Source organism: Nycticebus coucang, chromosome 21 (assembly GCF_027406575.1).
Source record: "Nycticebus coucang isolate mNycCou1 chromosome 21, mNycCou1.pri, whole genome shotgun sequence".
Classification (NCBI taxonomy): domain Eukaryota; kingdom Metazoa; phylum Chordata; class Mammalia; order Primates; family Lorisidae; genus Nycticebus; species Nycticebus coucang.
The window spans coordinates 7,943,072-8,015,160 of record NC_069800.1 but is presented as its reverse complement, the minus strand read 5'-3'; the positions used below and the strand labels follow the sequence as shown (position 1 = coordinate 8,015,160).

General features: G+C 43.7%; 2 non-coding genes and 1 pseudogene across 2 annotated transcripts; 1 reads left to right on the top strand and 2 right to left on the bottom strand.

Annotated features, from left to right (window-relative positions):
- Nucleotides 1-16,038: 16,038 nt before the first annotated feature.
- Nucleotides 16,039-17,225, bottom strand: LOC128573434 (plakophilin-4-like; annotated as a pseudogene).
- A 22,646-nt stretch (nt 17,226-39,871) lies between these two features.
- LOC128574384 (small nucleolar RNA SNORA51) lies at nt 39,872-40,003 on the bottom strand. Its single transcript, XR_008376752.1, has one exon. It is a non-coding gene; the product is annotated as a small nucleolar RNA SNORA51 (small nucleolar RNA).
- A 12,681-nt stretch (nt 40,004-52,684) lies between these two features.
- On the top strand, nt 52,685-52,823 carry LOC128574363 (small nucleolar RNA SNORA8). Its single transcript, XR_008376735.1, has one exon. It is a non-coding gene; the product is annotated as a small nucleolar RNA SNORA8 (small nucleolar RNA).
- Nucleotides 52,824-72,089: the final 19,266 nt, after the last annotated feature.

The window sequence follows — 72,089 nt, the reverse complement described above, 5'->3', positions numbered from 1 at the left end:
AAACTGCTGATGCTGGTGCTGGCGCAGATGTGGAGAGAGGGGAAAACTTTTACATTGCTGGTGGGACTGCAAACTAGTACAACCTTTCTGGAAGGAAGTATGGAGAACCCTGAAAGAACTCAAGCTAGACCTCCCATTTGATTCTGCAATCACATTACTGGGCATCTACACAGAAGGAAAAAAAATCCTTTTATCATAAAGACACTTGCACTAGACTGTTCATTGCAGCTCAATTTACAATCACCAAAATATGGAAACAGCCTAAATGCCCACCACCCCAGGAATGGATTAACAAGCTGTGGTGTATGTACACCAAAGAATACTATTCAACTGTTAAAAAAAAAAAAAAAAAAAAAGACTTTACATCCTTTGTACTAACCTGGATGGAAGTGGAACACATTATTCTTAGTAAAGCATCACAAGAATGGAGAAGCATGAATCCTACATACTCAATTTTGATATGAGGACAATTAAGGACATGGTGGTGGTGGGGAAGGGGAGAGAAGAGAGAGAAAGGAGGAGGGTTGGGTGGGGAAAGGAAGAGCATAGAGAGGAAAGGAGGGAGGGGTGGGGAAAGGAAGAGCAGAGAGAGGGAAGGAGGCAGGGGGGTGGGGTCCAGATGTGTGCCACTCCTTTTGGGGGCAAGACATGATTGTAAAAGGGACTTTACCTATCAAATGCAATCAGTGTAACCTAGTTTCTTGTATCCTCAATGAATCCTCAACAATAAAAATATATATATATGTGTGTGTGTGTGTGTATGTACCCAAAACTGATAGAATTATATGGATGAGAAAATCACATTAAAAATGGGAAGTCATTAATTGAGAGAGGGTTTCATCTGTCACGCAGGCTGGAGTGCTGGGGCCCCATCATAGCTCACTGTAAGCTTGCATTCCTGGATTCACATTGTCATCCTGCCTGGGCCTCCCTCTTGCCAAACGCCATCAGAGGTGCCTGTTGGTAAATGGAATGGGCTTACTTGGGCTACGACAGTCTGAGGCGGCAGTGGGCTGTTGTCTCAACAACCTGCCGCCTCCTCTGCATACTGAGCACCTGACAAAGGCAAGCAGCAGAGGTGCTGGTGGCAGAGAGCGGGCTTTATGTCCATTATTGTGACTTGCTCCACGCTTTCGACTGGGGGAATCTCGCTATGAGAGTCCATGCTGGACTCTTGATCTGTTTTTCCTTAAGGTTATTTTCTAGCTTTATGCCTGGCAGCTGGGTAAGAAAGTAGTAGGTTAAGTTGCCCAGAGGAAGGAAAATAAAAGAAAGAAATAAATTATTCAAGCCAGTAATCTCAGCACTTGGGAGGCCGAGGCAGGTGGATTGCCTGAACTCCCAGGTTCAAGACCAGCCTGAGCCAGAGGGAGGTCCTCTCCCTAAAAATAACCAGGTGCTGTAGCAGGCGCCTATAGTCCCAGCTACTTGGGAGGCTGAGGCAAGAGATTCACTTGAGCTCAGGAGTTTGAGGTTGCTGTGAGCTGTGATGCCACAGCACTCTACCATGGGTGACATAGTAAGCCTATCTAAAGAAAAAGAAGTTAATTCTAAACTTTTGAGACAGAACAAACTGAAAGTACACTGGAAGCAAATGGCTTCTCCGTGATGAGGCTAATGTCATAGCCTGGATGGTCCCCAGGGTGCGTTTACAGCCTAAGTAGCAGGGACTGCAGGTGCCCACCACCATACCTGACCGATTTTTTACATAGTGGGGTCTCACTATGTTGTCCAGGCTGTTCTTGAATTCCTGGGTTCATTCAAGTAGTCCTCCTGCCTTGGCCTCCCCAAAGTTCTGAGATTATCATTCTGGCCGTGGTGGAAAGTTTTTAAATCACTTCAAAACACAAGTCAAATACAAAAAAAAATTAACAAGAATAATCTAATATAAGGTAATAATTCAATCAGTTTCAAAGAACTGACCTCACACTAGGATGACCCACCATCCTGGGGCATTTTGCGTAGGACACTTTCTGCACTAAACCTGGCACCCCCCGGCGAATGAGGATGGGAGCCTACGTTAACTCTCTGGCTAGAAAGCAACTGTTAATAAAACATAAACCCATAAATATTTCAGTATTTGAAGATAAGAGCTCTTGTTTTCACAGGAAGTCACACATCGTGCGTAAAAGTCTCACTGTTCTTATTGGAATCATGTTGTGTGCTAGGTTAACCACTGGGCGCTAAACAACGGAAATTTCTTTTCTCACAGTTATGGAGATGAGAAGTCCAAGGTCAAGGTGTCGTCAGGGTTTCTCCACAGGCCCTTCTCTCCGGCTTGCAGCAGCCGCTATCTCTGTGAGTGGCTGCGTCTCTGCGCGTGCGTGCATGTGCCTGCGTATGCGTGCTTGCGTGGCTGCGTCTCTGCTAGCGGGTGTGCGTGTGCGTGTGCGTGCGCGTGCACACGCGTGCCTGCATATGCGTGCGTGCATCTGCATATGCGTGCGTGCATGGCTGTGTCTCTGCTTGCATTGTGCGTGGCTGCGTCTTTGCTCATGCGTGCATGCACCTGCGTATGTGTGTGTGCATGGTTGCGTCTCTGCTTGCCTGTGTGTCCCAGTCCTACTAAATAAGGATCCCACTTTAAGGCCTCTTCTAATCTGAATTAACCTCTCCATAAGGCTTTTCTCCAGATAACATCACGTGGTGGTTTAGGGCTTCTTTGTGAATTTTGGGAGCTGGTAATCAATGCTAATCTCCCTCCTTGGCCTCTCTGAAACTCATGTCTTTCCTACATGCATGATGCCTTCTCATCATCCCATAGCCTCCAAGTCTTTTTTTTTTTTTTTTTTTTTTTGAGACAGAGTCTCACTATGTTGCCCTCTGTAGCGTGCTGTGAGCTCAAACTCCTGGGACCAAGCCATCCTCCTGCCTCAACCTCCCGAGTAGCTGGGACTGCAGGCGACCACCACAATGCCCGGCCAGTTTTTGGTCACAGTTGTCATTGGTGTTTGGCTGCCCGGGCTGGGTTTGAACCCATCAGCTCCAGTGTTGTGGCTGGTGCCCTAACCGCTGAGCTACAGGCGCAGAGCCAGTCCCGAAGTCTTAACCCATTTCAGTAACAATTCCAAGTTTAAATCAGGTATCTGTGAGTCACCTGGAGGCAAAATCCCTCCCCAGGTGTGAACCTATAAAGCCAAAGACAGGTGCTTCCAAAACACAACTGTGGGACAGGCATAGGACGGACATTCACACCCTAAGAGGAGAGACTGGAAAGAGGAAAGGGGCCATGGACACAGGCCAAGTCTAAATCCTAACAAGGTGAATTTAGATCCTCATGGTCAAGCATCAGCCTGGCTCCCCTGTGAGCATTGCCTGGGCCCTAGGTTGTGGCCCTTCCCCCGTGATGGAGCCACCTCCATACAGTTTTTCACTGTGATCCTGCCCCCAGAGGCCCTGGGTGGGGACTGCCTGGCCTCCCAGGCCCTGGTGGTCTCTGAATAGCCTTCAAGGTTGTTCTTCCCTTTCCTGAAGCATAAAGAGATTTCACAGTCAAATATCTTCATTGTCTTGTTCTGTAGAATCCCAGAATTCCAAAAGTTTTCCTTTATTTCATCCAGTCTGTTCTCCTTCATGCAAACTCACAGTGTCTCTGCTGGTATAACCCCCTCTCTATTTCTGGCTGCTGCCAAGATGGCTGATTAACTTCACGGTAATCTCCTTAGGGAGAGACTGTCCAGAGACACTCTTGGTGCTCTCTCCAGAACATGCTTAGCATTTTTTTTTTTTTTAATTTTGAAATAGGAATAGGCTGAGAATTTTTCAGATCTTCAATATTCACATTCTGGTTTCTTTTTGCTTAGCAGTACATTCAATTCCTGTCTCTCCTTTTGCATTTTATTGCAAGCAGTAGTGAGAAGCCAGGTTGCAACTATACCATCTTGCTTGAAAGCCTTCTCAGCTAGTTTCCCCATTTTATCACTCCTAAGTTTTACCTTCCACAAAACAGTAGAACCAAATCTAATCTAGTTGTCTGCCTCCTTCCAACCAAGATGGCCTCTCCTCCAGCATCCAGCACACTAACCATTTCCTTTTAAATTTTTGGATTTTTTTCAGTGCCAACATAATTGTTGTTGCCTTTTTAGCTTCAAATTCCAATTGCTGAGTCAGGGGACATGCACCTGTCATCCCAGCAACTCTGAAATCTGAGGCAGGAGCTCAAGTCCACTCTGAGCAACATAGTGAGACTGTCTTATAAAAATTTCATTTGCTTATTGCTGGCATGATAGGAAAATAACTGACCTTTGTACACTGACTTTGTGTTCTGCCACCTTATTGTCGTTGCTTGTTAGTTCCAGGGAAGTTTTTTTGTTGATTCTTTGGTATTTTCCACACAGGCTTTCATGTCATCTGTAAACAAAAACTGTTGTATTTCTTCCTTCCGATCGACATGTAGGACAGAGCATTGGGTTAAAAGTTCTAGGCACTAGGAACAGAGTAATCTGGACAGAACCCCAGCATCACTGCTGGCCCCGAGGATGGAAAACAACACTTGCTAGACACTGCTCACTGTCCAGGCCTAAGTCACACTTACCAGTGATAAGGCTGAGGTTAAGAAGTGCAGTAGGGCAGTGCCTGTGGCTCAGTGAGTAGGACACTGGCCCCATATACCGAGAACGGCGGGTTCAAACCGAGCCCCAGACAAAGTGCAACAAAAAATAACCGGACATTGTGGCAGGCGCCTGTAGTCCCAGCTACTCAGGAGGCTGAGGCAAGAGAATTGCCTAAGCCCAGGAGTTGGAGGTTACTGTGAGCTGTGACACCACAGTACTCTACTGAGGGTGATAAAGTGAGACTCTGTCTCTCTAAAAAAAAAAGAAGTGCTTTAAACAGAATGTGTTAGGAGTCAATTATACAGTTCAAGAAAAACTCCTTGTTTCTTAACCTCGACTCTCTCTATGAAACTTGCCCCTGTGCTGTATTTTCTCATGCCTGAGACTTTGATAAAAGCCTGTGTGGATCGTGGGGAAGGGCCACCCCCTCGTCTCCTCGCGTAGGGAGCTGGCTGGTGTTGGCCTCTCCAGGGCCCCTCAGTCCTGGCAAAGGGACTGAGTAGGTGTCATTATTTTGTGTAAAGTTGCACCAACATTTACATACCTTTTCTGTCCTTGTGCTGTCTTACCGTAAGTCCTATAACTAGGAATTCCTAAATGAAGTTGAATAGGAAAGAGGGATGAGAGTGGAAATCCTTGTTCTGTTCCTAATTTTAGGAGGAAAGAGTCCAGTTTCTCACTATTTAGTATGATTTTTTTTTTTTTGAGACAGAGACTCACTTTATCGCCCTCAGTAGAGTGCTGTGATGTCACAGCTCACAGCAACCTCAAACTCTTGGGCTTAAGCAATTCTCTTGCTTCAGCCTCCCAATTAGCTGGGGCTATAGGCACCCACCAAAATGCTGGGCTATTTTTGATTGTAGTTGTCATTGTTTTTGGCAGGCCCGGGCTGGGTTCAAACCGGCCATCTCCGGAGTATGTGGCTGGTGCCCTAGCCACTGAGCTACAGGCACTGAGCCTAATATGATTTTTTAAAACATTTTTATTTTTTAGGGACAAGGTCTCACTCTTCTGCCCAGTCTGGAGTGCAGTAGTGTGGTCACAACTCATTATGAGGCAGGGGATAGAAGCAGACCCAGACTCTGCCCTGGGAACTCTGTACAGGCATTAGCCAGGCCATCTGCAAAAAGTATGAAACTCCTAATTACAACCCCCACTGTAGCAGATGTTCCTGTTATTGACATGCCCTTCAGAGGATGCATGTTGAGCCGAGGTAGTAACCTTATAACTTCCTTGACAGTCTGTTGTCTTTGAGAATGGGTGGCCTTGCACCAAGGGCATGAGCCGGCCTGACCTTCCCTGAACCACAAGATTTTCACATCCACCCAAGCCCTAAAAATGTACAAAAAGGCAGCCAGAATTTGAGTTGGTGGGCTTGGTTCTGGGGGCACTAGTACGCCAAAAGTCCTGACCAGTGAATAAAGCCACTTCCTCTTTAAACTGGTGCCTTAGAGTCTTTTTGTCTGCGTGAGCTCCTGCTACAATGACAGCCTCAAACTCCTGGGCTGAAGGGACGTCCCCACCACCTCCTCCTGAGTAGCTGGAAGGACAGCATGTGATGCTGTGCCTGCTACTGGGTTTCTGCAGATGCTCTTTATCAAGGTGAGGAAGCTCCTCTCTACTTCCAGTTTCCTGAGAGTCTTATTAGGAAGGTGGACGGGATTTTGTAAAGGTGCTTTCTGCATCTAGGGCCATGATCCTATGATGCTCTTTCTTTAGCTTGTTCATGGGAAGGAGGACTTTGATTTCTGAACACTGAGCCGGCCTTGTACACACAGAGTTAGTCCATGGGGCTGTGGGAAAGGAAACTCATGTCATCAATTTACTCTGACAAGTGTTTTCAAAACAGCATGAATAAAAGGATGGACGTTTGGAGATTTTGTAGTTAAAATCTTGGGAAAAAATTACAAATCTATGTAAGGACTGTAGAACTCAGGCAGATATAAAAATGAAAGTGACTTGATTTGTAGTGATTTTGTTACTGTGGGTAATGTTTTCTGTCTTTAACTTAGAGCAGTCAGTATTGCAAAAAGCTTTTTAAAAACATCAGTGGTGAATCCCTGCAGAGTTTTAAAAAGCTCCTTATAGTTCCCTAAAAATATGTTTCTGTTTCAAAACTCATTTTCTGGTTTCTAGCTTAAAAGTTAAAATTCCATCAAATAATACTGTTTTTCACTAACATCAGAAATACTTTCTCTAAACTCTATTGCTTTTTCTTTTTTCATTATTGATTAAAAAAACCCCTAAAGATACAATTCAATTTTCCCCCTAACATTCTAGTATTTTGTGGGTACAGCAGATATTATAAGGAGGGTTGAGGCATTGAACTTGTAGGCAAGTTAAAAAAAAAATATCTGTTGCCCCTCTGCCCGTGTCTGTCCATCACCACTTGGATCTGGCTAATAATTCCTCTGAACTTGCTGTTCTACAGACAAAACTACTGGTCTCTGTTTTGGGTCTCTCTTTTATTGCAACTCTAATTTCTTTTTTGTTTCTTTTTGAGATAGAGTCTCACTTTGTCACACTCAGTAGAGTGCTGTAGAATCATAACTCAAAGCAACCTAAAACTCCTGGGCTCAAGCAATTCTCTTGCCTCAGCCTCCCCAGTAGCTGGGACTACAGGTACCTGCACAACGCCCGGCTATTTTTAGAGACGGGGTCTCCCTCTTGCTTAGGCTGGTCTCTAGGAACTTATGAGCTCAGGCAATCCACCCGCCTCGGCCTCCCGGAGTCCTGGAGTTATAGGCGTGAGCCACCACACCCAGCTGCAACTCTTGATTATTGCAACTCCAGAAAACACTTTGAAAAGAAAACAGGACTAAATTTCCCAGAACAATTGTTTTTAATAAACAAATTTCAAAACCAAAAATCTATGTTCAGAAATATCACAAGGAAATGCTCATTACTGTATTTTTTTCAGTTTCAATTATTTTCAACATCATTTAGAGTTTGACATTTTGTATCAATAAACTTAATTGCCCACTATGTCCAAGTTATCTTTGTAGACACTTTGGGAAATATGAAAATGAAACAGATTAGGTCTTGGTCCTCGCAGCGCGGAATTCCTGACAGTTTAAACACCACCTCTGATGGCTGTGAGAGCAATACCAGCAGAGGAAGGAAGGAGGGCAGTAGAGCTTGTGGAGAAGAGGGCATTTGAACCTAGATGCAAAGTAGCTGCAGGGGAAAGGATTTTTTAGGAAGAGCTCTGGAGAGAAAATGAACCAATAGCATATATATTCAGGATAGAGAAATTTATCTTAAGGAATTTATTCATGCAATTATGGAGGTTGACAAATGAAAAATCTGCAGGGTAGGCCAGCAGGCTAGAGACTCAGGGAAGAGCAGTGGCTGATGTGCAAGGCAGAACCCCTCCCCCACTGAGGGGTCAGTCTTTTTTCACTAGGTCCTCCAACCAATTGGACTAGGGCCACTCACATTGTGGAGTGCAGTCTCAAAGTATACTGGTTCAAATGTTCATCTCATCTAAAAAATACCTTCACAGAAAAACCTAGAACAATGTTTGACCAACTATCTGGGTACTGTGCCTAGCCAAGTTGACATATGAAAGTGCCCATTATGGCAGCGTAAGTGTGTTTTCAGGCTCAGGGAAGAACTAAAGACTCATGTAGGGATAATGTGTAGCAGAGATAATTCAGGAGCAAGGTCAGAGAGAAGGAGAAGGGCATGGTCTAGGACCTTAGAAAGAAGGATGGGGAAGGACAGAAAAGGATGGGTTAGGTGCTAAAGAATTTTGAGATGAAAATAGAAAAGCTGATGTCTGGCTTGGTGCCTGTAGCTCAGTGGCTAGGATGCCAGCCACACACACAGGAGCTGGCGGGTTTGAATCCAGCCTAGGCCTGCAAAACAACAATAAGAACTACAACCAAAAAGTAGCTGGGCATTGTGGCGGGTGCCAGTAGTCCCAGCTACTCGGGAGGCTGAGGCAAGAGAATCACTTAAGCTCAAGAGTTTGAGATTGCTGTGAGCTGTGATGTCATAGAACTCTAACAAGGGTGACAAAGAGAGACTCTGTCTCAAAAAAAAAAGAAGAAGAAAAGAAAAGCTGATGTCAGATAGCTTTGGTCTCTTGGGGAACAGTGAGATATATGTTGGAGGCCAAGTTTGGGAGCTGGTGATAACAGCAAGTATGTCCTGGAGACAAGGGTGGGGGTTGAGGGTTTGGAAAAATATTTGGAAGGAACAGCACTCAGCATTAACTTTGTTTGAAGAAATCTTAAACTTAAGTTGGCTTTCTGCTCTCTTCCTTTTGTTTTTTCCAGCCTACTCTCTAAAAGAGGTGAGCTGTGGAATTACACCAGCTGGAATTTCAGTCCAGGAACCCACTCACTAACACACTGGATGACCTTGGGAAAATTACCTCTGAATTCTTATAGTCTTGGTTATGAAGATTAAATAAAATAAATTACTTGTGTAAAAAATGTCCAGGATAGTGAGTTGCAGTAAATGAGGAACAAATGTGCCTCTCAAGGGACATTTGGTGACATCCGGAGACATTTTGGGTCATCATACTGAGGGTGGGGCAGAAGGTACCACTGCCTCCATCCAGTGGGCAGAGGCTGGACGCTGGTGACTGTCTTAACCACTCAGATGGCAAAGAATCACCCAGGCCAACATGTCACTGTCTGAGGCGGTATAAATAAAGGCTGGTTTCTGTTTATATATGAATCATAGAAGCCAAATTGAGTAGCATTTTTCCCATAAGTGGCCACATCTGAAGGTTTATTTTCAAAAATGTTGAAAATGCTGCTTTTAAAGAAGTTTAAAGTGTAATTCAGAGACACAAAAAAAGTAAACTCTATTCAGAAATTCTTACACAGATAAAATATGAAAAAAGAATTAACAAATTCAAGAAATACCAAAGCCCAGCTCCCTGCTGCCCCTTTTGACAATCTCCGGGCAAGGACAGACTCCGGTGCAGTGTCCTCTGATCTGAGGGAAAGATTCCAGGGAAACAAGATTTGGATTTGCATTTGCAAATGTATTTACACTTCTTTCTTTCTTTTTTTTTTTTAAAGAAGATGTTAATTTTATTATATAACATATTAACAAGTTTTGCAAATAAAACCTAAAACAAAGTAAAAAGACAAATGATAAAATGGAAAAAAAAATACTGGAGAAGTATATTATCAATGGCTAATTTATCTCAAGTACAAAGAGCTTTTACAAATTACAAAATAGACAAATGACCTGAACCAGAGCTTAATAAGAAAATGCCTAATATACATCTACATGAAATCTTCAATCTCAATTGTAATTCAATAATGGCCATTTAAAACACTAAGGTAAAGCTTTTATCTACCAGACTGGCAAAGATGAAAAACTTGCAATACACAGCACTGGTGAAAAGTATAGGGAAACAGGCACACCCTTAAATTACTGGCAGAAATCTATGTAACCTTCTTGGGAGGTTACAATTCAGGAATATCTCACAAAGCAAAAATAAGCGTTTTGATGCAGCAATTTTACTTTAAAAAATAGATCCCATAATTAGTACCTAAGTGAAATACACAAAAAGAATGTGTAGTGCCTCATATCTAATAGCTAAAAATGTCCAATAACCCAAATGTTCATTAACAGGAAAGTGATTAACCATACCTATAAAAATGGGAGTCCTATGCATTTATTAAGAAAAAATGAGGCAGAGGTCTTAGACATATATATATCTTAGACATATATATAAGACATATATATCTTAGACATATTAGACATATATTAGACATATTATATCTAATTCTATTTATATATAATACAATTATATATATAAATAATTATATATAAATAATATAATAAAATAAATAAAATAATTATATATAAATATATCTAATTATATCATATCTAATATTAGACATATATATCTTAGACATATTAGACATATATATATCTTAATATATATGTATATATATATGTACACTACCAAAATACATATATATATTAGAGACAGAGTCTCCCTTTGTTGCCCTCGGTAGAGTGCTGTGGCATCATAACTCACAGTAACCTTTTGGGCTTAGGAGATTCTCTTGCCTTAGCTTCCTGAGTAGCTGGGACTATAGGCACCCGCCACAATGGCTAATTTTTGTTGTTGTTGTTGCAGTTTGGCCGGGGCTGAGTTCAAACCTGCCAACCTTCGGTATGGGGCTGGTGCCCTGCTTACTGAGCCACAGGCTCCGCCCAGGTCTTAGACATATTAAGTGAAAAGAACAAGGTAAAGGAAGATACATATGACGAAATCTCATCAGTACAAAAGAAAGCACAGTGTATGCACGTTTGTATGTAATGAATCTACTCATATATGCAAACGAATGTTCCTGAAAATACTATATAAACAGATGGTGGGTGTGGCTGAGGATAGAAGACAACCTCGGGACTTGCACTTCTGATTTCATATTTTCTGTATAATCTTAACTTTTACTACTCTGTATGTTACTTTTAAAATAAAAACACCAAAAATAAATGTCATTTTACTTTAAAGTACAAAGTCTTTACCTTATAGGGGAAACTCTTTGTGCAAAACCCCGACGGGAACAGCTATGACATCAGGGATCTGGTGTGTTTCTGGTTTAATCAGAGTGGCACTTACGGATAACTCATAAAAGCTTTGTGCAATTCCTATTGGGATGCCCAAATCAAGGCAGTAGGGCACGAAATTCATATTCTGGTGTACACTACCAAAATATTTCTAAAGAAAAAAATTCAAATATTTAAACAGATATTCTGATACCACCTTTTTTTTTTTAATTTTTTTATTAAATCATAAGTGTATACAACGATATGATCATGGGGCATCATACACTCACTTCATAAACCATTTGACACATTTTTATCCCAGTGGTTAACATAGCCTTTCCGGCGTTATCTCAGTTACTGTGCCAAAACATTTACATTCTACATTTACCAAGTTTCGCAAATACCCCTGTAATATGCACCACAGGTGTGATCCCACCGATTCCCCTCCCTCTACCCACCCCCCCCTTTCCCACTTCCCCCCATTGTTAAGTTGCAGCTGGGTTATAGCTTTCATGTGAGAGCCCCAAATTAGTTTCATAGTAGGGCTGTGTACATTGGATATTTTTTCTTCCATTCTTGGGATACTTTACTAAGAAGAATATGTTCCAGCTCCATCCATGTAAACATGAAAGAGGTAAAGTCTCCATCTTTCTTTAAGGCTGCATAGTATTCCATGGTATACATATACCACAATTTATTAATCCATTCGTGGATCGATGGGCACTTCGGCTTTTTCCATGACTTAGCAATTATGAATTGGGCTGCAATAAACATTCTGGTACAAATATCTTTGTTATGTTGTGATTTTTGGTCTTCTGGGTATACGCCCAGCAGAGGAATTACAGGATTGAATGGCAGATCTATTTTTAGATCTCTGAGTGTTCTCCATATATCCCTCCAAAAGGAATGTATTAATTTGCATTCCCACCAGCAGTGCAGAAGTGTTCCCTTTTCTCCGCATCCACGCCAACATCTCTGGTCTTGAGATTTTGTGATATAGGCTAGTCTCATTGGAGTTAGATGATATCTCAAAGTAGTTTTGATTTGCATTTCTCTGATGATTAAAGATGATGAGCATTTTTTGATATGTCTGAAGGCCGTGCGCCTGTCTTCTTCAGAGAAGTTTCTCTTCAAATCCCTTGCCCAGCCTGCGATGGGATCCCTTGTTTTTTTCTTGCTGATGCGTTTGAGTTCTCTGTGGATTCTGGTTATTAAACCTTTGTCAGAGATATACCCTGCAAATATCTTCTCCCATTCTGAGGGCTGTCTGCTTGCTCTGCTTACTGTGTTCTTAGCTGTGCAGAAGCTTTTTAGTTTGATCAAGTCCCAGTAGTGTATTTTTGTAGCTGCTTCAATTGCCCCGGGGGTTCTCCTCATGAAATACTCACCCAGACCAATTTCTTCAAGGGTTTTCCCTGCATTCTCCTCTAATATTTTTATAGTTTCATGTCTTAAGTTTAAATCTTTAATCCAATGAGAGTCAATCTTAGTTAATGGTGAAAGGTGTGGGTCTAATTTCAGTCTTCTGCAGGTTGCCAGCCAGTTCACCCAGCACCATTTGTTAAATAGGGAATCTTTTCCCCACTGAATGTTTTTAATTGGCTTGTCAAAAATCAAATAGCGGTAAGTAGCTGGATTCATCTCTTGGTTCTCTATTCTATTCCAGATATCTACTTCTCTGTTTTTGTGCCAATACCATGCTGTTTTGATCACTATCGATTTGTAGTAAAGTCTGAGGTCTGGTAGTGTGATTCCTCCTGTTTTGTTTTTATTTCTGAGTAATGTCTTGGCTATTCGAGGTTTTTTCTGATTCCATATAAAACGAAGTAATGTTTTTTCAAGATCTTTAAAATATGACAGTGGAGCTTTAATAGGGAGTGCGTTGAAAGTATATATTGCTTTGGGTAGTATGGACATTTTGATAATGTTGATTCTTCCTAGCCATGAGCATGGTATGTTTTTCCATTTGTTAACATTTTCAGCTATTTCTTTTCTTAGAGTTTCATAGTTCTCTTTATAGAGATCTTTCACGTCTTTTGTTAGGTAAATTCCCAAATATTTCATCTTCTTTGGCACTACTGTGAATGGGATAGAGTCCTTAACTGCTTTTTCAATTTGACTGTTGTTGGTGTATATAAAGGCTACCGATTTATGAATGTTGATTTTGTAACCTGAGACGCTGCTGTATTCCTTGATCACTTCTAGGAGTTTTGTAGTAGAGTCCCTAGTGTTTTCCAGATACACAATCATATCATCTGCGAAGAGCGAGAGTTTGATCTCTTCTGACCCTATATGGATACCCTTGATCGCCTTTTCTTCCCTAATTGCGGTGGCTAAAACTTCCATTACAATGTTGAAAAGCAATGGAGACAATGGGCAGCCTTGTCTGGTTCCTGATCTGAGTGGAAATGATTCCAATTTAACTCCATTCAATATGATATTGGCTGTGGGTTTGCTGTAGATAGCCTCTATCAGTTTAAGAAAAGTCCCTTCTAGACCAATTTTCTTGAGTGTTCTGATCATGAAGGATGCTGGATATTATCAAAAGCTTTTTCTGCATCAATTGAGAGAATCATATGGTCTTTGTTTTTTAATTTGTTTATGTGCTGAATTACATTTATAGATTTACGTATATTGAACCAGCCTTGAGACCCTGGGATAAAACCAACTTGGTCATGATGTATAATTTGTTTGATGTGTTGCTGGATTCTGTTTGTTAGGATCTTGTTGAATATTTTTGCATCTATATTCATTAGTGATATTGGTCTATAATTTTCTTTTTTTTTTTTTTTTTTTATTTTTTTTTTTTATTGTTGGGGATTCATTGAGGGTACAATAAGCCAGTTACACTGATTGCAATTGTTAGGTAAAGTCCCTCTTTTCTTGTTGGGTCTTTTCCTGGTTTGGGGATCAGGGTGATATTTGCTTCATAGAACGTGTTGGGTAGTCTTCCTTCTTTTTCTACATTTTGGAACAGGTTGAGTAATATAGGTACTAATTCCTCTTTAAAGGTTTGGTAGAATTCTGACATGAAACCATCTGGTCCCGGGCTTTTCTTTTTAGGGAGGTTTTGTATAGTTGATGCTATTTCTGAACTTGATATGGGTCTGTTCAACATTTCCACTTGATTCTGGTTAAGTCTTGGAAGGTGGCGTGCTTCCAAGTATCGGTCTATTTCCTTCAGATTTTCATATTTCTGAGAATAAAGTTTCTTGTAATATTCATTAAGGATTTTTTGGATTTCTGATGAGTCTGTGGTTATTTTGTCTTTGTTGTTTCTGATTGATGATATTAGAGATTTTACTCTTTTTTTCCTGATTAGGTTGGCCAGAGGTTTATCTATTTTATTGACCTTTTCAAAAAACCAGCTTTTTGATTTATTGATCTGTTGTATTATTCTTTTGTTTTCAATTTCATTTAATTCTGCTCTAATTTTGGTTATTTCTTTTCTTCTACTGGGTTTGGGGTTGGAATGTTCTTCCTTTTCCAGTTGCGTGAGATGTCCCATTAAGTTGTTAACTTCCTCTCTTTCTGTTCTCTTGAGGAAGGCTTGCAGTGCTATAAATTTCCCTCTTAGAACTGCCTTTGCAGTGTCCCAGAGGTTCTGATAGCTTGTGTCTTCATTGTCATTTTGTTCCAAAAAATTGGTGATTTCTTTCTTAATCTCATCTCTGACCCAGCTATCATTCAGCATAAGGTTATTTAACTTCCATGTTTTTGTATGGGTATGCAGATTCCTGTTGTTACTCAATTCAAGTTTTATTCCATGATGGTCCGAGAAGATGCATGGAATAATTTCTATTCCTTTAAATTGACTGAGGTTAGACTTGTGACCTAAAATGTGATCAATTTTGGAGTAAGTTCCGTGGGCTGATGAGAAGTATGTGTATTCAGTTTTGTTGGGATGAAATGTTCTGTAGATGTCTGCTAAATCTAAATACTGGATGGTTAGGTTTAAATCTAAGATTTCTTTGCTCAGCTTCTTTCTGGAGGATCAATCCAACACTGCCAAGGGAGTGTTGAAATCTCCAACGATTATGGAGCTGGAGGAAATCAAGTTACTCATGTCTGTTAGAGTTTCTCTTATAAATTGAGGTGCATTCTGGTTGGGTGCATAGATATTAATAATTGAGATCTCGTCATATTGAGTATTACCCTTAACAAATATGAAGTGACCATTCTTGTCCTTCCTTACTTTTGATGGTTTAAAGCCTACTGTATCTGCAAATAAAATTGCAACACCTGCTTTTTTCTGATTACCATTTGCCTGAAATATGGATGACCATCCTTTCACCCTGAGTCTGTATTTGTCTTTTAAGTTGAGATGTGACTCTTGTATGCAACAAAGAGTCTGGCTTAAGTTTTGTATCCAGTCAGCTAACCTATGCCTCTTTAGAGGACAGTTTAAGCCATTCACATTGATGGAGAGTAAGGATAAGTCTGGTGGAATTTTGGGTATCGAGTTTTTCAAAGGTCCAGTGGACATTTTTAATCCTTTCGCCAGTGTGGAAGTTGGAGTTTGATCCGAAGTTTCTGAGTGAGTTTACTTTTGTGGTATAGGATTGGGTTGGTCAATGTGGAGGATAGGTCTGAGAACATCCTGAAGAGCTGGTTTACTTGATACCACCTTTTAATATAACTTACATATATGTATAGGGGTAGACCTGGAAAATCTTTCATTAAAAAAAAAAAAATCAGTGAACAGTTTAGAATGCCAACCAATTCATCTAAAATGCAAAGTATATATATTTTAAACCCTAATATTTTGAAGGGGAAAAACGTATCCATCACAAAAAGAGTTCTGCTGGTATGAGTTTATACAATTTTATGGAGTTAAGAATTACAGAACCTGAAAGACCCATTAACCTGAAGTTGATGATGTGAATTTTGAGATTAAAAACATGAGCTTTTTACACATTAGCATTCTGTTTCAGCTACAGTTGCAGGAGAGATTTCCTCACTGGGCTGTATGTAGTGCGGTCACCTTGCACTCACCTGTCACGCTGTCTGGCCCAGGTGGAACCATCCTCTCATAAATGTCATACTGCTGCTGTTCAAATTGCTCCATGTCATGAACAGTCCTTTGCAGTGAGGGTCCCAGATGCTATGGTAGGGCAGTCATCCCTGAGTGTTTGGGGGATGACGGCCCCACCTGGCCTTGGGATGGGGAAGCTACCAGAGTCTGTGCATCCATAAGGGTCAGCGGGGACCCTACTCTGGCGGTGGTTGGGTACTGAGGGGTTGGTCCGTTGGGGTTGGAGGTCTGCCGGGAGGTGACTGACCCAATTCACCGAATCGCTGTTGGGGAGGCAGGTCTCTGTGAGTACGGAGAGGCTGCCCGCTGAGCAGGTAATGTGGTGGAGGAGTATGCAGTGGGGTTCAGAGGTCGGGGGTCAGTCACTGATGGAGAGCCAAATCCACTACCCAGAGAAGTTCTCGGTGACCCCAGTGAAGGAGACACGCCTGTGCTGATAACACAGGAAGGAGACTGTGCTCTCGATGGAACTGAACTAACTCTCCTCATGGCCCGACTGGCTACTGATGGCTGAACCAATGTTTGTCCTTCAGCTCTTGAATTCCTCACCAAATGGTTATTAGTTGATCCTATGAATGAATGCTGCTGTCTATTATCTGTCTTGCTCACATTCTGGCTATTGTGAAAACTCCCTGCTTCCTGGTATCCACTGTCGGAATAAGAATTCATTTGTGTTGAACTTCTTGAGTTACCCAAGGATCCCTCACTTTCATGGAGAGATGTCTGTTCTGGTGAATAGAGGGTCCCTTGTTCCGGCTCTGTCCTGATGAGATAGTTGTTAGGATGGGCAGCACCAGAAACTCTAGGTTTGCTTACACCAGTATTTGGCACATCTGTTGATCTCCAAGGAAATGACTTCTCTGTTGAGCTGGTGCTGACGATGCTTGGTGATTCTGCTCCAAGCCTACATCTTTCTAGCTGACTGGCAACAATCTGCCTTTCCACTTCCAGTTCTCTGGTGAGTCGTTGAAACTGAAGCTCCTGCTCCTTCACGGAAGCTAGAATAGTGGTGGCTATGGTCTCGGGTTCCATGCCGGGCCAGTGGAGGCAGCGTCCTGGCGGGTCTGGGGTTGCCTCTCCACCAGTGAGGCCTGCTCAGGAGCTGGCATTCCTCTTTTAATGTTCCATACATGCGTGCTGTACATATTCATTAGTAAGCTTTCCAGCTTAGGCAGCGGCTGTCTTCGCTCCAGGGATCAGGGACATCAGCGCTGAGGGGTCGCTGCTGCGGCACCTGAAAATATTAAAAAAGTGTGGCGGCCAGGCGGCAGCCCGCCCCCCCTCCCCCACCCGCCCCCTCCCCCGGACTGCTCTCCCACCACCCCCGGCAGCGGCGGTGGCCAAATTGCCCCTCCACCCCTTGCCCACGGTGCAGCCTCCGCGGCAGGCCTCGACGCCGACTCAGCCCGGGAGCCCCCTCTACTGCCCAGAGGCCGCCGCCGCCGCCCGCCCAGCCGCCAGCCCGCCTGCCCGGCCAGCCCCTACACTTCTTTCTAATATTACTGATCTATTCAGAAAAGAAAGAACTCAGAAAATCAAATGATTAAATTTTATCCTGTCTTATGTGGAATTTCTTAGCTATAACTGTAACACCTTCAGGCATTTCAGTGTCAACAGAGCACAGCCTTAAACAGAACAACCCGTACCTTTGGTTCTCCAGGAGCGCAGACGCTGAACAAATAGTGATCTTAGTTTTTCAAAAACAGTTTGATCATATTTGTATCAGAAGTTCACATTGTTTCCACTAAATTTGGGGAGAAGGAAGCAGCAACTCTGTCCTTACCTGGCCTCTGCTAATGCTGTCACTCCCAAATCTCACACTCATTTAATCTTTCTCTTTACCTTGCAGGTAAAACTTGGCAGAACAAACAAAACTTGCAGAAAGTTAATGAAAAAAGAGCTTTTATTTGGTAAATTCAGCGTGGCCAAGGGGTTTGAAACTATGTTTTAAACTAAGAAGTCCAGTCAGCTAATCAGAGGAAGAGGAAGGGGAGTGGGTGGGGAGGCAGAGTGGGGAGACGGGAGAGGGGGCTGTTTGGACATTGGGGAGAACCCGAGGCTGTGGCTGAAATCATCAACAGTGCGATTTTGAAGACCAGCTGCTGTCTGCAGGGAGCCAGCCGTGAGCCAGCAGCGTCAGGGGTCGCTTTTTCCTCGACACCCAGAATGACCTTTCAGGATTGAGATTATCATCCCATTTTTCAAATAAGAAAACTTAGACTGGGTGGCTCGTGTGGCTCAGTGGGCAGGGTGCCAGCCCCATATACCGAGGGTGGGGGGGGTTCAAACCCAGCCCCGGCCAAACTGCTACAAAAAGAAATACCTGGGCATTGTGGCAGGTCTCCATAGTCCCAGCTACTTGAGAGCCTGAGGCAAGAGAATTGCCTAAGCCCAGGAGTTGGAGGTTGCTGTGCGCTGTGATGTCATAGCACTCTACTGAGGGTGACAAAGTGAGACTCTGATTCTACAAAAAGAAAAGAAAAAAAGAAAACTCAGACTGAGAGAGAGAGAGAGACATTATGTGCCTGAGTCCACCCAGCTGGTAAAGTAGGATTTAAACCTAATATGAGAAGATGTTGACTGAAAAATAGACTTTTTCTTTGCAGTTTTTGTTTTTGGCTGGGGCTGGGTTTGAACCCACCACCTCCGGTATGTGGGGCCAGTGCCCTAATCACTGAGCCACAGGCACTGCCCTGAAAAACAGACTTTATGTTTGTTTACAGTGAAAACAGAATTACTGTGGGTTTTTTAAAAAATTGATAAACTTCATTTTTAAAAGCAGTTTTAGATTCACATATTGTGAGGTTATTCTAGTTCTATAAATAAGCAATATAGTTTTTATATTAAAAAAGTAAAATTAGTTGGAATCCTTCAAACTCCCTGTAACAATCTCATGAAATTTTTGTTTTTTTGAGGCAGGGTTTGGCTCTGTCATCCCAGCATCACAGCAGCTTATGGCAGCCTCCTGAGTAGCTGGGACTATAGAGGCATGTTACTGCACCGGGCTAATTTTTATAGAAGCAGGGTCTCGCTCTTGCTCAGGCTGATCTGGAACTCCAGGCCTCAGGTGATCCTCCTGCCTTGGCCTCCAAATGTACTAAGATTATAGATGTGAGCCACCGTGACTAAACTTCAGCCTTCATGCATGTTCTGTTTCGTTATAAACATATATGCAATTTGAGAAAAAGCAGAGTCATATACATTTTTAAACATTCAAAAACAATTTTTAATGCAAATTTTTTGCTTTCTCCTGACAGCCTTCCTTTTATTACTCCCACATTTGAAAATACCATATAATATTGTCTATACCTACTCCTTTATCACAGCATACACACATGTATGTATGTATGTGTACGCAATCTATCCAAGGGATTGATTACCTTACCCAGGTTCCTCCCTGCACTTTTTTTTTTTAATTTTTTATTTTTTTGAGACACGGTCTCATTTTGTTGCCCTCACTAGAGTACCATGGCATCATAGCTCAAAGCAACCTCAAACTCTTGGGCTCAAGCAATCCTCTTGCCTCAACCTCCCAGTACAGGCACCTGCCACAATGCCCGGCTATTTTTAGAGATGGGGTCTCGCTCTGGCTCCAGCTGGTCTTTAACCTGTGGGCTTCGGCAATCCACCCACCTCAGTCTCCCAGAGTGCTGGGATTACAGGGTGAGCCACTGTGCCTGGCCCCACCCTGCATTTCATGTAACCACCTTCTGAGCAGCTCCCTCTAATGCAGCTGGGTGGATGGCGTTTATTCCTGGTACAGCAGGCCCCAAAGTGTAGGTACACCCTCCTGATGGGCATTTACTTTAGTTCCACTTTTCTGCTGCTGAGAGAGGATACCCGGGAAAAGGGAGGTCTGAGAGAACAAAGGTCTCCCCAAGGAGGCTGCAAGGATACTCCTGCAAGGTCTGCTCCATGGTGACTCAGCTCTTAGGAATTTGTAGAAACTTAGCTTGTTGGGGTCTGGAAACTAACTGCTTGCTTCTACTTCTATAAAACTTCAAGCCCCACTTCTCCAGCTTGATTTAAACTGACCAATGAGAAAGGAACCTGCTGGCTGAAACTTTTGACTAGACATAAAAGGAAAAGACTGAGCCAGTGGGGGAGCACAGACATTCAGACTAGTCTGCCATCACTCCACCAGCTGGAATAAGGCCCTTCCTCTATTAAACATGGTGTTTGGGTGTTCTTCCTCTCCATCAGGCCTCATCTTCCTGCAACACTGCTATGCAAAAATGGTTGCAATAAATATCGTTGCACATGGTCTTATTTTGAGCTCTTAAATTTTCCCTTTCCTTCTTTTATTCTCTACATTCAGTCATCAGCTCACTCAGTTTTGTCCCCTTCCCAACTCCAGGGCTATTGCCTAGTTCAAACTTTCATAAGATCAGCCTGAACTACTGTACAATCCTCTGAGCTGTGCTTTCTGCTACAAGTTTAATTCTTCTCTTTTACATCTCTTTATCTTTCAACAATTCCTTCAGGTTCCAGGACTGTCTTTCTAATACATATGCAAATGTTGCTGAACTTTTCTGGCAGCTTCCTACCATGGAAATAGCATCCTGGGCTAAACAGTAAGATAAAGAATCCTGTCCTGGAGAGGACAGATGGAAGCCCAGGCGCAGTCTGGATATGGAGCCGGCAGTAAGGATTGGCCACACCACCTGTCTCTCTAGACTGCCGGCCCCTGCTCAGCTCTGACTGACGATTGCCACCAGGGAATGTGGACCACACTTGCCTATTATTATTTTTTTTACAATAAACCTAGAACTCAGGATTTTAATGGAAACCTTCCAATTAAACACCTGCGATCTGAAACTTTTGTCCTGCAGGATGGAATGTGGCCCAGGAAGCTGGCCACTCCCATCTCTCTCTGCTCCTGTCCACATCTGTCCTCTCCTCACTGATAACCACCTGCTGTTTGTTCATCCACCTGATGTCACTCAGATGTTATGAGGGTTGATTTAACTGATGCTCTGTCTCTGGAGCTGGTCAGAGTCTCAGGACATAATGAGAAAGGAAAAGCAGAGGATGACATGGAAGTGACATTAGAGGCACCCAGGTCCACTGCCTCTCCTGGTGTTGCAGGAAGACCAGGCCTGATGGAGAGAAAGAGCACCCAAACACCACGTTTATAAGAGGAAGGACTTTATTCACCAGCTGGGAGCTCACAGCATAGAAGAATTCCAAATGGCCACGCTCCCCGACTGGCTTGGTCTTTCCCTTTCTATCGACAGTCAAAAAGTTCCACCCCACAGGCACCCTTCTCATTGGCCAGTTTGAATCAAGTGGGAGATGCTATTCCAGCCCCTACAGAACTACAGGATTTCACAGAACTTGGAAATTTTCAAGTTCCAGGAAGTTAAGTTTACAAATTCCTAAGAGCTGAGTCACCATGGAGAGGACCCTGCAGGTGTATCCTTGAGAAGGAGGTCACCTTGAGAAGCCCTGTTCTCCTGGACCTCACCCTTCTTGGGTATCCTCTCTCACTGGGAGTTGCAGTGGTGACCTCCGTCACAAGCCACTGTGCTCTGCTCCACTGGCCGCTTCTCCAAGGCCCTGGACTCGGAATTCTAGCTCTACTTCTGAGCACCTGCCCTGTGCCAGGCTACAGGTGGGGCTGCTCTCCTACCTCTTACGTCTCCCTCTTAAACTGCTCTTCCAGATAAGTTTTATGACACATTTTCACATGAGGGAACTGAGAGGTTAAGTTGCCCCAATCACATGGCAGTAAGTGGTAGGATTCAGGTTCAAATCTAGGTCTTTAACCCCAAACACATTTGCACTGACTGTCCTGTTGTCAGATAGCTCAGTGCCTTATCCAGGGGCCTCATAGGAGGAGAAGCCTTTGCTCTGTCACTGGATACGTGATTGAAGCTGTGGTTTGAGCCTGACGAAGGTTTTCACTGAAGCTTTGCTCATGTCCTCTGCTTATTTATCACCATTTCCAGAACCAAATCCCATGTAATTATATATATATAAGTCAGAGTCTTACTTAATCACCCTCAGTAGAGTGCTGTAGCATCACAGCTCACATCAACCTCCAACATCAGTGCTTAGGCAATTCTCTTCCCTCAGCCTCCTGAGTAGCTGGGACTACAGGCACCCGCCACAACACCCAGCTATTATTTTATTGCTGTTGCAGTTTGGCTGGGGTCAGGTTCAAACCTGCCACCCTCAGTATATGGGGCTGGCACCCTATCCACTGAGCCACAGATGCCACCCAATAAATTTTAAAAAATTTATTATACACTATCTCAAAAAAATAAAAAACAAATATCTATCATGAAATTTTAAGCTCAGATTATCAATAATTTTGCCTGTTAGTCCCACCTCACACCTCTAGGAATCCCACTTTTCCAGAGTGGTCTTTCACCCCATGGAGTCCCGTCTGCGAGAACTCGTGGTGGGGTGCAGAGTTTCAGCCTTGCCTGCATGCCCTGGAGCTCTCGCCTTCCTCAGGCTTCCCGTTTATGCTTCTCTAGGGAGGTGTAGGTTAAGTAAGTTTCAGTGATTTCTGGGTAAACCCAGTTTCTTCTGGTTGTCATCTGTGCTGTGTGTGAACGACAGGTGCAAGGGGTGGCCACTCCGGATTCTGGACACTCTGGATTCTGGACAGTCCAGATTCTGGCCACTCCGGATTCTGGACAGTCCGGATTCTGGACACTCCCGGTGCCCTTCACTTTTCTCAGGTAACAGGAGGGAAGCACCCTCAGCTGTGCTCGGTGTTGGACACACAGGAGTTGTGTGGTCCTCTGTGGGAGGTGGACACAGACAAGCATTTCCCAAACAGTGAGACCAGTTCCCAGACCAGGGCTGGTACAAATGAGAGACCGACACTGCCCTCTGGGGAGGACAGGCCCAAACGCCAGAGCTGGGGGGCAGGGTGCTACACCAGGGCTGCTGTGGGGACAATTTTCAGGTCTCTGTCAGGAATACATCGCAACTCACCCCTGGGCCACACAAGAGGACAAAGTCAATGGTTATGCAGGTTTCTGGAGAGGCAGCACCTGTTCCTCTAATTAGCTGACCATTGGTGGCTTCTATGAGGATAGAAGCCATTTAGGGTAACGTCATCTTACCTTATTACATCTGCCTTTTTCCCCAGTCGACCTTAACCTAGGGGTTAAGATTAAGATGGTTCTAAACATGCGGAACCATCCTATCTAAGGAATAAAGGGGTTAGATAAAAGTTTGGGATTAAAAATTAATAGGGGAGATTCCGGCCCCAGCAAGTCATGCCCCTTTGACAAAGTTGAGTCATCACCAGGCCATCTGACCACAGACTGTGCAACAGCTCTTCCTGTCTTTCCATAGCTAAAACTTTCCAAGGACATTTCCGTGACAAATACAATTTAGCACCAGAGAGAGGGCTCTGCTATTTTGGTCTGAATCTCTTGGAAAATCCAGTCTAGGACAAAGGCTCAGTGGCCTTAATCATAGCTGGGCCTGACAGTGGTCACCATTGTCTTCTGCAGAGGACACAGTATCACTAATGACCCAAAATGTAACAAGAGATGTGTTCAGGGTCTCTTGGCCCCATTTCTGGGGAAACATACAAATGTCCCCATTAAGCAGGATTTTCACAAAGGACGGGCAGTTATGAATTCTTCTGGTCAATGAGCAGAGGACTTGGGCTATGTTGGTAAAACCTTTGTTCACAATAGCCACATATTAGAAGATGAAGGTAAGGTGCGCTGGGGAAAGATTCTGGAAGCTTTGTTACAAGTTTTTAAAAATTGATAACACTCCCTGCATTGCATTTTCTCCTAATATGGTAGGAGTTATATTGTACAAAGTGATTGCCCCATATGGAGACTTGGTCGGGGAACACTGGAAAACTGTAGGACCATCATAACAGGAGTGGGTTGGGATACGCTTCAGAATGGGTCTGAATCTCTCACATGGAGCTAAGAAAATATGGTGGGGCGGGGACTGGACAAGGCCTGAAGAAGGAATCAGGATTAAGAGAAGCCAGAATCCTGGAACCTGATAAGCAGCAAGCTTCAGGCATTGGGACCAGATAAAGAAACACAGTGGATGCTACGGTGACCCTGAATGGGTCCAGAAATGAAGAGTGGGAGGGCAGAGGGTGAAAGGTCAGGGAGGGGTGGAGCGCCCTGGAGGTCAGCTCTATGTGGGGCTGGCAGGAAGCCAAGTGGCTTAAGGAAACCAGACCTGGGTCTAGTCCTTCTCACATAGATGTAAGGGTCTCAGTCTGACAGTGCAGCCCCCACACTCTTGCAGCTTAGCCTGCTGATGGCAGATGGGGCAAGCTGAGGCCGGGGGTCGGGGGCTCTCACCACCAGTCTGTGGCAGACAGGGCTCCCACCCTGTGTTCTGGGTTTTCTCACCAACTTCCCCACACTCTGGCTGACTAGGAAACTTTAAAAGTTCAACACTTGCGTAGCACCTACTGTATGCCAGGCCCTGTGGTAGCTGGTGGTGTTCAAAGCAGCCCATGAATGTTACAATCTAATTGGTGAGACAGAGAGGGCAGAATTGTTACATCAGCTAAAAATTGCCAATAGATTTTAATGACACAGATAAACGCATATGTGACAATGTTACGTGTGAAGATAGCTAATAAGCAAAACCTTATACACAGTTGATCCTGAACTGCTTGGGTCCACTTAGAAGAGGATGTTTCCCAACAAAACATGATTGGAAAATATGGAAATCTTGGGCAAAACCCAGGTAGACAGAGGGCTGACTTTTCCCACAGGTTGGTGGATAGAAGGACTTGGGTGCAGCCAGGGTCCTGGAGCCAGTTCCCCTGGTATATGGAGACATGATGGTATGTGTGTCACAATTTCATTCTGTTAGAAAATTCACAGAAGCCTGAGAAATGCAGTAACTCACCACTGAACCAAGTGGCCAGGTCCTGCCTGGACCTGGCTGCGGGTCTGTGAGCGCAGGTCTGAGGGCCAGGACCGAGTTTCTGACCTATCAGCACGTCTTGCTCCGGGCCCCCTAACCCCCCTCAGCTCAGTGGATGCTGAGGAAATGACACCCCCTTCTTCTCCCAGCCCAGCCCAGCCGATCTGCTAGGGGCAGGGATGAAGCAGGTGGGAGGGAAGGATGGGAGGGGGGCCTGCAGGAGGCGGTGAGGCGGAGACTTATGACTCTCCTAAGTAGGACAAGTGGCCTTTTCTGGACAGATGGACACTGACACACCCTCATGCTCTGAGATTGCCCCGTGTCCCCTCCTGGCCTGAAGGTGGCCCTTGAGCTTGAGGCCAGCACAGGACGGGTGGCCCTGGAGGCTGTGGGTCCTGGGATGGTCCGAGACCTGCTTTGGCTGGGCCGGGCAGCGGCGTCCCCCCTTCCGCCCCTTGGGCCGATGTCGGGGTCTCACAGCAGACTGGGGGCACCCTACCTCCTCTAGAGCATCTTATGACACTGTTTGAGGGGTGTCCCTAGCACAGGGACAGGCGCTTCTGGCGAGCCCCTTCTGGGACGGTCTCGGCTCTATCCTTTCCCCTGGGTCCCCACTTCCCGCCACTCTCCGGGCAGCACCGCCTCCTCTGCGCTCTGCGCTGGCAGCTCCGGCCTCGGACCAAGGGCTCCCGCGGGCTTCGGGCAGCCGCGCCCCACCCGCGGTCCCCCCCAACCCTGAGCGTGCAGCAGGTGGGGCGCACAGGTGAGCAGAGCTCCGGGACCCCCGGGAGCGCGCTCAGCAGGTGGAGTGCACAGGTGAGCAGAGTCTGGGACCCCCGGGACGCCCAGGATCGCGGGCAGCAGGTGGGGCACACAGGTCGGGCGCACAGGTGAGCAGAGCCCTGGGACCCGGGAGCGTCTTTGAAGGGCTTTAACCACTGAGACTCAGCACCTTCCGTCCTCGGGGAACTCCCTTCCCACAGAGGCTGGGTGAGCTGAGACTCCTGCCAGGTTTAATCCGAACAGCAACAGGGTTCATGTTGTGAGAGAAATGGAATTCTTTCTTCTTAAGCAGTACCGGGCGGGGCGCCTTTCCTTGTCTGATTATTAGCAGATGCCATTGACAAAGGTGTAACCCCATTCTTGGAAGGTCTTCTGGGCAGGTCGCTGTGACAGTTGCCTCAGAGCCCCTTCCCCTGTCACCTGGCCTCAGGGGTCAGGAGAGGAGCAGTGGGGCCGCTGAGAAAATGAGCAGGTGACACCAGGAGCCCGTGGCGGCACCTTAAACCCCAGTGAAACTGGAGTGGGGCGGGGGCCATGAAGAGGAGCCGGTGGCCGGTGCTTCCTCCTCAGCTTTTCATGCCTTTGCCTCTACTTTTGATAGTCTTGAATTTTTTTTTTTTCTACCTGGGCCGGGTTTGAACCCGCCACCCTCCGTATATGGGGCCGGCGCCTTACCGACTGAGCCACAGGCGCCGCCCTAGTCTTGAATTTTTTGATCAGAAGACATTTTAAAGATGTGAAAATATTCCCACCTGATTGCTCTCCACACCGTCATTGATTTGAAAAGAAGCTGCTGGTTACATCTAAGTCACCCCAGTACACTTATCTCTACAGAGGATTATAAAAGTCATAATTTGCTGCCTGGACAATTATAATTAGAATCTGCTTTATAATTAAGGCAAAAAGTGAAATCCCAGCCACATAAGGGATTAGGCTTGAAAGTAGTGGCCTCTCGTCCTATGGAATTTTATTCTTATTAGGAAATATCAGAGGATATAGAGATATCCTGTGAGAACGAGTGGATGTGATTGCCTCCCCACTTTTCTTCCAGGCAGCTGGGAAACCTATACGCTTTTAAGAATCTTTTTTGTTGGGTGGTGCCTGTGGCTCAGTGAGTAGGAAGCCAGCCCTATATACCGAGGGTGGCAGGTTCAAACCCAGCCCCAGACAAACTGCAAGAAAAAAATATCCAGGTTTTGTGGCGGGCACCTGTAGTCCCCGTACCTTGGGAGGCTGAGGCAAGAGAATTGCCTAAGCCCAAGAGCTGGAGGTTGCTGTGAGCTGTGATGCCATAGCACTCCACTGAGGGTGGTAAAGTGAGACTGTCTCTACAAAAAAAAAAAAGGATCTTTTATGTTTTTAAATATGAAATTGTTAAGCACACGCTTGACACAGTACGTGTTATATGTTAAAATAAACAATTGCTAGTGTAAGTTTCCCTACTGAATAAATTAGTTTTCTCTGCCTAATGTGCAAATATCCAACAAGAATTCTGCATATTATTTTATTTTATTTTTTACAAGACAAGAGTCTCACTTTGTCACCCTCAGTAGAGTGCTGTGGTGTCACAGGTCACAGCAACCTCCAACTCCAGGGCTTAGGGCGATTCTCTTGCCTCAACCTCCCAAGTAGCTGGGACTACAGGAGCCTGCCACAATGCCTGGCTATTTTTTGTTGCAGTTTGGCCGGGGCTGGGTTTGAACTTGCCACTCTCGATATATGGGGCCCGCACCCTACCCACTGAGCCACAGGCGCCACCCAAGAATATTGCATTTTAATAGTAGGACCAGGCTAAGAATTTTGGAGGATGAAACTACCTCATCTTAGCACAGAGTTAACTTTGCAGATTAAAAATATGAGATGGAGAGGTTAGGAAACAGGTCAAATTAGTGGTATACAAGACAATTTTAAAGCTGCATATGGGTAAAATTGATGTATGACTAGTGAAAAACATTATGACCATGGATGATTTAAACCCTGAAAAGTAGCAAGCCTTTATAAATATTCTTTACTTTCAAAAGCCAATTTGAAAAACATGTCTCCAGCCATACGCTGAGCACTGCATGAGGTTGGACAGGAAAGTGTTCCCTCGGAGGCTCCCATAATACTGCCATTTGCCCCACATTGTATTTACACACAGGACATCCATCGGAGAATTGGGATGTGTATGTCCTGGAAAAATAGCTAAAAAAATCAAAGGGGTTTTACTTTTTATTGTGATGAGAAACAGAAGTTGTGTGTTACTATAAAATAATCAACTGTGTAAGTCTACCATCTTCGACTCCCTCAAGTACTGCCAAACTTTTAAAGCAGACATGAGTTTACATTCATTCTTGAAACTGAACTTGAAAATTGTGCTGAAGTATGCTATTTTGAATTTGGCTGTCAGTGAACTGTCTTGCCATTTATTTTCAGCATAGAATCAGAGTAGAGCTTATCCTTTAGTAATGGATTATAAAGTATTTGATAAACATATGTAAACTATTTGGCAAGTTCAAGATTTTCCTAGTGTTGAATCGCGTTGCAGCACGTTTGGGGGACTATTTAGCAGGGCTGTGGGCCACGGTGCAAGTGTGCTGGCGCTTCGACCGTTTTTGGAAAACCACCCGCCAAAACATTGTTTGGCTGGAGACAGTATTATCAGCTCTCCGTTCATCAGGATGGGCTCAGTGGTCTGTAAGTGGGTTTTCTAAACGTAATAAATTCCATATGTGACAACTATTTTGTATATTATTATTAGCCAGTTAGACATTCCCCCCTCTATGGAATCCCACAAGTTTTAAAAAAATAACATCTATTCCACAGCTGGGTGAATGTAAACGATGTAAACACCTGCTTAGATTTGCGTTATTGGGCTAGCTTTGCCATCTGATGGTAGTAACGTGGATAGCAGGCGCATTCCTACCCCCAGAAAGACTAGGAATGATCCTTGATGGGTAAATTTCTGGTACTTGTGTTTTCTGGTTTGTGGTTTACTGCAGGACTTTACAGCTGAAAGAGATCTTAGACATTTTCTAGTCCAACTCAATAGTTAAGAAGGACCATCAAAGATTGTTTTTTAAATAAAGGCTTTGAAAGCCGGGCATGATGGCACACACCTGTAGTCTTAGCTGCTTGCGAGCCAGAGGTGGAAAGATCCCTTGAATCCAGGAGTTCAAGGTTGCAGTGAAGAATGGTCACCCCACTGTTCTCCGGATGGGGTGACAGATTAGAGGCCCTGCCTCTAAAAAGATTAAAAAAAAAAAAAAAAGCTTTGAGGTGATGCATAGCAGGGTAAGCCCCAGGTGTGTGTTTGCTGATAACCAAATTTATCAAATTTATCAACCCTAGTTCCATTTCCTGTGTTTCTCTAGAATTACTACTACTTTACCACTATGAAGTGGTATCACCATCTTCTGATTTTAGTTTTAAAACTGCATGTCAAATTTTCCTTAAAAAGAACTTCATTGATGACTTTACATCCTTCGTATTAACCTGGATGGACGTGGAAGACATTATTCTTAGTAAAGCATCACAAGAATGGAGAAGCATGAATCCTATGTACTCAATCCTATGTACTCATTTTGATATGAGGACAATTAATGACAATTATGGTTAGGGGGAAACAGAAAGAGGGAAGGAGGGAGGGTGGTGAGGCCTTGGTGTGTGTCACACTTTATGGGGGCAAGACATGATTGCAAGAGGGACTTTACCTAACAATTGCAATCAGTGTAACCTGGCTTATTGTACCCTCAATGAATCCCCAACAATAAAAAAAAAAAAAGAACTTCATTGATGGGCAGCGCCTGTGGCTCAAAGGGGTAGGACGCTGGTCCCATATGCCAGAGATGGCGGGTTCAAACCCAGCCCTGGCCAAAAAAAAACAGGAAAGAAAAAAAAAAAAAAAAGAACTTCATTGATGTTTTGAGTCACATGAAGCTCTCTTTTCCACTTTATATCACTCTTACAATTTCTTTCTTTCTAAACACTGAGCACGTACAATTTTATTCTATTTCATTGTTTGAGTCACTATTTCTCTCTGTTTCCTGGGGCTAGAGTGCAGTGGTGTCACAGTGCAGACAATTTCAGAAACTAGATTCTCACCTTTACAAATAATCACCCATTTCTACCGTAATAAATCATTAAAAACATAGTGTCTAACAACAACACAAATTTATTATCCACTTGGAGTTCAGAAGTCTGAAGTGGGTCAGTAGGACTATTCCTGTGGAAGTTCCAGGAGAGAACTGTTCCTTACCTTTGGTGGCAGTAGAGGCCGTCCACCCTTAGACTGGTGGCTCTGTGTCACTCCGACCTCCATTCCGGTTCACAGTTCTCTCACTCTTAACCCACCGGCCCCTTCCTTAAGGAGGCCTGCGATTCCATTGGACCCACCTGGATAACCCAAGCTTCCCTCCTCATCTCAAAATCCCTAAGCTAATCACATTAGCACAGTCTCTTTCACTGTGTAAGAAACATACTCACAGGTTCTGGGGATGAGCATGTGGATAATTTTGGGAGGCGTGGGCTGCTATGGGCCTGTCACGTGGTGAGGCTCAGGTGGGAAGGGAAGCCTGGGAGGGTGCCACATGGTGAGGGATAGGCGGGAGGGAGGTCTGGGCTGATGCCACGTGGTGAGGGACAGGCGGGGAGGGAGGCCTGAGCTGGTGCCATGTGGTGAGGGAAAGGCGGGGAGGGAGGCCTGGGCTGGTGCCACGTGGTGAGGGATGGGCTGGAAGGGAGGCCTGAGCTGGTGTGGGCCTCCTGTGTGGTGAGGGACAGGTGAGGAGGGAGGCCTGGGCTGGTGCTTGTTGCCTGGTGAGGAAAGCTGCTGGGTCCAGATCCTTGCTAGGGAGTCAGCATCTCCATTTTCATCCATGTACAGAAGAAATATTTAATTTGAAATATTTTTAATATATTGGCCAACCATCTGATCTGCCCTGCCTAATCTAGACTATAAACTTCTCAAGTTAAAAATAAAAAACAGAAAACAAAAGAGGGGCTGAACCTCAAGAACATAACTCTGTCATGTCATAGTAAACTTCTGTTTGCTCCAGATGTGTGCTCCCCAGCCCTGGGCTGCAGACAGCTGCTGGTCTGTGGCCTGTTAGGAACTGGGGCACACAGCAGGGGTGAGCAGCTCGGCTTCAGTGAGCCAAGTTTCATCTGTATTTACAGCTGCTCTGGTCACTCTCACCACTGCCTGAGTTCCAGCTCCTGCCACATCAGATTCTCACAGGAGCATGAGCCCGACTGCACACCGCTGTGCACTCCTTATGAGAATCTAACGCCCTTCCTTACCAGTCCATGGAAGAATTGTCTTCCAATTGAAACCAGTTCCTGGTGCAAAGGTGGGGGATTGCTGCTCTAGAGAGACTCATTCAAAAGTCAGGTTTTTCTTTCACTGTAATTCACTCTCTTAGAGTAACTATTTTGACATCAACTTTTGTCTTTTTAGGCTGTGGGTCTGATACAGTTCCAGAATTCCTAATGTAGATCCAGGCTATAAATAAGATGTGGAAATACAACTTAAGTCTTTTGTGGCTGGGTGATGTTTAATCGTACTCAAGTTTAACAGCAAAGAAAAAGATACACAACAGAGCCGCTGATATTCATAGACGTGAGTAATTAGGAAAGCATTCATTTGGGAAGTTTCTAAAATGAAGCTGTCCTTGAACAAAGAAAAGCAGAATTTTATAGTGATTTGGAAACTATCTTGAAATAAAAATATTTGACTTTAAAACTGACTTTTTAGAAAACTACAGGTTCTCTCATTTTGGCTTATACGACAGCCTATTTTAAAGTGTTACTAGTTCACCCATTAAGGTAGAACATTAATTGTAAAATCTATACGTGTACTATGTCCTGAGCTCGGTAGTAATTCTTTGCAGGTATCACCTCATTTAATCTCCCGGTGAACATTAGGAGTGGGAGATTAGCCTTGTCCCCACTTTGCAGATGAGGAAGGAACAGGCCACGTGCTGCAGGTGGCCATGCGAAGAGAGCCTGGAAGTGGAGCCTGAGTCTTCTCCCTCCCTGGTCTGTACCTAAGGCCCCAGCGCTAGTCCATATGCACATATTCTGGAAGCTGTCAGCAGTACAGTTCTAAGAAATCATAAATAAACAACAAGAGGATGGAAACAGTGAGCTGTCTCCTGTGGGGGTGTGTGGCCACTTCTGTTAGCAGACATGTTAATGCACACACTGGGATGACGTCTGTAGGTCCATCACAGAGCATACATTTTCGCTGTGGATGAATCTCATCTCTCTTCATGAGCACCTGGGACCAGCTGTCTGTGTGCTGACCCCTCCCCGCCGTCTTGTCTTCATGACCTTCCCTGCCCCGGACTAGCTGCGCATGTCCTGACCCCCGCTGGAGACTGAGGGCTGCCACTGCACTTCTGCTAACCAGAACTGGAATTCAAAGCCCCAAATCAAAGGTATTTGGACCTTGACAGTGAAGGTCACAATTATAATGGAAGACAAGAAAAAACAGGGTCTGGGGGTTGAAAAGGACTTCAGAGCTTTCAAAATGTCAATGCTGGTGCCCCACCAGCTGGGCCTCTGCCCCCTTAGGTGGGCGAGTGAGAGCTTTGGAATGAAGGGCGTGTGTGATGGACGGTCCTTTATTGTTGCATTGACGTTTTACCACAAGACAAACTTAGATTATCCAAAAGAAAGTGCCCTTAAGCGTTTGTCCAATTTTAAATTACAGGGCAAATTAGACAGGCTGAATTTAGAATTAGAATTATCACATGGGGCACATGTGTCCTCTTATTACTGGGATTCTGAGGCTGCATTATCCAGCTCTGCCCTGCCCAGGGCCAAGGAAAGATGTGGGCAAGGCTGGTCTTGCAGTGGTGCCCGAGACAGAGCTCCCTCAAAGGACAGGGCTTCAGAGACAAGCAGCTGTCACTAGAAAGCCAGGTCAGCCACTGTCCCCAGGAAGGCTGCCTTCCTGCCTTTGGGGTGAGGCTCAAGCTGCTGCACCAGGGCCTCAGGCACCACCGAGGATCAGGGGCATCACAGTGGGGAGACCCCCCACCTCCCTCAGGAGAGTTTCTATCAGTAGGCTCAGGCTGGACAATGAGCATTTTCGACGAGCTCCAAGGGGACGTCAGTGCTCCTCCTGGTCAGGGATCTGAGACCCAGAGGTCCAGTCTTCCTTTGGTGAGCAACCAGGGTTTGGGCTCTGAGCCACCGTTCTCACCTGCTGTGAGAATGTTCACCTAAGTACACACTTGGTGGGAAATGAGGCCTATGTCACTGGTATTATCATTTGGTTTAAAAGGGACTGATGGTATTGACAATTTCCAAAGTATTGGCTGAGGTCTCTGACGAGAATAACAGATTTAAAAATCAGTGGGAGGGGGTGGCGCCTGTGGCTCAGTCGGTAAGGCGCCGGCCCCATATACCGAGGGTGGCGGGTTCAAACCCGGCCTCGGCTGAACTGCAACCAAAAAATAGCCGGGCGTTGTGGCGGGCGCCTGTAGTCCCAGCTACTCGGGAGGCTGAGGCAGGAGAATCGCTTAAACCCAGGAGTTGGAGGTTGCTGTGAGCTGTGTGAGGCCACGGCACTCTACCAAGGGCCATAAAGTGAGTCTGTCTCTACAAAAAAAAAAAAAAAAAAAAAATCAGTGGGAGGCTCAGCACCTGTAGCTCAATGGTTAGGGCACCAGCCACATGGCCCGGAGTTGGGGGTAAGGACCCGGCCAGGGCCTGCTGGACAACAATAACAACAACAACAACAACAACAACAATTAGCCAAGCATTGTGGCAGGCGCCTGTAGTCCCAGCTACTTGGGAGGCTGAGCAAGAGAATCACTTAAGCCCAAGAGTTTGAGGTTGCTGTGAGCTGTGACGCCACGGCACTCTACCTAGGGTGACATCGTGAGATTCTGTCTCAAAAAATAAATAAATAAAAATTAGTGTGAGAGATAAGCATCCAAAAATGAAATTATACTTGAATACAATTCAATTCTAATGGGGCTTTTCCTCCCCTCCCCTCTCGTTTCCTTTTTTTTTTTTTTTTAGAGATGGGGTCTCACTCTTTCACCCAGGCTGGAGTGTAGTGGGAGGATCATAGCTCACTACAGCCTTGAATCCTGGGCTCAGGTGATCCTCTCGCCTCAGGCTTGTGAGTCACTGGGACTAACAGGCGTGCACCACACCTGATTTGATTGGCTTTCTTAAAATTCTGGCTACAGAATTATCACATGGGGCACATGTGTTATCGAGTATGGAAATTCTGTTTGACATCTGTATCCTAGTTCGATGATATGTATAGCAAAATATTGTCATGTTATTTATCACTTAATATTTACATTCTGTCTTTCTGATCCCTAAGTAGCTAAAAAGTTGCAAGACTAAATTAAATAATACAGGAAAAAAAAAAAAACAGGGGAAATAATACCACTATTTAGACATCCACAATTTTACCTGGGGAAGCCTTTGACCTGGTGATCACCCTCAGGTCGTTAAAGTCAGGTGTCACACAGAGTGAGCGTCTACACAGGTGGCTATAAAATCTGTGTGGGATTTAAAGTAGTGTGCAATTTAAAACTGCACGTGAACTTTATGGTCACCTGTCTCCTGATGTGGGTCTTCAATAAGATCATATATTATTACTATTTTTTTAAGAACTCTTTTTTTTTTTTTTTGAGACAGAGCCTCAAGCTGTCACCCTGCGTAGAGTGCTGTGGCATCACAGCTCACAGCAACCTCCAAATCCTGGGCTTAAGTGATTCTCTTGCCTCAGCCTCCCAAATAGCTGGGACTACAGGTGCCCACCACAACACCCGGCTATTTTTTGGTTGTAGTTGTCATTGTTGTTTGTCAGGTCCGGGCTGGATTCAAACCCTTCAGCTTAAAATGATGCCTTAGCCACTACAGGTATAGGTGCCGAGCCTACTATATATATATATTTATATATATATATTTGTATATATATATATATATTTGTATATATATTTATATATATTTTTTTTTTTTTGAGACAGCTGTTGTCCTGGGTAGAGTGCTGTGGCATTATAGCTCACAGCAACCTCCAAGTCTTGGGCTCGAGTGATTCTCTTGACTCAGTTTTTCTATTTTTAGTAGAGACAGGGGGTGGGGGGTCCTCAATTTTGCTCAGGCTGGTCTCCAACTCCTGAGCTCAAGCAATCCACCCATCTTGGCCTCACAGAGTGCTAGGATTACAGGTGTGAGCCACTGCACCCAGCCAATTAAATCATATGTTAAGTACATAAAGGACAGCTGTTGTCTAAGGGGCTAAATGAAGAACCAATTAAAAAAATGTTTTCCACCCACAAAACACTCCCTTGATTAAAATTTTTCTAAGAACCACACCCTTGTACTTTTGGCACTATGGAATGCTGAGGCAGGTGGATCGCTTGAGCTCAGGAGTTCAAGGCCAGCCTGAGCAAGAGCAAGACCCTGTCTCTACTAAAAATAGAAAAACTAGTTGGGTGTTGTGGTGGGCTCCTATAGTCACAGTTATTTGGGAGTCTGAGGCAAGAGGTTTGCTTGAGCCCAAGAGTATGAGGTTGCTTTGAGCTATGATGCATGACACTCCATCAAGGGCAACAGAATAAGACTCTGTCTCAAAAGAAAACAAAAATATATATAGTCAAGAACATATATTATATATATAGTCAAGAACATAATTTTTCATCTTGGGAACTACAATATTAAGGGCTCAGTATTGTTACCACATTATGAGACTTTTTCATTCCAATTAAATCAAAATGATGAAATATTCTTTGTGAAAATTGCATAGAAGATGAAAGAAACCATTAATTAATATAATTACTGCTTTGTATAAATTCAAATTTGCAGTGGTGATGTTTAGAAGATATTGGGACATGAGTACAGGCTTTCCCCTAAAGTATGTACTTGTATTGATTTTTAAAAACAATATCAACACTATCTACAGAAGAATACTTTCCTTAAAATAAAAGGAATTACTAGCTTTTTAGCAAGTACTACAGTCTAATTTTAATCAGAATCAACATTACCCAGCATACAAGTATGAGAAGATAAAAAAATGAAAACTGCAATACTTGTATACAATTTTGTTGATGCCAAGTCACGATAAAGATTATTCTAAACTTGCTTAATATTCTCAAATGTATAATGGCTCAAATTAATTATGTCATGTTACAGTGGATACATCATGCTTAAACAATACATAGGTTAATGTAGTATACATTTTTGTTTTAATAAAAGAATGTTACTCTTTTGTTAATAAAATCGTGCACTTGGATATGTTGAAATAAACTCCCACATCCAGGAATGCTGTTTTCAACTCTGCGTCCCAGCCGACCGTGGCCTGTGTGCACCCAGGCTGCAGCTGCTGCTAATATCCTGCATTCACTTTATCCCTGCAAAGAATTCCTGTTGGAAAGCATCAAGAGTGAAGATATCATAGGAATAATCTAACCTTGAATTGCTTCTGCTTTATACAAAGTACAAATCATTTACTAAGCCTTCATATTTTAACTACTAGTAAAAAATATTTTAACTATCAGAGCAGAGCTGACCAATAATGCTGACACGTGTGAAACTGCTGCTCCAAAGAGGGCCACCACTACCTGCACCTCAGGCCATGCCTGATGAACACCACTCTTCCTAAATAGATCCCCCCACATGCCAAAGAGCCCCCAGAAGAGAAGAGGGCTAGAAGATGTGAGGTATGAGGTACTGTGTAACTTACCAAGTACTGGCCTCTCTAACAGTATCTAAACAACACAGAAGCACCACTTGCGGGGCCTGAGACCTGTGATGAGAAGGGACTACACTCCAATCACTATCACATTCTCCCAGGGACCAACCTGGAACCACAGCCTGTGCTCCATAGATTCCTACAACTACCTTTAATGTACAGTGAAAGCCCACCCCAAAATTATTTTGTATGTTGCTTTGCTTAGACGGTGGTTGTGAATGTAGTTTTTTTTTTTTCTTTTGAGACAGTCTCACTCTGTGCCCTGGATAGAGTGCTGTGGCATTGTAGCTCACAGCAACCTCAACATCTTGGGCTCAGGAGATCCTCTTGTCTCAGCCTCCCAAGTAGCTGGGACTACAGGTGCCTGCCACAACTCCCGCCTAGTTTTTCTGTTTTTAGTAGAAAAACTTGTGTGCTCAGGCTGGTCTCAAACTCCTGAGCTCAGGTGATCCACCCACCTCAGCCTCCCAGAGTGCTGGGACTACCCGTGTGAGCTACTGCGCTGGGCTCCCCAGCTCACAAATTTTGTTTGTTAAATGCATCTTTCTCACTTTGGCATAGAATGGCCTGGGCTGGACTTTATTTTTATGACCAGAGGTCCCATAAAAAACTAAAGCAGATCAATAGCAGACTGACCCGTTTATTTATTTCTAAGACTTCTGGTTTTAGACCATTATCCAGTGATTTGCAGGGACCATCACATCAGCTTGGGCTGTAAACCCTGGATAACACACAATTTCCACAAAGGAACATGTCCTGAGCTCTGTGCTAGACATTTGCACTGTAGAGGCGAGGAATTTACGTGATCCTTGCTTTTAAGGAGTCAAGTGTGAGGACAGTCAGCTGGACATCTGCTGTCTTTATTTCAAAATTATTTGGAAATAAGGTTGTAGGAGATCCAGGGAGGAGGGGATGTGGCTTAGGCCACAGAGTGACCCAGTTTTCTGCAGCCCTTGGCACTAGGCTGTTAGGGGAGGGAGGTGGAGGAGGCCAGTGGGGGTGGGACAAGGGAGGCTAGGGAAAAACAATCTTCTGAACTTGGAGTCTGAAGAAGCCAGCTTAGCTGTGTTTACCTAACATCAGTCAACTGGAAGCCAGGTGAAAATGAGAGCTCTCGCTTGGTGATGGTGCTCTGAGGACTCAAGGCCTCCAGGAATGGTAAGTAACACTTAAAAAAGCCACCATTGTAACTTCTATTTCTTTATTTTTAAGGACAAAATAGAAGATCAAAATGGGAAATCTGCTGTTTTGGCTGGCTTTTTTTCACCCCTGGGTGGGCACTCCCTGATGGGTCTGACACAGAAGAGGATCTCAAGTGGCATTTGAGTAAAGTGCCCCGGATCGTCAGTGACCAGACCGTCCAGCTGCCCAGCCCCACCTTCCAGGCGTACGCGTGGGCAGCGGTGTCCAGAGCGTGTGGCCTCACAAGCCAGCAGGAGCTCGGGGCTCACAGCCTCTCGGAGCTGGAGGATCACCTGTCCTACGAGACAGTCTTCAAGAACGGCACCCGGACCTTGACCAGGGTGAAGGTCGAGGGCCTGGCCCGGGAAGGGGCTCGGAATGCCAGCAGGGGGCGCGCGCCGGCCCGGAGGCGGTGCAGGTGTTCGGGAATGACAGCAGGTTCAGCATCGTGGACTGAAGGTTCTCGACCAGCTTCCCGTTCGGCAGCGCCATGAAGCTGTCAACGGGCTGCAGCGACATCCTGGTGTCCCCACAGCACGTGCTGACCGCGGCCCACTGCATGCACGACGGGCAGGAAGGACTACGTCCGCGGGTGCCCGAGGCTCAGGATCGGGGTGCTCAGGGCGAGGGCCCGGGGCGCCGGTAGGAGGCGGCGGGGTCCCCGGAGGAGCGGGAGCGAGGCCGGGGACGACCGCCCGGGGGCGCCGCGGGCCGCGGGCCGGGGAGGGCGCAGGCGCGGGGCGCAGGCCCCGGGCGACGCCTTCCAGCGGACGCGGGTGGCGAGCACGCAGGTGCTGCGAGGCTGGGCGCAGGCGGGCGGCGCGGCCCCGGGACTGGACTTCGACTACGCGCTGCTGGGGCTGCGGCCGGCGGCACATGTTGCTGGGCGTGAGCCTGGTCGCGCCCGGCTGTCCAGCGGCATGATCCACTTCTCGGGCTTCGACAGCGACAGGGACGGCCAGCTCGTCTACCGCTTCTGCAGCGTGTCCGACGCGGCTGGCGACTTCCTCTACCAGCACTGCGACACCGAGGCGGGCTCAGCGGGCACCGGAGTCTTCCTGCGCCTGCGGGACCCGGACGGCAAGACCTGGCGGTGCGAAGTCATCGCGGTGTACTCGGGGGAGCCCCCAGCAGGTGCGCGTGCACGGCGTCGCCCGGGACTACAACGTGGAGGTGCGCGTCACGCCGCTCAAGTTCGCGCAGATCTGCCGCTGGGTGGGTGTCGACGCCGCGCGCTGTGCCTACGGCTGACCACGGGCAGTGCGGGGACGGCGGATCTGGGGATGACCGCAACGCGGCGGCTTCCCGGGACGAGCCTCCACCTGCCACCCCGAACCCTGCCCATAGCATTCAACGTTTTTACAAATGCATTGTTTCCAAAATTAGAAGATTTTCATATCTTTAAAAATGTGTAGGTGCCGATATTGAAAGCAGGTGGTACTTTGGTGCCGAGGATGTGCTCTTTCTGGGTGTCAGGAATGGGGAAAGTTTCGTTTACTTATGCTTTCTTAAACATTAGACACTTTAAAACTTTCACCCGGTGCTAGAAATGGATGTATTCTCAGGGCCCCACTCTACAAGAATCTAGCGGGTGCCAGTCGCATTAAATGTGAAGGTGCACGAGCAGAGACAGGTGTTGACACAGTCAGGGTCAGCCCTGGACGCCTACTCCGAGACGGTGCCGGTGGCCTCGTGCCCCATAGTATGTCTTCGGGGTCTGAGAAATCTAGTGGGTTTTATTTTTTTTTTAAATTTTCAAAAATAAAAAAGCAGAAGAAATAGCAAGCTTTATAAACAAAACCATTAACTATTTTACTGCCTTGAGGAAAAGCAATATGCAGTGTGTATTATTTTAAAATAGGTAAAATACTTTGTTCTATGAAATGAACCTAGTTTAGAAATAGAGAAGCTGGGACATTTGGGGATCTCAAATGTCTTTTTTACTTAAATGCGGATTTCTCATGTATGCATAGGAAATGATCCTATATTCAAAACATCGTTTTGTGGTATACTTTCTATTAGGTGCGAGGTGCTGTATTTTTTGGACAAGGAATTCTATAATCTATAACTTTTTCTGCTTGAGAAAGTTCACCTTTCTTCACTAGGGCCATAGGCATGTTATTTTGGGGACTTCTCCAATTAGTAGTTTTAGATATATTCTTTCCTAAAAATGAATATAGATTACAAATATGAGTTTTTTTTTTTTTTCCATGTTCCCCCATTCACAATACAGACCAGGCATGGGGTCTGGGCTGGGGTGTACATAGGGTAGGTTTATTCTGCCTCCTCTTTCTATACAGTCAGTGTAAGAACACAGCCTGTGGTAAGCACCAGGAGGTCCAAATATGAGTTTTTAAAGAAGATTCTGGTTATTTTCCTGGGTGACTCTGGCCACGCAGCATGAGCCGTGTTTGCCCTGGGAGAAAACACGGACAGGCACCAGTGTGGACATTCAGGTGCCGATGACTGTAAGGGGGGCAGTTTGGGGCGTTGTGTTTGAAGAGTTCCAGTGATCCATCAATCAAGGCACCCTAAAATTCGGAACTGCAGGATGATTTCTGGTGTGCTCTTTCTGGAAGTTTCTTGGGCCACAGTCTCTTTTCCCATGATACACTCAAGTCCCTGATTCTACTAGGATTCAAATTTATTTTACTTATTACTATTTTTTAATAGTGGGGAGCTATATTCTTGACTAGCATGCAAAGGGGTATTTGAGTATATTATGATAAATGATTTTATAAGTGGCGTCCAAAATAGCTGAACTTCAAAGCAAATGTTCATTTTTAAATAATGTGAACCTGTTAAAAATCATTTAATAAAGAGATCGTATTGTCACATTTCAATCCCTATCTTACTAATAGTCAAACTTGTATTTATGTTACTGACATCCTGTACATATATTCATACACTGATGAGTGTGTGTGCTCTCAGGCGTGGCACAGGGAAGAGGAATGCTTTGAAAACAGAAAGTTGCCTGTGGCCAGTGTCTTTTTTTTTGGCTGGGGCTGGGTTTGAACCCGCCACCTCCAGTGTTTTCAACCTTTCTTATCTCACAGCTAGAACACATCTGATCTCACACTAGAACCTCTAGTTAAACTTCCATGGCACACGGAAATTATGTTGATCCTCCTGCCCCCCCAAAAGAGTAAAAAATATATACTTACTATGCTTTGAACTTGTTTCAAAAATAATTTAACTGATGATCTTTAAAAATTTTGTGGCACATCTTGAGATCCTCTCGCCAGTTGAAAATCTCTGCTCTTAGATTTTGCTCAGCCCAGTTCCTGCTCGTTTTTCTTATTCCTCTCTATAGGCTACACTTACTTTCATCAGTAATTTGTAAGACACCACACCATTAACATTTCACTGATCTAGAATTTCCTTTTCTGATAATTTCAAGTCTCTAAAATATAACAAAAATGTTGAGTAAAAAATTGTGTCTTCTGAATAACCAAAATAGGCACCACAAAATTATTTTTACTCTGAAAATAGTCTTAACAAGTGTAGTTATCTGCTCTCTCAAAGTAAAATTAGAGGCTGCTGCTGAGACAAGTCCAGGGCAGTCCCAGTGCAGGGGGGTGGGCATAGACAGAGGACTGAGCTGCTGACCAGAGGACACGCGTACCGGGAAATAAATAAGCCCTGTAGGGAAGAGCAGCTCATGTGCTCTCATTGGTGTGTGGGAGCTGAACAGGAAAAACAGCTGATCTCCTGGAGTCAGAGGGTGGAGGGATGGTTCCCAGAGGGTGGGAAGGGAAGTGGGGAGGGGATGAAGAGGGGGTGGTTAATGGTGTAAAATATAGTTATAAAATATATATAATGATACATAACTATATTAATAGCTAATATACTTAGAAGGAACAATATTTGATAGCACAACCAAGTGACTATAATCAACAAGTAAGAGCATAGTATAAAATTACTAGAAGAGCAGAATTTGAATGTTCCTCACACAAAGACATGATTAATGCTGGAGGTGATGGATACCCAATTACCCTGATTTGATTAATTCACTTTGTATATCTGTATCAAAATATTACATGTGACCTTTAAAGATAAACAACTATTATGTACCCATAATAATTAAAAATAAAACATTAAGGAAAATGGAATCATACAATATGAAAAAAATACAGGTATACAAGAACTACAGAATTACATTACTAGTAGTTTGGAGCTTCTGAGTTTGAGCAAGTCCTCTATAAACTATACCAGCCTGTGAGGGCATACCAATCTATGCTATGTTTATATGATGACTGGATAAGCAACACAAAATTATGCTCAGTAAGAGTTCTGGAAGGCGTTATAGGAACATTTTTGACAAAAAAGCTAACCATTTTTTTTTTAAATAGCCTTGTTTAAAATAAGAGAAACAGTGGTGAACAGAATTAACTTCGTTTGCACTCAAATGAAATTCTACGCCCAAAAGTTAAGAAAAAAATCCTTCCTAAATATTTTACTAAGCCCGTCAAATTCTTTTTTTTTTTTTTTGTAGAGACAGAGTCTCACTGTACCGCCCTCGGGTAGAGTGCCACACGGCTCGCAGCAACCTCCAGCTCTTGGGCTTAAGCGATTCTCTTGCCTCAGCCTCCCGAGTAACTGGGACTACAGGCGCCCACCACAACGCCCGGCTATTTTTTTTGTTGCAGTTTGGCCGGGGCTGGGTTTGAACCCGCCACCCTTGGCATATGGGGCCGGCGCCCTACTCACTGAGCCACAGGCGCCGCCCACCCGTCAAATTCTTAACAGTTAAAATATATTTGAGTATTTTGAAGGCTGACGTGTTATTGAAAGTTCAGACAGCTGTGTTCAATTTTTGCACATACAGACACAGCAAATCTGGTCTAATAAGAAAAAATGAATAAAATACCTTTAATTGTGTAGCCACAGCAGACTGCCCTGTGCAGAGCAAGTGTTGGAAGGCAGCCGTCACTGTCATTATTAATGGTACTGTAAGACTGTAAAGATGACCCAATAGTTGCATGTAATAAACAAGTTGCATTCTGTTTTGTCTTAAATTTGTGAAATAAAGGCTCAACTTTCCTAAAAGCAGAGCTCAGGTGTCCCTGAAGACCTGAATGAGTGCTGCTGGGCACACCGGAGGGCTGGTGTGATGCACAGCCTTTTTCTGAAAGGACTACCCCCTCCTGCCCACCCTCCCCTTACTCTCAAAGTCCCAGCTTCCTGGGCTTTGTGGTGTGGGTACAACACAGTAGTTCTCTAAGAACTGTCCATGAGAAGCAATTTGGGGATCTCCTGAGAAATCTAATTTGCAGAATACTAAGAGTCTCTGGAAAGCAAGGCGGAGAAGCCTCTCTCTGATGAAGGGGCTTTCCCTCACCAACCCTTCACCCCCCCCCATTAAGTGACCAGAGTCAAGAGTTTGCAATTTTTGCTTTCCTTAGAATGTAAACCACTGCCATGACCAGACTCTAGATCACAAAACCATGTAAATATCAAGGTAGAAGAGAAGAAAACATATACTAGTATGCACCAGAGAAGATAGAAGGCCATATATTTTTCCACTTTAAACTTACCATAAATGGATAATTATTTAAAAGAATCTACAAAAGATTGTAGTTAACAATCTTATGACTTTTTTTTTTTTGAGACAGAGTCTCAAGCTGTCATCCTGGGTAGAGTGCTGTGACATCACCGCTCACAGCAACCTCCAACTCTGGGGCTTAAGAGATTATCTTGCCTCAGTCTCCCAAGTAGCTGGGACTGCAGGTGCCCACCACAACACCCAGCTATTTTTTGTTGCAGTTGTCATTGTTGTTTAGCTGGCCTGGGCCAGATTTGAACGCACCAGACTTGGTGCATGTAGCTGGCGCTGTAACCACTGTGCCATGGGCGCCAAGCCGAGGTCAAAGTTATTTTTATAATAACGTGGTGAGGTTAAACCATTTTCATGATAATTCTGAGAAGGCCATTTTCTCACACGTGCGCTCACTGTGGAATTTTCTAGCACCTACCTGACATGGCCTGTTGTTAAGTCTGAATGCAGAAGCCAATTTCTGTTAAGTCCAATGCTAAAGAGATATTTAAAAAGTGGCAAAACAATACCACTCTCCTAAATTATTTCTTTTGAAATTGTAATTTTTCATGAAAATATTTTATTTAATATATAATGGTGTTAATATTTCTACTTTTAAATAAACAGGTTCCTCAAGTTTTAATTTCTAACCCAGTAAATACTGAGGTGTACCAACAGAAACATAAATGTTTAGGGTCCTCAAGAGATCTTAAGAGGTAAAAGAGATCTTGAGACCAAACAGCTTGAAAATGTCTGCTTTGCAAATAAATTACAGAACAGCAGCGTTGAACATGTATGTCACACGTGGCGATCAGTTCAGAAAGTTAGAGAGTAGCTAAGATGGGTGCTTCTCCCTAAACCGCTCACACCTGTTCCTGGTACCCATCTCCATTCACAGGGGAGATCTAAGTAACAACAGAGGCAGAAATGGGACCCGCTGCTCTCGAGGTATGAGAAACAGAAATTTCTTTAAAGCCCAAGAAGATTAACAACAAACTACTACAAAATGTTGCCTAAAAAATACAAGCCAGTGTGACCCTTGTGGTAACATCAACACCCATTTTGACTTTCAACAAGGCTTCTGCACAAAACCCAGGTAAGCCCCGCTGTGAGGCCAGACCTTTCCCTCCAGCAGAGATGTGGGGTGAGCAACTACAGGTGCACGTTAAGGAGCGGAAAGAGGCCTTTGCACAATTTATCTTTCTACTAATCCAGTTCTCATTTCTCTTTTCATATCCTCTTCTCCTCTTCTGAATCTGATGATTCCTCCTCTAAATCTTTAGTCTTTGTTCCTTTTTAAAAGTGCAATAAGTAGCATAGAGAAAAGTAGACAGTTTGATGCTGAGAAAACCACCCTTGCAATCATGACATATATAAAAAGATGTAAATCTTCAAGACGTTTTTTTCTTTTTTTTGAGACAGAATTGTACTTCGTTGCCCTCCGTAGCGTGCCGTGGCATCACAGCTCACAGCAACCTCAGACTCTTGGGCTCAAGCAATTCTCTTGCCTCAGCCTCCTGAGTATCTGGGACTACAGGCACCTGCCACAACACCTGGCTATTTTTAGAGACAGGGTATGGCTCTTGCTCAGGCTGGTCTGGAACTCCTGAGCTCAAGCAAACCACCCACCTGAGCCCCCCAGAGTGCTGGGATTACAGGTGTGAGCCACCGCCCCTGCCCACAATGGGGTTTTAATTGGTGTGAGTTCTTCCATTACAATGAGCTGAAAAAGAGGTATTTGTAATAATATTAAAGCCCAGATAAAACAGAACCACTCCAGGATCCCATCCAGCAATCCTGCTCCTGGATATATAGCAAAAGGATTTGAAATCCTTGTGTTGAACAGATACCTGCGCCTATGTGCTGCGGCACTCACTGGACCCAACAGACCAGGTGTGGACTCACCTCAGGGACTGTCAGGGAATGAAGGGCTAAGGGCCACCTGGAGTGCACATACTCGGCCTGGAAGGGGTTCTTTCATGACCACACGGGTGAACCCAGAAGGCCATACGACAGGCACAGAAGGACAAACACTGCTGAGTACAGGAGATCTAAAATCGTCAAGTTCACAGAAGTAGAGGGTCGACTGTGGTTGCAGGGGCTGGGCGGGGTCAGGACAGGGAGACGGGGACCGACAGGTGCAACGTTTCAGCTGGATGGGAGGAAAGTCCTGAGATCTACCGGGAAGTACAGTTACTCACAGTGTATCGCAAATTTCAAAGTTGCTACGAGTAAATTTTTTTTGCTTTTAATTAATTTTTAAAATCAACAAAATGTATGACATATAGTGTGGTATTTTGAAATATACATACACTATGAAATGGCTAAATTGAGCCAATTAATGTATTACTTCACATACTTGCCAAAGGAGAGGAAGTTTCAAATGTTCTCATTGTAAGAAACGGCCAGTCCGTGAGGTAGTATAATAGCCTGATTTAACTACTGTCCCACGTTGTAGACATATATCATCACATCCCATTGTGCCCCACAAACATAAACAGTTATAATTTATAAATTAGAAGTAAAAAACAAAGAGACTCTCATAACATCTGACAATAAACGCACTGTGTGAGTTATACTCTAGTGAGGAGGATGGGAGCCCAGCCGCACCCAGGACAGGGAAGAGCACACCAAGGACTAAGTGCTGTGCTCATTCAGGGACATCTGCTCACAAGGCACCTGCAGGGTGGGCTGGCTGCTGATTATGATATGATATGGTCAGTGCTGAAGACCCATGAAGGCTGTGCTCCAAGAGGGAGTGGGAGACAAGACGTGCCTGCAGGGGTAGGGTTGGTACTTTCATGCAGAGGGCCCCGTGTGGGCCAGCACAGTGCCAGGCACCCCTGCCATGGGCAGTTGGTGTGGTTACACACTGGACAGTGTTGGCACAGCCCACTATCTGATTTAAAAATGATGATCTGGCAGCTTCGCCTATTAAGAATTGAATGGGCTGTTCAATGCAGGAAAAAAAGCTTATAAAAATGGTACAACAGGGCGGCACCTGTGGCTCAGTCTGTAAGGCGCGGCCCCATATACCAAGTGTGGCGGGTTCAAACCTGGCCCCCGCTGAACTGCAACCAAAAAATAGCTGGGCGTTGTGGCGGGCGCCTGTAGTCCCAGCTACTCGGGAGGCTGAGGCAAGAGAATCGCTTAAGTCCAGGAGTTGGAGGTTGCTGTGAGCTGTGTTATGCCACGGCACTCTACCAAGGGCCATAAAGTGAGACTCTGTCTCTTCCAAAAAAAAATAAAAAAATAGTACAACAATGGGCTTGGTGCCTGTGGCTCAAGCAGCTAAGGCGCCAGCCACATACACTTGAACTGGCGGGTTCAAATCCAGCCTGGGCCTGCCAAACAACAATGATGGCTGCAACCAAAAAATAGCCAGGTGTTGTGCCTGTAATCCTAGTTACTTGGAAGGCAGAGGCAGGAGAATCGCTTGAGCCCAGGAGTTGGAGGTTGGTGTGAGCTGTGATGCCACAGCACTCTACCCAGAGAGACAGCTTGAGGCTCTGTCTCAAAAAAAAATAAATAAATAAATAAAATAAATAAAAAAATAGTGCAACAGTAAACTCAAAATTACTTACAATCCAAAATACAATATTCATATTACAATATGCCTGTAAAGTAATGTATTATCAAAATGTAACCTATAAAATTCATATATTCAGATACTAGCTTCTGAAAGTTCTTAGGATACAATTGCTGGGTAACAAAGACAGTTTTAAAATAAAAGTAGGACTGTGTTGCATGGGAGAAATACTTGCATTTGAGATGGGACTGGCCTTTAAGATGTCATGATCTAGTTGCCAGGGTAAACTCACTGAATTTTATTAAAGGAGGTTAATCTAGGTCAGCGCCTGTGGCTCAAAGGGATAGCCACACACCCCTGGCCCCATAGCTGGGGGCCCATAGCCCTACATAGCGCTGGCCCCATATGCTGGAGGTGGTGGGTTCAAACCCAGCCCTGGCCAAAAACTGAAAAAAAGGTTAATCTAGATTTTGGATGAGAGTATTTGTGTGAAAGTGTGTGAGAAAATTATAACCTAAGGTCATATTATTCTTTAACTTCCAGGGAGACTTCTCATAAAAATAATTACAAGACTTTAACTACATATTTTAAAAGAATTTTACCCCCAATACATATTTTGAAATATGAAATTTCAAGTATTTGGCAGCAGTCATGGAGTCCTGTGTTTAACAAAAACTCATTACAAGTGCTCTTTTAACTCCTTTTTAGTTTTTTTTGTAAAATAATCAAAAGTGTATCAGCATGGGCCACATATTTTAAAATGTTTAGTCTTTTGTGGGCGGTGTGTGTGGCATTTGAAGCAGACCTGTTCCCTAAGAAGCAATCACGGAGAGAAAGGTTGTGTTGTGTTTTCTTTGTTCTAGGAGTTTATTGCATCTCAGAGGGCACACATGCACTGACTGGTCAACCAAACACAAAGAAAAGCCATTTCCAAATTGGTTTTAGGTAAGTTTCCCCCATTAAAGTGTATGTTATTCCCACAGTAAACTCAGATAGAATCACTTTTAAATGGTACCAAACATCTATTAAATAATTTGAAAAATAGGTAAACACCTTTCCAACCCAATATGCTTTTACGAAGAGCTGCCACGCTACTGGCAACACTGATCCACAGTGACCTCGTTTATGCATCAAAATCGTAAGCCAAGCCATCAGCACGGACAGTGTGACAACAAATTAAAAATGAAAGAATACAATATGCACAGCAAGGAAGACAGCTCTCTGAAGCAGTTCAAATCCTAATCACAATGGCACAACAAAAACTGCTCTGAGCTCCGTGGAGGGATGAAGAAGGCTAGTTTACAGAACTCACAAGGAAGTGCTGAATGAGCAGATGCAAATGGAACCCACAACAAAGGGAGAATATTTGCAGTGGGCTTTAAGTTGCTGATACCCCTTGGGGTGCCTTCATCACCATGTGAACAGCACATCTCCATCTGCATTCTTGTGCACACGATAGAAACAGACCCTTCATTTTTCAGTGCATTTCACCAAGAATGAATAAACAGGTCAATTTAGATGTAAAATCTGTCAAATATCATTAAAATATATATTTTAATATAGCAGAGATACATAGGGAATTCGCCCCATACCATTTTTCATTCTTAATAAGGTAGCTTCAAGGAGAAGTATTTATCATGGGCTTAACCTTTATATTTTTTAAAAATAAAATTTCTTAACATATACAGTGCCACAAAAATAAACATTTCTCACAATGGTTGAAGTTCCTGTGATTGAAAAAATGTAGTCCACACAGAACAAGGTTTTTGTGTATTGAAGAGTGTTTTCCTTACTATTCGAGATTATCACACTACGTTTGTAACAGAGATACAGAAGAAAAGAGAATTTATGGGGAGAGTTTAGGGTTTGTCCAAAAGTTGTATAGACATTGAAACCTTCAAAAACACAGACATCTTCCTGAGTGGCCCACCATGACAGCTACATCATCCTTCCATGGGCAAGGTTCAGAAAAGCACTAATAGCATCAGAAACACCCATTCATTGTTACATCATCCGACACACAATAACCGGAATACACTACAGTGTGAGAGTAGGGATAACAGCGACGGTGGTGCACATTCCTGATGGCCATGGCCACGGCCATAGCCACGGCGGTGCCACACCTTTCAGAAGAGAAGTTATGAGTAAGCATTGGGTTTGGTACTGGTGGTTCACTTGGAACTCTGAGCATCAGTTTCATTTGAAGTCTCCAAACTCATGTGGTTTCTTTTATTCCTATTGAGTCACAAAAATTGCAGCTGTAAAGAAAAAAGCACTTGAATTAGAAAAAAAAGACTATTCCATACTCCTCAAACACTTTACCTCCCTTGCAGTCAACCCTAACAGTTGGTACAACTTGTACACAAAAGTTTCCTGTATTAAATTCACAATGATATGCTTTTCGCAATTCTTTAAAATGAGCTTAAGCTTTCAGCCAGAAAATTAAAAAACAAACAAACGAAAAAACCCAAAACTTTCAATGTATGTTTTCATCTCAGATAAAACTCATAGTAACAAAAAAATTGAAATTTAGATATTTATTAGAAATTTTAGTAGCAAGACATCCAAGGTTTAAAGGTTAAAGCTAACCTTTAAAAAAGAGCAGCCAAACTAAAAAGCAGAAAAAGGTGGTAGTGGGGAATGCCGAGGTAACTTCCGTCCAATATTTTTTCTTCTATTCAGTTATGGGGCTCAATGAATCACTCGCTATACAAGTAAACTGGTGGTAGAGGATGGGGGACATCCCCGGTCTATCCACGGCTCCTCCCAGACACTCCCCCTTGTCCCCTGGCTCAGCTGTCCCCCCAAACCCTGGTCATCCCTGCCTGACCCTGCTCCTGGGGTCTTCCTGCAGCTGCTTTGGTTGCTCTTCTTCACAAACGGCCATCTCAATCCCTCTCTCCTTCCCCCTCCTGTGAATCAGTGAGGGCAGGGACTGTCTTGAGCACCTGGTTTCCTATACTTGTCAATGTTCCTGGCATCTGAGGAAGGCCACGTTTGGGGAAAAAGATGTGGGTAAAAGGGCGGTTTGCAGTTTCCTGGGTCACTCCTGAAACTTTAATAAGTGCTCACTTTCTCACTTAGACCTGTGTTAGCTGACCCAACGTGGAATAGGAAATTGGACACATGGAGAAATTATGGGAAAGACAGTAGGCTTGAAAATGATATATTATTAATTGTGTAAAATCAAAGTAGGAACCCACAAAAATATGAGCAGGCACAAGTTTTTTGTTTTTGCATTTTTTTGGCTGGGCCAGGTTTGAACCTGCCGCCTCTCATATATTGGGCCAGAGCCCCACTCCTTTGAGCCACAGGTGCCACCCACAAGGGGAAGCTTTTAATGAATACAGGTAGTAAGTGTGTAACAACATGGGCAGTGTCCAGGAACCTCGACACGCGCTCTGCTCTTTCTGCCAGGCTTCTGGCTAATCCCTTACTGCCTAGATCAGTTCTTCCAGGTGTGGAGTGGAGATAAAAACCATCTGGACAGTTTATATCACAGGATTTCAATTTTCTACTTAGAAAATCAAAGAAGTTAATGACTGGTACATGGATGGGAAAAGTAGTGTGTAAATTCCTGTTTATCAATTTAGCAAGTTCTATGTCTGTGGTTCTCAATCTATGGGTCGTGACCCCTTTGTAACAATGAGGGTGGGGCCTTGGTGTGTGTCACACTTTATGAGGGCAATACATGATTGCAAGAGGGACTTTACCAGCAATTGCAATCAGTGTAACCTGGCTTACTGTACCCTCAATGAATCCCCAACAATAAAAAAAAGAAAAAAAAAAAGAAAAAGAAAATACATCCTGCATATCAGATATTTACATTATGATTCCTAACAGTAGCAAAATTACAGTTGTGAACTAACAATGAAAATAATTTTATGGTTGGGGGTCACCACCACATGAGGAACTGTATTAAAGGGTTGCGGCATTAGGAAGCATTAGGAAGGTTGAGAACCACTGTTCTATGTGGAGAACCGACCCACTGTGTCAGGTGCTGGGTTAGTAACACACACTTTTCCTTCATCAAGTTCCATCTGTAAGTCCACCATTAATCATGTAATAAAGTATATGAAATTTACAAAATTTAAAACTAGTATAATAGAAATTTAAAATCCTGCTTGCTGGCAGAGATGCAGAAGGTAACAAACTAAGCTTTACTTTATGAGGCAACAGAAGGATAAACGGGGCAGCACCTGTGGCTCAAAGGAGTAGGGCGCCAGCCCCATATGCTGGAGGTGATGGGTTCAAGCCCAGCCCCGGCCAAAAACTGTAAAAAACAAAAAAAAGAAAAAGGATAAACAGAATGAAAATACAACTATCCAAATACATTTGGATGACTTCTCAATGCAATATTGTCAATGTGAGTTTTCTACCAATCTCAGTTATAATGTAATAAAGTAGTAATTTTCTAATTTACCCTGCAGTTTGGGCACCTTTGTACTTTGTAAGTATAAGCTTGGTGCTTTTTGGGATAAGGTAAATTTGGAGATTTTGTTCCCTTCCAGTTTTATGAATTCAGATTTTAAAAATTCATTGATAAAGATAGCTTTTAATATCAATTTCAAAAGGAAAAGCATGCACATTATTACGATATAGACAGGTATTCAAAACACAGAGAAAACCAAATATATCTGAAACAGTGAAGCCCAGTACAGCTCATCATTACAGTCCCCAAGAAAAGCTCAGTCTTAGATACCTTAAATTGTTTACAAGAAATCCTTGATGTTAAGATCCGCTAATGGGTCCTTGGCTGGAGGTTTCTTGGGACTCTGAGTGGCAGGTGTAGGGCTTGGAGAATGCTAATGGGGAAAGGCCAGCCCCAAAGAGCAGGAGCAGAAAGCAAACAGAGAGACAGGTCAGCGTTAGGCAGAATGCTGGCCAGGGAAACAAACGCGTGGAAGATCAGGCGTTAAAGGTGGAACCTTCTCTGTTCCACCCGGTGCTGTGTTTGACTGGGGACTGGTAAAGCACACTTCAACCGACACGACATCACACTTCAGCCAAAGTAATTTTAGAGACTAACCCTAACCCTAATATGGATCTGAATTAGGGAAGATGTGAAAAACTTAGTCACGTAAATTTTGAATATACAGTCAAACAAGCAAATGACCATTGATTTTTCTATACAAAAGCATTTTACTTCAAATTATTAGTACCACTACACTAATTAAGCAATTTAAATAGCTCTTATAGTGAGAGTGAATTTCAAGGAAAAATGGAAAGAAAACAGTTTGTAGAAAGCCACTTAAAAACCACTTAATTAGATAAAAATACTTGCATTTCATACCAAACGGTCACATTTGGAGGCACTGTTAGTTTCAGAGGACCTAAAGTTTTTCCTCTCATCCCAGAAATGACCACAATACCTCAGGAAGGTACATACAGGACAGCTGTGGTTCTTACTTGAAAGTGGCCACAAAGTTCTGAGTGGGCCAGCCCAAGATGAAGGACTTCACAGCCTCAGTGTTGCCTTCTCCGTCTTCAGCCAAACAGCTGGTTGTCCACATATCTGATAATTTAATTGTGTTTTTTGTCTTGAAGTTTTTGATGCACCTAGAAAGATGAAAACAAAAGGAACTCTGGCTATTTTGTTTCTTAAATTTTATGGGAGATTTTGTATTTGTAATAAGTGTCTTATAGGCTCCTATTATCTTCAGTAGCTAGCACAGTAAACTGTAATGTAGTTATCTCCCTTGTTCCAAGAAAGTCTTTAAAACATTTGGTAAAAAAATTATTCCTCATGCATGCATGTACAAAAAAAGGCATATAAAATAGCCATTTAATTTTTCTATTCATTGAGCATAGAATTTGGAGAAAATGTCTTTACTTTAAATTTACTACTTTTACAAAAAATTTACTCATTTATTATCTATGACTTGTTTATTTCCAAAAAGACTTCAAGGATGGTCACAAAACTATACATGTTTTATTAAAATGTTCATCAAATTTTTGCATTGCGTGGTATCTGCACCCAGCAGGGAACTCCTGCTGGCGTGTTCAAAGGTCAGTGCCATAGTAATTCAGTATTTGGCATCGTTGGTTTTCTTGGCTTTGTGCTTGTTAAACCTGGTATTTCTATTGATACATTGTAAAAAAAAAAATGTTCATGAAATTTTCATGTTAAAAGAGAGCCACTAAAAAAACCTGAGTTTGGAAGAATTTATGTTTTCACCTAAGAGTTTATAAGATTTTCTAGTCTATAGAAGCATAGAATATTTTACATTTTAAACCTTAAGATTTTGGTGAAAAATTCCCCCCTTATACTCTTGCTTAAACTGAGAAATATAGCCTAAAATAGAAAAGAAAAAAAAAAAACAGGTTTGACAAAATCAATATTTATCCCTCAGGATGTAGAAGGTGATCTATTTTTAATACAGAAGTGAAATTACTTTCAGTCAATTAACACCTAATCCTTCTCAGACCCACATGGTAGAAACCATCATATCCCTTCATTTAATAGACATTTTTACTGCTCAGACAGACCAGAAAATTGAACAGAAGGCATTGAGTAGGATGAAGTGAATGTATAGGGAGATTTGGGTCCTTTTCAGCATTCAGAACTTTATGGCAAAACTAGAGTAAAATCAAAGAGACCTCATACATGCAAGTATCCCTGAAACTCTGCTTCATGCAATATTTAAGGCCAAAACTCTTAAACAGAACTTATAAAGATCACAAAGACAAAAAACAAAACTTATAAGATCACAACGAACATTACAGGAAGCACAGAATCCCGCATATGGATAATCTAGTTTGAAGTGCTTCCCCTAGGGTGCACTGAATTTACCTGACATAAAAAAGGGGTTGTGGCATGATAGCTTCTTTCTATATTGAATTAAAGTACTTTTCACCCTGCTGCTGTGAATCATTAGATTTTTATAAAATGAAAAAAGACTGAATTATAGATTGAATTTTATTTCATGATGCCTGTTATTTAGGCCACATAAAACTGTAATTACAAGTCTTTTGGAATGAACAGACTCTTCCATATTTGGTTTCACACATTTTGTGCTTTATAATGCAGATCACACATAAGTTCCCATATTAAAATGGAAGGTACAAAGAGCCAGGATTGAACCCATCACCTTCTCCATTTTATCTCCTACATAACTCAGGGCACGGCACAAGAACTAAATGAATGCTTGTTGCATAAATAATTGACACATTTCTTTACCAAAAAAGGAAAGAATTATAAAACTCAATTTAGATGCTGGGCATAGTAACAGAGACTAGACATTGTGACCATAGGCACTGAGTCCATTGAGTGAAAGAGTATCTTTGCTAGTGAAAATGCAATTGGATAATGATTACTGTGGAGAATATTCAGTCCACTTACTTGGTTTTGGCCACAACAAACACATCATTGTACAAGAATATATGACGCTTCTGCTTCTTCAGGCCTCTTTTCAGCTCAACTGGGCCGTCGATCAGCAGAGTCCTATTGGAGCACACAGATGGTGACACAAATGCACAGGTGTTGACAGTAGCAGATGGTCTTTGCCACAGATCAGTAAGTTAAACGATCCAATACAGGCTAAGTTTATGAGAACAAAACCCATTCTCTAGGGTGGTGCCTGAAGCTCAATGAGTAGGGTGCTGGCCCCATATACTGAGGGTGGCGGGTTTGAACCTGGCTCCCCAAACTGCAACAAAAAAATAGCCAGGTGTTGTGGTGGGTGCCTATAGTCCTAGATCCTGGGGAGGCTGAGGCCAGAGAATCGCATAACCCCAGGAGCTGGAGGTTGCAGTGAGCTGTGATTCCACAGCACTCTACTGAGGGCCATGGGGTGAGACTCTGTCTCAAAAAAAAAAAAAAAAAAAAAAAAGCAAAGAAAAAAAATCCCAGTCTCTAATACAAATTGAAAAATGAGCTAGATGTTGTGGTGTGTGCCTGTAATCTCCCCTACTTGGGCAGGAGGATCACTTGAACCTGGGGGTGTGAGTTGCTGTGAGCTTGGCTAATGCCATGTGCCCAGGGTGACAGAGTGAGACTCTGTCTCAAAGAAAAAAAAAGGAAAGTTTGGTGAATAACACAATGTGTGATTTTACTATTCTTATTTCCACTTGTTTCTACAAATCAACTTTAAACTTTGACAAAATATGCAACCTTGATGCTTGTGTACTATGTGATGTGAGATATACTTTTGAATCACTTTGAAACCAAGTGAGCATACACACCAGCTCTGAAAGGCTTTATGATTCCTACAAAATATAGGCCTTGTAAAGTAACCTCAGATTAGAAGTCAATTTTTTCATTCTTAAACACACAATGCTGGTGCTAATGAAAAACAACAACAACAACAAAATCCACACCTACAAGAAATGTGACCTGAAACTCACCATGGAATATAATGTTCTAAGCACACACCACATGTGCAGTACAAAGCCTCACACTTACCTGCCAGTAGGAGGCTGTTCTTCTGGGAGAAGAGATGGAATGATCCTCCCTCTGCCTACTAATATGTTTGTTTTCTGTTTAGGAAAATATAAATGAAGATCATGTGGTTTATAAGAATGTAAACATTGATTTTCAATCTAATTCAATAAGTTTTGGATTGCCCATCTTTATATACCAAGGACCCTACAATTTCATTATGCAGATAAAAATATAACATCTAAAATAGAAAAGATTTTTTAAAAAGGATAGCAAGTATGAAAAACTTGTATAGGAAGTAAGATTGCTTTGTGTGCTCAGTGAATAAAGTGGATGTTGATCACAGTATTTGGAAAAAAAAACCTAGTAAAAGAAAACCTAACTATGGCTTTTAAGGGCAAATCATACATTTGGAAGGGGCTGGACTTCTTTGGTGTAATTCTTAGCTCACAAAATCTCCCAAGCCCTCAGAGATCTCTCCCAAATTATTGTTGTCACCACTGCTCTGGCCTCAGTTTTGCTGTTCCCCTCATTAATCTTCTGGCTCCCTTGTAAAAACTATATGCCCAAATATTTTTCAGTCAACTGTAGGAATTAGATACAACATTAATAATAAAAGGTAGGATGGAAATAGGTTAAAAGGGAAATTCTCAAATGTCTCATTCAAGAGTTATTAACTATGAATTATATTTAGGCCAACTTACTTGAATTTTTTTTTTTTTAATTTTTTGCCAAGTTGTATACTTGGTGCCTCTCTACAGAAAAAGCCCACAGGTTCCATCACATTCCCAGAATAGTCTAATCCCTCTCAAGTTCAGTGGTTCAATAACCTAGTTTATACTTTATAGTGTGAAAGCCCAATGTCAGTGGTTCCATTACCCACACCTCTTAGGAACACAACCATCAGAAATCTAACTCCTTAGGCTGATGTGACTACAGAAGTGGCAAGAAGAAAGGAACTCTGGGAGCCAAGGATTTGCATTGCAATATGAAGTGTAAGAGAGTCTCAATGCTGGAAGACTGGACTAAAAAAAGGAGGCATATCAGAAATACTTGATTTTACTTGTGGACACACACACACACACACACACATATTCATGCCCTCCCTTAATCTCCGAAGGGAAAAAACACTGAGTACAAACTGCAGACTCAATACATCAAAGGATGAGGAGGCAGTGCACCCTGTACATGGAGTTCTCAAACACCTCTAGATGGCTCTCACCCACAGTCAATGTCCTGGGAAGCTCAGACACTTCCAACCCTGGGGCAGGGCTCTCAGCCCTCTTCAATGGCCCTCTGGCCAACCCAAAATCCTGGAGGGAAGATTTAGGAATGGCAGTAAAATCAGGACAAGCAGGGAGGCAGTGCAACTCCCTATGTCCCTGCAGCACCTTGAGAATGATCTTAAGGAAGAGCCAGATATCCCTCTATCAGCCATTTGTTTCCAGAGAGTCTCGAAGGGTTCCACTGCCATAAGGAAATACAGGGCCAAATATCAGAGTGACTTATGCAGGGGGATGGGGAGCTCAGTGACATGGACAGAAACACCAGTGCCAGTTCCTAAGTGAGCTGAATGGCTCTGAACCCAGGTACAATTGCTGGGAATCCTTCTACAGAAACTTGGACTCCATGGGAGCCCTCCTGCTACTTGATGGCTGAGTTATTCTGAAGGGACTGTTCAAGTAGAATTCTTCCTGCCACTTGGTGGCTATGTTTATCTAGGGAAATATTGTAAGTCATTGCCCAGGTTGACCCTCCCAACAATGAGGAAAACATGCCACCCTTACTCCCCCAACAACACCTGCACCCCTCTCTAGCCTCCAGAGTCCTAATGGCCAGAGGAGCAACACCACCACAGACCACCACTTCTGCCCTCTCTACAGTAATCCAAGACCTATCACCCCCCTGGGTGGCCCAGTTTGGTCGAGGGTAGGCCAAAGCTTCATGTCCCCATGGTCTCACCAGGGTCAGCATCCTACACCCACCCTCCACCTCTCACCACCACTTCCCAGACCTGGAGTCAATTCTGGACACCTGCAGTGGGAGTGGAATATCCCCCATAATTCACACAGAGCAGCCACCAGTGGCCCAGCCTGGGGCCCAAAGCCCACCACATACCTTCATCAAAGTTTGCTGTTGCCCCATGGCACATGCTGCCACTCTTGATGTCTCTGAGCTGGCCTCACTGAGGGGTGGTCGCCCACATGTCACCTTGTAGTTCTTCTCTGACTGTGGCATCTCAGTACAGTCCCCGCCCAGGTTCAGTTGTCCATAGGTCACTTCTGGGATGTTGAGTTGTGGCATCTCCTAGATGTCCACACTGGGAGGGATTGGTGCACAGCTCACCTCAGGTATGGCCCCCACCAGAGGCAAATCTGTGTCAGTCCCGCTCAGGGTCTGTGGCACACAGGTCACCTTAGGGACGGCCCCCACTGAGGTCAACTCTGTGCCGGCCCCACCCAGGGTCTGTTGTGCACAGATTACCTCTGGGATCAACAAATGTGGTGTTTCAAAGGTGGCCATACCAGGGGGGAGTGCTGCACAGCTCACCTCCGCAATCTCCAGGTGTGGCATCTCCAACGTGGCTCCCCCAGGTGGGAATGGTGCACAGGTTACCTCAGGGATCACTTCCACCCGAAGCAATTCAGTGTTGGCCCTGCTCAGGGTCTTTGGCACACAGGTCACCTCAAGCATAGCCCCCACTACGGTCATCTCCATTCTGGACCCACCCAGGGTCTGTTGTGCACAGGTCACTTCTGTGATCTCTAACTGTGGCATCTCAAAGGTGGCCACACCATGGGGGAGTGGCGCGCAGCTCACCTCAGGGATGACTTCTACACGAGACAACTCTGTGTCAGCCCCGCTCAGGGTCTGTGGCACACAGATCAGCTCAGGGATGGCCCCCACTATGGTTAACTCTGTGCCAACCCCACCCAGGGTCTGTTGTGCACAGGTCACCTCTGGCATCTCCAGGGTGGCCTCACCAGGTGAGAGTGGTGCACAGCTCACCTCAGGGATGGCTTCTACCTGAGGCAACTCTGTGTCATCCCCGCTGAGGGTCTCTGGCACACAGATCACCTGAGGGATGGCCCCCACTGTGGTCATCTCTGTGCCAGCTGCCCCCAGGGTCTGTTGTGCACAGGTCACTTCTGGGATATCTGTGGCATCTCCAAGGTGGCCACAGCACAGGGGAGTGGTGCACAGCTCACCTCAGGGATGGCTTCTACCAGAGGCAACTCTGTGTCAGACCCGCTCAGGGTCTGTGGCACACAGATCACTTCAGGGATGGCCCCCACTGTGGTTATCTCCCTGCCAGCCCCACCCAGGGTCTGTTGTGCACAGGTCACCTCTGGGATCGCCAGCTGTGGCATCTCTAAGGTGGCCCCACCAGGGGGAAGTGGTGCACAGGCCGCCTCAAGGATCGCCCCCAATGGGGTCAACTCTCTGCAGGCCCTGCTCAGAGTCTGTGGCACCCAACTCATCTCCGGGGTCTCCCCCTCCCAGGGCATGTCAGTGCCAACCCCACACAGGGTCCATGTCACAAGGGACACCTTAGGGATTACAGGCCTTGGCTTCTCCAAACTTGCCCCCCCCCCCCCCGCTACGGGGCAGTCGCTCATAGGTACCCGCAGGGACTGAGGGCTGAGGACAGGGATGGACAAGGGCACGACTTTCTAAACTCCCACCCCAGCCTGGGCTGCCCCCTAAGGCAGGAAGCAGGCTTCAGATCTTGCTGCTCATGAAGCCTACAGAGTCTTTTCCTGAAGAAATAAAACTCTCTGGATGTCCCCAAACTCTTCACAGGATCACAGTGAGTCAAGAAGCAGCGGTAGTGTTGCTGATACCGTGTCATGGCCCGTAGTGGCGGGACAGACAGTGCGAGAAAGTCTCCAACAGACGTGGTGCGCGGGCTGGAAGTGGACCAGTAAACCTCCACTGGGGCTGTAGGCCAGCAGGTGCAGGAGCGCGAGACGGCAGGAAGGAGGGCGCGGGATGGAGGACGCGGGTAGGATGGCACAGGACAGAGGACATAGGAAGGATGTCCCTGGAGGGAGGATGCGGGAAAGATGGCACTGGACGGAAGACGTGTGAAGGCTGGCATGGGAGGGAGGATGCGAGATGGAGGCTATGGGAAGGACGACGCGGGAAGGAAGGCGCTTGACTGAGGACTCAGGAAGGATGGGACCGGATGTAGGAAACGGTTATGATGGTGCGTGAGGGAGGACGCGGGACAGAAGAAGCAGGAAGGATGGAGCAGGACCAAGAGCGCGAGAAGGAATATGCGGAAAGTATGGCACGGAAGGGAGGATGCGGGAAAAATGGCTCGGGACTGAGGAGGAGGGAAGGATGGCGCGGGACGGAGGACGCCGGAAGGATGATGCGGGACTGATGACTCCGGAAGGATGACACGGGACTGAGAACGCGAGAAAGATGGCACAGGACTGAGAGCGTGAGATGGAGGATGTGGAAAAGATGGCGTGGGAGGGAGGACGCGGGAAGGATGGCGCTAGAAAGATGGTGAGGGAACGAGGACCCAGGATGTTTGGCGCCAGCGGGTGGACAAGGTAAGGATGGCGCCGGACTAAAGGCTCGGGATGGAGGACTCAGGAAGCTTGTCTCTGCACTGACAGTGAGGGACACAGGGCCCAGGATGGACACACAGGAAGGATGGGTTGAGAAGTAAGGCACTGACAGCAGCTCCAGGGCCTCATCATCTCTTGGAAGGTGTCCACACTCCCAGAGATTCAAGTCAGAAGACAAGCCCAAGCGGCCCCTGAAGCCTCTTCCTTTAGGACCTTCCATCACCTCCAGCCAGGGAGGTGTCATGAACCGTCATGAACACAACTGGGAAGAGAAAAAAGGGTGCTGGTAAGGTGTGGCTGTGGCTCTCAGGCCAAGACACAGCTGCAGTGAAGTCTGACTCTTCAGGGACTGGCACCAGCCTGGAGGCAACAGACCTGTGACCTCATTTCAGTGCCCTGGCTCATCCACCTGCAGGCCTCCTTCCTTCTTACACCTTGCCAGGTATGATGCTGGTTGAATGCCAGACCCTTTCCAGGTGGCCACGGCTGTGGTGGTTTTGGGGACATGTGCTTGAGAAGCAGGGTGATGATGACCTCAGTCTGAGCGCAGAAGCTTCAGCCCTAGGGTGGAATGGAGGGGGCACTCAGCAGAAGCTGAGACTACACAGTACGGCCCAGACTCTGAGTGGTGTTGGCCTTGGTTTCCCCATCTGCATGGGAAGGCAGCCCCCAGGCCCTGTGGTGCTCAGCGGGTGGGTGTAGTTCCTGAGCTGGAGCTCAGAGGAACAGAGCAGGCTCTCCATTGGAGACCACCTCTCCTGAGATACCCCACGTCAGAGGCAGGAAATGAGATGAGCTTCTCCTTCCATCAAAGGTAGAAAGCTCCCTGATACTAGGGCTGTGTAAGCTTTGTGTCTGTCAGCTGCAGCAGCATAGATTGCTAGCCGCCCCCTGGGGGAGGAGGAGGCCCAACCCTGACCTGGCTGCACAGTGCCCCTAGATCCCACCCACCATCCCTGTGAGCAAGGGTGGATGGGAAATGCGTGGCTCAGGTGGTGTTCTACATCCTGATGACCACCAAGTCCACTTGCAAGATGGCCAGGGCCATTGCCAGGGCCTGACAATGTCAGCTAGGACACCTTTTCCTTCTGTCTGTGTTCTTCCAGGTCTTCCAGATTGTGGACATCTCTGCAGTCCATGGCAAAATGGAATTCCTCCTGATCATGGACTTTATGCTGACACTTACTCCAATTAAGCCTAGATTATTATTTTTTTTCTGATAATTTGTGAACTCTATCTTTAGTACATCTTTTTTTAATTGCCCTATTTTGTTCAAAGTAAATAAAGAATGATGTAGTTAAGTGACTTAACTTGTCTTGAGTATTGCGGTACGAATAGCATTTTAGTCTTTCAACACTAATGAAGTACAAATAGCATTTTGTATTTATGAATGACAAAAAATCAAAATAAATGTACAAAGGCCATTTCTTATACAATAATTTTAAATAATATATCCAGACAGAACATTAAAATAAAACCTTTAACACCTCTTATGAACTAATGAATTTAGGCAATGATCATTAAGGAATGCTTAAACAGTTAAAAGCTGGGTGGAGAAACTAAAACTAATTCACGAATCATGTTGAATCAATTGATCAATCTTGCCCAGATGGGGCAATCATATATATTATATAACTTCTTAAAAGATGCTTTAAGATGTACACACCCCCTCCCTGTGTGAGGTAGAGAAACAATGAAAACAACAGTGAAATCCAAATCCTAGAAGAATGTGGCAAATATCACAAGACACATGTTCTTCAACAAATAATAAAACTAAAAATAAATGGAAGAGAACTATTGTAAGCTTTAAAAAACACATAGGACGTACTATCCAAATGCAAGTGTGTGGATGTCATTTGAATTCAGCTTTTAACAAATAAAGTATACATAAAAGATAAATCATGGAAGAATTATCCGATGATATTAAGCAAACATTGTTAAAACTGTCACTGGGTGGGACTTGTCAGGAGGAAAGACCCACCTGCAAGAGGATTGGGTGAAGGAGCCACCAGCATGAACAGGGAGCTGGTAACCACAAGCTATTGTAATTTGAAGGAGCCAACCAGAGTTCACCACCAATACCTGAGAGAAAACTTAAGACTTACAACCCCAGACAAAAAGCCAGAAGTGGCAACCTGCCTGGGGTCCTCGGCTGCACCGGAGGCTTTGCTTTTCTCTTATCTGCAACAAGATCTGTCCTCTCACTATCTCGTGGTCCATGAATTAATTCTTTAATTCCTGAGCCCAAAGACCAGGCAAGGAAATCCTGACATCAATAGCAACCCCTGCTGCAACTCAAGCTTTCCTTCCTACCAACTCCAGGTCTTCGACAAAGCTTAACTCTTTCAACCAATTGCCAAATAAAAACTTCCTAAGACCCATCTAAGGCTTGTAACCCCTGGCTTCAAGATGTCCCACTTGCTCAGGTCAAACCAATGCATAACCGGTTTTGATTTCTTATTTTACCTGTAATTCCTATCCCTGAGAATGCATAAAGCCAAACTATAATCTGGTCACCTGGGACACATTTTCTCAAGACATCTTGAGAACTTGTGTCCCCCAGGCCGTGGTTGCACACATTTGGCTCAGAATAAACCTCTAAATTATATTATGGAGTTTAGATTTTCTCCTTTGTGGAAGAGAAGGGAAAATTTCCCCGCAGCCTCCAAAAGGTTCATTGAAACATTAACTCACAATAAGGCAGATTAATAAAAGAAAGAGATTACAAAATTATTTACCATGCACACAGGGAGATCACAGAGGAGTTACTCAATATCCCAGCCCAGAAGTTTATCCTCATTTTAGAGGGGAAATAAGAACTATAGGTAAATCTCTTGAGGGGCAATAAATTATTACTAGAGAGGATGAATAGATACTGTAGAGAATGAATGGATGGTAGGGGGCAAATTGACTTGTGAATGATTCTCTTTGGAAATTAAATTAACCTAAGAGATGGGCATTATTCTTTAAATGGATTGGGCCAGGTCTGGTTGCATCCTTGATCTTCCTTCCTGCAATAGATATGGAGGTAAGGGGAAAAGGGAAGGAAAGACAATTGTTTTCCTAGGTAGGTCTGTATCTCAGAGAGATAAAGTAACTTCAAAGCTTTGGAGGGAGCCAATGGTGCAGGTCTATTTCAGTCAATTTAATGTGTCAAAATTTTGGAGTAAAAATATTTCCTTCACTATTCTTGTGTAAATGGGGTGCCAGAACCAGGAGGAAGAGCCTATGGGTTAAAATTTTATCTTTCATTTACCAAGATTCAGAATCCTAGGAAGACAGCAAGATGATTCTCAAAGCCTGCCTTACTTTGAGAATGTTTCATACAGTCCTTATACCTTCCCCCAAAGTTATTATCTTTAGCCGTACTCCATCTATCCCTCTCATCTCTAGCTGAAGGGCTCAGTGTTTGTTACTTCCCCAAGCTGCACACTGGGAATGTTACCAAACAAAGAGGGTCAGGCTGCCTGCTGCTGTCAGCCAATATGTAGAGATGAGGATAGGTCCACCAAACTTTGTTATCAGAAGGCTAGCAATTCTGGTGAACAGTGAGAGTAACAAGACTCTTCTGTTTGTCCATTTCCAAACTCACAGTTTTGTTTTTTTTTTAAACAATACTTGCTTTTATTTTTTACATTTCATCATATTTTAATACTTGTAATGTGTACATAATTTTGAATTATAAAATATCCATATATTAAATTGTTATTTCAACAAATATGTAATGTGCAGTTACTATGCAACATCATCTTGTAGGTTCTGGGCATAAAAGTATGGATAAACCATTATGTCCTTATGTAACTTGCATTTACAATAAGCAAGACAGGTAAGTTACATAATATAAGTACACAGTCTTTTTTTTATTAAAACATAGCTGTGTATATTAGTGCAATCAAGGGGTACAATGTGCTGGTTTCATATACAATCTTAAATATTTTCATCAAACTGTTTAATATAGCCTTCATGGCATTTTCTTAAGTTATTCTATGTAGACATTTGTATTCTGCATTTAGTTAGTTTCTCCTGTACCCATTCTAAGATTGGTGTGACCCACCAATTACCCTCCCTCCAGCTGAACCTTCCTCCTCCCCTCCCCTCCCTTGACCCTTTCCCAATATTCTTGTGTTATAGTTGGGTTATAGCCATCATATGAAAGCTATAAATTAGCTTCATATTAGGGCTGAGTACGTTAGATGTTTTTTCTTCCATTCTTGAGATACTTTGCTAAGAAGAATATGTTCCAGCTCCATCGACGTAAAAATAAAAGAGGTATAGTATCCATCTTTCTTTAAGGCTGCATAATATTCCATGGTGTACATATACCACAATTTATTAATCCATTCATGAGTCAATGGGCAGTTGGTTTTTTTCCATGACTTAGCAATTATGAATTAGGCTGCAATAAACATTCTGGTACAGATGTCTTTGTTATATTGTCATTTTTGGTCTTCTGGGTATATACCTAGTAAAGGAATTATAGGATTGAATGGCAGGTCTATTTTTAGATCTCTAAGTATTCTCCAAACATCCTTCCAAAAGGAACGTATTATTGTGCATTCCCACCAGCACTGTAGAAGTGTGCCCTTTTCTCCACATCCACGCCAACATCTCTGGTTTGGGGATTTTGTTATGTGGGCTAATATTACTGGAGTTAGATGATATCTCAAAGTAGTTTTGATTTGTATTTCTCTGATGATTAAGGATGATGAGCATTTTTTCATGTGTCTGTAGGCCATGTGCCTGCTTCTTTAGAGAAGTATCTCTTCAAGTTCTTTGGCCACGCTGAAATGGAATCACTTGTTCTTTTCTTGCTAATACGATTGAGTTTTCTGTGGATTCTGATTATTAAACCTTTGTCAGAGGTATAACCTGCAAATATTTTCTCCCTTCTGAGGTCTGTCTGCTTGTTATACTTACTATGTTCTTGGCTGTGCAGAAGCTTTTTAGTTTGATCAGGTCCCAGTAGTGTATTTTTGATACTCCCCAATTGCCTGGGGAGTTCTCCTCATAAAATATTAGCCCATCCTGATTCCTTCGATAGTTTTCCCTTCACTTTCTTCTAGTATTTTTATAGTTTCATGTCTTCAATTTAAATCTTTTATTCAGTGAGAGTCTATCTTAGTTAATGGTGAAAGGTATGGGTCCAGTTTCAGCCTTCTGCAGGTTGCCAGCTAGTTCACCCAGCACCATTTGTTAAATAGGGAATCTTTTCCCCACTGAATGTTTTTAATTGGCTTGTCAAAGATCAAATAATGGTAAGTAGCTGGATTCATCTCTTGGTTCTCTATTCTGTTCCAGACATCTACCTCTCTGTTTTTGTGCCAGTACCATGCTGTTTTGATCACTATCAATTTATAGTACAGTCTGAGGTCTGGTAGCGTGATTCCTCCTGCTTTGTTTTTATTTCTGAGTAATGTCTTGGCTAATTCAATGTTTTTTTTTTTTTTTAGATTCCATATAAAATGAAGTATTGTTTTTTTGAGATCTTTAAAATATGACAATGGAGCTTTAATAGGAATTGCATTAAATTATATATTGCTTTGGGTAGTATAGACATTTTAACAATGTTGACTCTTCCCACCCAAGAGTATGGTATGTTTTTCCATTTGTTAACGTCTTCAGCTATTTCTTTTCTTAAAGTTTATTAGTTCTCATTATAGAGATCTTTCACATCCTTTGTTATGTAAACTCCAAAATATTTCATCTTTTTTTGGCACTACTGTGATAGGAGTAGAGTCCTTGACTGTTTTTTCGGCTTGGCTATTGTTGGTATATATAAAGGCTACAGATTTATGGGTGTTGATTTTGTAGCCTGAGACATTGCTGTATTCCTTGATCACCTCTAAAAGTTTTGTAGTAGAATCCCTGCTGTTTTCCAGATATACGATCATGTCATCTGCTAAGAGTGAAAGTTTGATCTCTTCTGACCCTATGTGGATACCCTTGATCGCCTTTTCTTCCCTAATTGCAATGACTAAAACTTCCATTACAATGTTAAAGAGCAATGGAGACAATGCACAACCTTGCCTGGTTCCTGATCTAAGTGGAAATGATTTCAATTTAACTCCATTCAATATGATATTGGCTGTAGGTTTGCTGTAGATGACCTCTATTTGTTTAAGTAATGACTCTTCTATACCAATTTTCTTAAGTGTTCTGATCATGAAGGGATGCTGCATATTATCAAAAGCTTTTTCTGCATCAACTTAGAGAATCATGTTCCTTATTTTTTAGTTTATGTGCTGAATTACATTTATAGATTTACGTATATAGAAACAGACTTGAGACCCTGGGATAAATCCCACTTGGTCATGGTGCATAATTTTTTTGATGTGTTGTTGGATTCTGTTTGTTAGGATCTTATTGAATATTTTTGCATCAATATTCATTAGTGATATTGGTCTATAATTTTCTTTTCTTTTGGGTGGTTCCCTGGTTTAGGGATCAGGGTGATGTTTGCTTCATAGAATGTGTTGGGTAGTATTCCTTCTTTTTTTGTATTTTGGAACAGGTTGAGTAATATAGGTACTAGTTCTTCTTTAAATGTTTGGTAGAATTCTGACATGAAGCCATCTCCTCCCAGGCTTTTCTTTTAGGGAGATTTTGTATAGTTGTTGCTATTTCAGAACTTGATATAGGCCTGTTCAACATTTCTGCTTCATTCTGGCTAAGTCTTGGCAGGTGGCGTGCTTCTAAATATTGGTCAATTTCCTTCTGATTTTCATATTTCTGAGAGTAAAGTTTCATGTAATATTTGTTAAGGATTTTTTGAATTTCTGAGGGGTCTGTTGTTATTTCGTCTTTACCATTTCTGATTGATGAAATTAGAGATTTAACTCTTTTTTTCTCTGGTTAGGTTAGCCAAAGGTTTATCTATTTTATTGATCTTTTCAAAAAAACAACTTTTTGATTTATTGATCTGTTGTATAATTCTTTTGTTTTCAATTTCATTTAATTATGATCTAATTTTTGGTTATTTCTTTTTTTTCTGCTAGATTTGGGGTTAAAATGTTCTTCCTTCTCCAGTTGCTTGAGATGTCCAATTAAATTTTTAACTTCCTTTTTTTCTATTTTCTTGAGGAAGGCTTGCAGTGCTATAAATTTCCCTCTTAGGACTACCTTTGCAGTACCCCAGAGGTTCTGATCATTTGTGTCTTCATTGTCATTTTGTTCCAAAAATGTGGTAATTTCCTTCTTCATCTCATCTATGACCCATCTATCCCTCATCATAAGGTTATTTAGCTTCCATGTTTTTCTATGAGTATGCAGATTCCTGTTGTTATTGAGTTCAACTTTTATTCCATGATGGTCTGAGAAGATGCAAAGAATAATTTATATTTTTAAAAATTTGCTGAGTTTAGACATGTGACCTAGAATGTGATGAATTTTGGAGTATGTCCATGGGCAGATGAGAAGAATGTGTATTCTATTTTCTTGGGATGAAATGTTTTGTAGATGTCTGTTAAATCCAGATGTTGATTTGCTAAGTTGAAGTCTAAAATTTCTTTGCTTAGCTTCTTTCTGGAGGATCTATCCAACACTGCTAAATGGGTGTTAAAATCTCCAACTACTATGGAACTGGAAGAAATCTAGTTGCTCATGTCTGTTGGAGTTTCTCTTATATATTGAGGCACATTCTGGTTGGGTGCATAAATATTAATAATTGAAATCTCATCATATTGAGTTTTTACCTCTAACAAATATGAGGTGTCCATCCTTGTCCTTCCTTATTTTGGTTGGTTTAAAGCCTATTGTATCTGTGAATAGGATTGAAACACCTTTTTTCTGATTTCCATTTGTCTGGAAAATAGATGACCTTCATCTTAAGTCTATATTTATCTTTTAAGGTAAGATGAGATTCTTGTATGCAGCAGATATCTGGCTTGAGTTTTTGTAGCCAGTCAGCCAGCTTGTGCCTCTTTAGAGGACAATTTAAACCATTCACATTAACTGAGAATATTGATAAGCCTTTTGAAAATCCAGTGGACATTTTTAATCCTTTTGCAACTGTGGAAGTTGGAATTTGATCAAAAGTTTCTTGGTGAATTTACTTTTGTGGTGGAGGATTATGCTGGTCTTTATGGAGGATAGGTTTGAAGATATCCTGGAGAGCTGGTTTAGTTATGGCAAATTTCTTCAACATGTGAATGTCATTAAAGTATTTAATTTCTCCATCATAAATGAAACTCAGTTTAGCTTGATACAGGATCCTGGGTTGAAAGTTATTTTGTTTTGGGAGATTAAAAGTCAATGACCATCCTCTTCGAGCTTGAAAGGTTTCAGCAGAGAGATCTGCAGTTATTCTAATATTATTGCCCTTGTAGGTTATGGTTTTCTTGTGAAATTGATTATGATGTGTCTGGGGGATGTCTTAATCGGGTTAAGTGAAACTGTCTGCTATCTGAATTTCAGAATCTCTTGTCTGGAAAGTTCTCTTTTATTAGTTTCATGTCTGGAAAGTTCTCTTTTATAATCTCACGAAGAAGAGACTCTGTGCCTGTGAAGCTACTTTGTCGCTTTCTGGGATTCCCAGAGCTTCGGCTTCGAATTATCCCAGAGCTCTCTGAGAGAGTGATCTGTTTTGGCCTTCCATTTCTCTTCCTCTTTGATAGTTTGGGAGCATTTGAAACCTTTGTCTTCAATGTCACAAATTCTTTCTTCTGCTTGCTCTATTCTGTTACTGAGGGATTCTATTGTATTAGTCAGATCTTTGAGGGCTGCAACATCTTGTCTCAATGTGTCAAAATCTTTGGTCATTTGATTTTTGAATTTGTTGAATTCTTGAGACATCTTTTGGAATACTGCTTGGAATTCTAATTTAATCTTGTTTGCTATCCAAATTCTGAATTTGATTTCTGACATCTCAGCCATTTGTTTATGCATGGGATCTTGTGCTGTGTTTGCCTTGTTGTTCCTTATGGGAGTTGATCTTCTCTGATTATTCATATTGCTGGAGTTTTTCTGTTGATTCTGCCCCATTATTGTTTTTAACTGTTACCTCTGGCTGTCCTCAGAGTTGGGAAGGTGTCTCTTTAAGATTAGACCCCAGTGGGATCACTCTACTCTTGCTGGATCTTTGTAGGTAGTGACCCTGCTTAGCTCCTCTGAGGCTTCCCTAGCCAGGGAGTTCTGGATGTGGGAACAGCTCCGGATTGTGGCGCACCCAGATCCAGCAACAGTGTGGGGGGTGGTGCACACCGTTCTGGGAGTGCCTGGCGTCTGTGACTTTGGCACCGAGAGCCCATGGCTCCAGCAGTCTCTGGCCAGGAGGAGGGCTCCGCACAGGGGCAGGGAGGGTGTGGCTTGCGTGGCTACCAGAGTTCCTGCGCAGAGAGTCCGACCGGTTTGGAGGCGTGGAGGGTATGGATGGGAGGGTGCAAATTGTGCGGCTCCTGGAATCTTCGCCAGGGTGAGCGGAGGCCCAGTGGGCATGGGGTGTGGGTCCATGCAGTTGACTATGTGGTCCCTGGCGGAGCTGGCATGCAGAGGCTCAGTGGGCATGGTGCACAGGGCCGCACAGTTGCTGGTGGAGTCCCTGCCTGGGGCTGGCGTGTGGAGGACCAGAGGGCATGGGGTGTGGGGTTGCCCAGTTGCCAGCAGTCTCCCTGGCTGGGGCGGGCATACGGAGCTCTGGAAGCTGCAGGGAATGGAGCCGCATGGTTGCCAGCAAGTCTCTGGCCGTGGCGGGCATGTGGATGACTGGCAGGCATGGGGTACAGGTCCGCTGTGTTCCAGCAGAGTGTGGGGGGGTCTCAGTGCAGCCCCAAGACTATCTTGCTTGGTGGGGAGGCACTTGGTCCGGCAGATGTGGAAGCCACTGTTCAAGAACTTCCTCCCTCAGTCTCAGCAGGGGTTAGGCTTCTGGTTCATCAGGTAAGGGGGGAAGCGTGTACTGGAAGTTCAGAATGGCAGGAAAGACTTTAGTTCAATTTTTCTGCCTAGCAAGAAAGTGTTCAGAGTCACAGAAGGGTCCCTCTGAGGAAGTAGTCCCCACTTCCCACAGCACTCACCCATGGGAAGAGACAAGAGGTCCACAGTTCACCTCTTGTCTGTAGAAAACCCACAGGATCAAAGGAAGAGAAAAAAGAAAGGAGACAGGAAAACAAACAAACCCCACAGCTTTCTTGGGGGAAGGGATGGACACTTTTCTTTTCAGATGAATTTTGCACCTGAAGCTTAGTTTCTTGGAGTCGCAGCTTGCCTTAGCAGAGGTGACGTGCAGTTATCATTTCTCTCTCAGCTGGGCTCCCAGTCTTCAGCTTCATTGGGCTGTTTTTTGACGTTATCATTCCTTTTGGACAGGAGCCTCTTTCACAATCTGTGTTCAGTTGGAGATCTTGCCCCTCCACCCCCCCCAAATCACAGTTTTATATATAAAAGTTAAAAGCGAGAACCGTATCAACTCTTATCTTAAAACAGTAATTAACACTTATATTAAACAACAATAATCACTATACCCAGGAATGATAATATACAATAATTGACATAAACCATGACCCATATAAAACATTCTGGTGGAAAGTCAGTCTCTTAAGTCCATCACCCTAAACTACTCAGGTACACAACTTCAGGTTGAAGCTTAATTTACAAAACAACAAGAATGTAAGACATTAGGTAATGGTCAGATTGAAATTAGGTATGGGGTCCTTTATTGGCTAGCATAACCAGAAGGATTTCCACACCTCTAATTTCTTGGCACCCACACAACAAAAGGAGGGAGTTTTTATATCTTCCTTTTAGTTGGGGTGGGAGTGAAGAGCAAGGCTTGGCAAGGTTAGATTTACAGGGTTGTGGGTTTTAGTTATGATGTGGGAGACTGAGGACAGGAATGTGGTTTTACAAGGGTCTGCACTAACTCTGGGTTAATTCCCTGTCTCTGCAGGATATGTTTGTTTAACAGCCCGTTTCCACAAGGCCTACATGCTGAAAGGGGTGTTGAAGAGGAGGAGGAAATAGAGTGCAAATGTGGGGCCATTTCCATTTGACCTTTCAACGTAGAACCTAAACCAACCAGACCAGCTGAGTCCTAGAGGCCCTGGCCTGACTGACTCCATCTTATTTGCACCACATGTGTTCTCAGGTGTTTTTTTTTTTTTTTTTTCCTCTCCAGCTCAGGGTCACTATGAACTTCATGTCCACTCAGGGGAGGTGGACATGAGTTGTCTGATAACTAGTTAGATCACTATGCAACTTTTTGCAGCTTAAGGTGGAGGGGCGACTGTGACACTGTTTTTCCTCTTTCACTTGGATGAATTAGGTGGGTATCCACAGCCCTCGAAATGTACAAGTAGATGATATTGGCAAAGTTGATATTGAGAGCACATGTAGTGAGAATAAGATAGAGTTATTCAGGCTGGGCCTGACATGACACAGCTGGTCTGGTCAGTTTAGTTCCTAAGTGACCTTTAACTCATGCCTCCCATTTTTGTTTTGTAAACTCAGCTTTAACCTGGAAGTGTGTGTATTAAGTAGTTTAAGGCAATTGATTTAGGAGATTAACTTTTTTTTTTTTTTTTTTTGAGACAAAGCCTCAAGCTGTCATCTGAGGTGGAGGGCTGTGGCATCATAGCTAATAGAAACCTCCAACTCCTGGGCTTAAGCAATTCTTTTGCCTCAGCCTCCCAATTAGCTGGGACCGCAGATGCCCACCACAATGCCTGGCTATTTTTTGGTTGTAGTTGTCATTGTTTGGCAGGCCAAGGCTGCATTCAAACGTGCCAGCTCTGGTGTATGTGGCTGGCACCTTAGCCGCTTGAACTACAGGTGCCAAACCATGGAGATTAACTTTTGAATTAGAAATGTTCTGGGTTGGGAGTTATGTCAATTATTGTTTTTTATGGGTCATGGGTTATGTCAATAATTTTTGTTTAAGGTAAGACTTAGTACTGTTCTTTCTTTTAACTTTTATGTATAAAACTGTGATTTTGGAAATGGAAGAACAGAACAGTCTTGGAGAAGCTACTCTCACTGTTCTTCAATCACTGGCCTTCCGATAAATAAAGTTTGGAGAAGCTATCCCTGTCTCTGTGTATTGGTTCATAATGGCAGGTAGCTGGACCCTCTTTCATCCAATTAAGTTGTGTGAAATAAAATAAAATCTTAAGTCTCTCCCTAAGCTGTTTACTGACTGGAACCCCTGTTGGCCAAGAGGACCCTTAAAATTGAGTCAGACATGCCTCATCAGGCCCCTCCCCTTCTTAGAGATGTCTTTTGTGACTCACTAATGTTGTAGGAAGGCAAAGCCCAATGGAGAGAAAGAGTACCCAAACACCATATTTAGGAGGAAATAGTCTTTTATTTCAGATGACAGAGCAAACAGCATAGAAAAATTCAAAATGGCCACGCTCTCTGCACTGACTGCCTTGGTCTTTTCCTTTTTATCTCCAGTCAAAAAGTTC